The sequence below is a fragment of the Glycine max genome, chromosome 17 (genome assembly GCF_000004515.6).
Source record: "Glycine max cultivar Williams 82 chromosome 17, Glycine_max_v4.0, whole genome shotgun sequence".
Taxonomy (NCBI): Eukaryota; Viridiplantae; Streptophyta; class Magnoliopsida; order Fabales; family Fabaceae; genus Glycine; species Glycine max.
In genome coordinates this window covers 23,052,106-23,124,194 of record NC_038253.2, presented here as the reverse complement: position 1 = coordinate 23,124,194, position 72,089 = coordinate 23,052,106, and the positions used below count along the sequence as shown (strand labels likewise).

Sequence of the window (72,089 nt, the reverse complement as noted above, 5' to 3'; positions counted from 1 at the left end):
GGCTTGGTGGTTGTGGAAATAAGGAATTGCAACAGCTGGCACAAAGAAGAGAGAATGGGCCTTGTAAAACACAAACCTTCAAAAAAGGATAAAGCCTTCACGTGTCAACAGGACAGAGAATAGGTAGTGAACAGGTGTCAACAGGACAGAGAAAATGTAGTCAGGGCCTTGTTTGTATAATTATATAGATTTTTGTAATGTGGGCAATGTTTGATTAGGTGTGTAGTTATCTAAAACGGGTGTGGTCCCACTGAGCCTAATTGTTGGTTTCACAAGATATGCTAACTTCATTGTATTTTATTTTTTTTTTTAAGTAAGAAAATTGTGATTAGATTAAAAAGTTAAATTCCTTTTTGAATGTATAAAAAATTAAAATTTGAGATGAATAAATAGACCTTAGTTGGGGTGTACGTAATTTAAATAGATGTAAGACTATCAATAATTTAAATGTAATTTAAATATAATCATCATTATACTTGTTGCTTACAATGTTATAATATTTAATTAATAGGGCACTGGAGTACGGTAGGAGTTGTATAAGTTAATAATGAAAACATCAATGAAGATATTGGTGACAGTCGGTGTTAAACTTTAGTTTAATTATGTGCTTTTGTAATTTGGGCAATGTTTGATTAGGTGTGTAGTTATCTAAAACGGGTGTGGTTCTGCTGAGCCTAATTGTTGGTCTCACAAGATAGTAACTAGTGCACGTGCATGGTCGTTCCACTGTATAATTTTTTTTTGTTTTGGTAGCGAAATTGTGAATATATTAAGGAGAAAAAAAATTGAATTTTAGAAAAAATACAACTTTTAGATAAATTAATAATTCAAAATAGGGTAGACATTAGTTGGAGTGTATTAAAGTTTTAATGGATGTAGCAATAACAATAATTTGAACTCAATTATGTAATTTGAATATAGTTGTTATAATATTTTGTTGTTTATAATGTTATAGTATATAATGAAAAGTGTAGCCCCTTTATGTTTTAAGTGGATTATTTTGGTCTAATTCAATGTACATGCCAACTTCGTTATATTTTGTTTAGTGAGATTAGATTAAAAAGTCAAATTCTTTTTTGAATGTATAAACAATTAAAATTTGAGATGAATAAATGGACCTTAGTTGGGGTGTATGTAATTTAAATAGATGTAAGATTGTCAATAATTTGAATATAATTTAAATGTAATTATCATTATACTTGTTGCTTACAATGTTATAATATTTAATTAATAGGACCGGGAAGTATTATAGGAGTTGCATAAGTTAATAATGAAAACATCAATGAAGACATTGGTGATAGTTGGTGTTAAACTTTAGTTTAATTTGGCACTTTTGTAATGTGGACAATGCTTGATTAGGTATGTAGTTATCTAAAACATGTGTGGTCCTGCTGAGCCTAATTGTTGGTTTCATAAAATAGTAACTCGCGCACGCGCATGGATTGTTTCGCTATATTTGTTTTTTTTTTTGTTTTGGTAGTGAAATTGTGAATATATTAAGGAGTAAATTTTTTTTTAACGTAAAAAAAATTACAACTTGAGATAAATTAATAATACAGAGTAGGGTAGACCTTAGTTGGGATATATTAAAGTTTTAATAGATGTAGCAATGACAATAATTTGAACACGTGTAATTTAAATATAGTTATTATAATACTTTTGATAAGAATCTTACGGGGCGGATCGTTTGATACAGGCTACGAAGGTTTGGATGACGCCACTTCCGGTGAAGGAAGATAAGTCATGGTAGACGCCACTTCCAGTGAAGGAAGATAAGTCTGGGTAGACGCCACTTCCAGTGAAGGAAGATAAGTCTGGGTAGACGCCACTTCCAATGAAGGAAGATAAGTCTGGGTAGACGCCACAAGGATTACCTTGATAAGTCTGATAATTGGTTCAACAAGGAACCCAGAGAGAAACTCTCACCAAATTTTATCAAAATGCCAAAAGTTTCTTTTTTTATTCAAAACAAAAACCCATACTTATAGTGTAGCTGAACAAAAAGATAAAAATAGACATGGGCCTTCTAAACAGTTTGGGCCAAAACTACAATAAATAAAAATTATAACTAAAAACATATTTAACTTGGGCCTTCAAATTAGTTTGGGCCTTCAGCAACAATTAATAGTCTTGATAGTGTCTCTGCCTCTGGGCCTTCATCCTTCTCCACTTGGGCCTTCATCCTTCTCCACTCGGGGGCTTTGTCCTTCTCCACTTGGGCCTTCGTCCTTCTCCACTTGGGCCTTTAGCCTGTATTTGGCCAGTTTCATGATTCTCATCATTCCCTCCTTCTTGGAAAACATTTGTCCTCAAATGTTCAGGATCATCACGGGGTTCAAGTACCACTTCCTTCCTTTTCTTGTGGGCTTGCTTGACATAGCTTTCATTCTTCTTTGCAATTTGCACCTTCACTTGGTCATACAATCTTTTCACATACTCAACTTTGGCATGTGCATCCTTACGTTGAGTCTCTTGGGGATTGCTTTTGTAAGTTGGCCTGTTAGGCAATGAAGCTCCAGGGAGGAGATCAACTTGATGTTCTATGCCTCTTGAAGGTGGTAGTCCATGAGGAATCTCCTTAGGAAAGACATTTTTAAATTCCTGCAATAATGGTTGAACACTAGGAGAAATAGAAATAGTAAACTCATTAGAATTATCAGTAGAAATTTTTCTGTCTTTGCAATACTGTAGATTGAGTGGTTCATGAGCAGGTAACACTTTCCTCACTTCACTCACCTCTGCAAAATAATTAAATTTTCTCTCATGTGTATCACTCTCTCTCTTATGTGTATCACTCTTTTCCTCGGGTGTATCACTCTTCTTTTTCATATTCCTTTGTGGTGCCTCACTATTTTCTTTCTCTTGTTCTCTCTTTTCTCTCATTCTGATTTGGTCATCACACACTTCTCTAGGGGATAGAGGTTTAAGAGTAAACGAGGAAGATTTGGCTATTCGTTTGTAGGGCTCTTCTTTGTTACGGTTCAACAAACGTTGCATTTGTGTAGTCCACGCGTCCATAAATAAGCGTTGAGATTCGTCCAGTTGATGATATACACCACCATTGTCACCAGCTCTTGCCATGATTAAGGAACAAAGAATGTTGCAGTAAATTAAAAAAAAAAATCAGGACCTCACCACACTCTACTCACGTGTTTCTCTCTTTAATGGTAGTTCACTCGTGTTTGATGCTCTCAATATAGGCTTTTGTGTGATGTTTTCACTCTTGCCTTTTACCACTCACTCCCTCTTAAGTTCCTGGATAGACCGAATTAGACACACAAGGTAATATAAAATAAAAGGAAAGACAATAGAATTATCAGAGTAACAGATTTGATTTGGGATAACAACTTGGACTTGATTTGGATAGCAGATTGGATTTGATTTGGATAACAGATTAGATTTGGATAACAAATCTGATTTGGATAAATTTTTTTTATTTGATTTGATTTGGATAATAGATCAGATTTGGGATAACAAATTAGATTTAATTTGGATAACAGATATGATAACAAATAAGATAACAGATAGGATAACAGATAAGATAACAGATATGACAACTAAACTTCAAATGCTCATAACTTTTGCTACGGTTGTCTGTTTGAGGCCCACTATATATCAAAACGCTCAGAATTCAGAGGAGAATCTAGATAAGGGGATTTGTTCCACGATTTTCTTTCAAAAAAAACACCTCTAAATGCCTCAATTTCGTGTTCAAAGATCAAACACCCACTTTCTCTTTCTTCTTTTCTTCTCTCTTTTTTTTTTCTTCAAAATTTCTGCAACTTTTTTTTTACTTGAAACAGAACCCAAACAATTTATTTTTTTATGACACAAAATCTGAAAGACACTAGAAACAAGAACAACAACAAGAACACAAACGTGACAAGAACAAGAACGAAACAAAGACACAAACAAGAACGCAACAAGACGCAAACAAGAAAAACAAATAACAGAACAAGGACAAAACACGAACCAGGACAAATTACAAAGAAAAATAATAGGATAAGATAGAACCTGTATCAAGAGCCGAAGCTCTGATACCAACTTTATTGTTTATAACGTTATAATATATAATAAAAAATGTAATGAAGTGCAGAGTTGCATAACTTGGAGTTGCATAACTTAATCATGAAAACACCTACCAAGACATTGGTGATACTTTGTGTTAAACTTTAGCTCAATAAACACAACCAACAGTAAAGAAAATTAGTTAAAGTCATGAAATTGTGAAATTGTGTTATCTTACCTTTTATTTCTTTTTTATTTTTGAGGTTGACAAAAGCGGGGCTTTTGCTCCTACGTACCCTCCATCGAAGAGGAAATCAGACCTACGTAGTTCTTCCTTATGCGTGAATCAAGTGATTCTTTTTACTTGAAAGGTGATCATTTTAAGGCGTTGGACCTTAAAAATGATCCATTTTACTTGGTAAGAAACTGAAATGATAAACTTTCAAAACCCTATTTTTGTGGACGAGCTTGACTAGGCGAGTTGATTTTAGCCTTAGTTTCACTTTAGTTATTAGTCAATTCAATTAAGAATGAGAAATCCCAAAGAGAAAACGTCCGATTGATTTTTCGCTTTATTCTACTAAAAGGTATTTTTTCCGATTATTATATTATTATTTTACCTCTTTTTTGATTTCCGACTTGGTTAACGAAATTCATTTTATCGAATGATACAATTCAAATGATCGGTGGAAATTTATTTTATTTTTAGATTAGGCGAGAAACAACTTAAATAAATGACTGAAGCACGTCAAAAGGGGGTATAGAAAGCGAATGAAAACGAGAATAAAAATACACAAAACAAATGGGGACCACCACGGGTACATAGAATGAATTGAAAAGCTCGGTTTGAGGTACTTACCCGTTGAAGACTGAAGAAAACGAAGAACGAACGATGAATGTTGAAGAACGATCGAGAATCTTCGAGTAATTACTCACGGAAACGTTACGGAAGCGCCTCGGCTTGGATTTTCTTCACGGAAATAATTTTCCTCAGCAATTTCGAGAGAATAAGAAGTGTCAAGAAGGTTGAACCCCTTCTCCCTTCACTCCTCCCCCTATTTATAGCAAAATAGGGGTGGAGCTTGCCACCCAGCTCGCCCAGGCGAGCAAGGTTGCTTCCTCCAGACGCAACAGCCTTCCGGAGGAAGAATCTGGAAGGCCCAAGTGGGTCTGATTGCTATTTGTACCCCCCTTTTACTAAATGCACCCCTTTACCTTTTTTGGTAATTCTTTTTCCGTAACGTTACGAAACTTTACGAATTTCGTAATGATACTTATTTTCCTTTCGCAAGGTTACAAATCTTCACGGATTATGTATTTACTCTTTTTTAGCTTTCGAAGAATTTACGAAAACTCACGGATTGCAAAAAACACCTCCTTTCGATTTTCGTCACATTACGGAATTTTCACGGATCGCGTAAGCCTGCTTCCTTTTGATTTTTTGGCACGTCTCGGGACTTCACATATTGTGCAACAAAGGGTGTCCAGTATCTCGAAGCGGCCAATCAAAGGTTGTATATCATCAAATAATAATCCCCGGACGAAATTAGGGTATGACAAATATTATTATTGATGTAGAGTATGCGTATTTATATTTTTAAACCTTAGTGGTAGTAAAAGAACATTATTCAATATGTATATCTTTAAAGTACCCATGCAGACACACGGGTAAGCTGCAAAATTAAATGTATAATATAATTACATATATTTAGTGGTAACCATATAAAATTTAATAAATGAGAACCAAAACTAATAAGATTGAGATATATAATATATTTTATAAAATAATATTGTTTATTTAGTTTGGATGATATCTATGGTTACTTATGTTTTAAACTTTTATAAACAATAAAATACATATTTTTGTCTAATTTTAAATATAATTAAATTGAATGTCATAAAATTATAATCTTAGGCCATTTAAAACTAATTTTAAATATAATTAAATTGTTATTGTAAAATGTAGTAGACAATATATATGTATAGAAAAAAAGTATATATGAAAACATATCCTTGACAGGGAGAACAAATATTTTTATGTATTTGAATAAGATGATACTACTTGAGTTGTAGCTCTACATGTATTCGTACCAAAAGCTAAAGAAGTAGCTCAAGTCCTTGTTTCTACCTAACAGCAATAGATCCTTCACCATAGAAAAAAATAGAAAAAAAATTACACTTTACCCATGATATTATATATGAGTAAACTTGATATTTAATCGTTATAGAACATGTTCAATCATTTTCTTAGCTAAATACTTACATATAGTTTGAGTAATTAGCAGCAACAAAAGAAAAAAAATACCTAGTAGCTTACTCTTTTTTGTTTTCTTAGAATATGTATGCTTTTCAATTTAAGCATCATCTGATATAGTTGCTAGCATTGCGATGAATGGACATACACCTAATTCCAAATGAGTCTAAATTTTTTAAGGAAAAGGTACTTGGCATTGAGTTTGCGGCCGACAAGTGTATCAGATTGCACAAGTAGTATAAAACGGTAAGAACTGAGTATCGAACTCTCGAGGAACTTATGTTATCTGGCAAGCTATTTCGGTAAATAGGTGTCCGGTATGAAAAGATGATTGTGGTTATGAAAAGGTATGTAAACTATCTATGCAAAAAGAAAGAAAATCACGCAAGAGAAATGTTGTGTAAAAACAAGTAGAAAGCGCGTTGGCCTTCCTAATAGGTTCCTGATGCTAAAACGGATGTTCTCTATCTAACAATGCCTATGTATTCCTATGTTGTCTCCTGGACTACTAGACCCCGATTCCTCATGATAGCCTAGCCTAATCCTGATCAAGCCTCGTCCGCAGATTCCTCTTGTAAGACTAAACTCAACCAGGACCGCATTAAGACACACATACACAACTAACTTCTTGTATCCCGATTCCTCATGATAGTACAACAACTTAGCCCCATACTATCAAGGACTTTAGAATCAGACCAGTTTCCACTACTGAATGACCCTAACAAAGCATGCATCTATGTGACCAAGGTAAAGGCATACTAGAATGAAAAGCAGATAGCATAGAGAACACACAAAACATAATTACATAGATAGAAATATATTTACATCAGGTACCTACAGGGAAGATCCAACATAGGATTTAGTTTTCCATAGTCTGGAAACCTCCTTTACAACACAGAGAAGAACAAGATGAAAGATTGCAAAAATACAAGTGGTGAGGTTGTCTCCTTCACCTCTAGGATCTCACAATCACTCACAAACTCATTTCAAGCTTTGAGAACGGCTTCCGCTTTGAGCTCTCGTCTCTGCAGATCTTCACAAAGCAAAATCTCTTAGAACTCTCTGAAACTTGGACCTTTCTCTCTCTAGAACTTCTTACACATGCAAAAGCTTCAAGCCAAGGCCAGACTCTCGTGCATGCAGAGGCTTCTCAAGAAAAAATGTCAAACTCCCCTAAAAAATCTGATTTCAAGCTTAAATAGGTGGGTTGGTCTGTGCTCACGCGCTTAGCGCAAATCTGAATCACTTAGCGCGCATAAGTGGATTTTGGCTTAGCGTGCTTCTCTCGCTTAGTGGATGAACTAAAGCGGTGCGCTTAATGACTTGGAGCGGTGCACTCAGCGAACCTGACAGCTCATCTTCTTTTAGATTCTTCCTCGCGCTTAACCAATGAGTGTCGCGCTTAGCGAATGCTCGCTAAGCCAGAAGATTGGCTTAGCGAGAAGGTGAAAACAACACTTTTGCCAATATGCCTAATTGACCTGAAATTGAGAGAAATTGATTATTAAACACACAAAACAAAAGTATAAATTATCTATTACCTATATTTAATAGAAAGTACTTATGATATTATAAAACAACTATAAATTGGAGAAGTTTGATACAATATACACAAGTTTTATACACAAAAATTAGTCGTATTCATCAACTAACAACTTCCCTAAATTTACAGTTTTGTTTGTCCTCAAGCAAAAGAGAACAGTTCACTTGTCCTCAAGTGGTAAAACATGCAGTGTTTATGTACAAAGGTGTATGCATCAAAATTAATTGATTGCATGATGAGAAAGATGAAGCAATGTGTACCTATCACTTGTTTTCACAGAATATGCAGCTAGATAAAGAGGAGAACAAAATGTGAACTATACAATTAGATGAAGTTAATCATAAGACAGATATCAAGGAAAGTAGCTCAAACCACAGTCTCACGACTACTGTTTCACTCAAGCACAAGTGTTTAAGCTATTAATTGATAACAACTAACGGGAGGTCCAATCTTTGCATTTTATCCCATGCCATCAAGTCAGAAATGTATAAATAGAATCAGAAGGACTTTCTCAGGCTTTTAGTGAGGTTTGGCTACAAAATTTCATTGGTTTTTCTAGGATTCAAAGGTTTAGATTCTAAGAGAGCACAAGTCCTAGACTTATCCCAATGATCTTTTCTTGTATCATACAAGTAGCCTTCTTACTATTTTTCTTCTCTTAAGTCGCTTTTGACCTTATTGAAACAACACACTTATTCTTTTCTTCTTCCTTTTTTTTTAAACATACAACTTATTTGTTGTGTGTGCTGATGCTTAACCTTTTTCTTTTCATTCTAATTGACTTTCCTCCCCCAAATTTAGAGTAAATTTGCCTTGAACCATATGCTCTCCTAGAATCTAAACAAGGTATCAGGAGATAATCATTTAAGTTTAGGGTTCAATTCATGACAGAAATCGTTCAGCTTATAAAAGGAGCAAAAGATACATTTATCATTCAAGGTGAGCTATTTGGTCAAAAGAGCTTGTGTATACACAAATCATGGCCTTCATCATGTTCTAAGCTATACATATCATTCTAGAATTCACATATTCATGCAAAGATCATTATTCATAGTTAGTCATTCACTCACAGAGTAAGGTCACACTCTCACCGATTTTTGGTTCAAGCTTTTTCTTTCACAATCAGTCTGTCTATTGACTAACAATTCTACTGTAAGTTCACACTCTTGTTCTTTCTTTGTTCAACATGCATATTCGTTCAAATTCATGAAAAGAAACACAGATCTCATCTTAAGCATGCATTCAATTCAAAATGAAAACATACATCCATTTTTCACAGAAAGATAAAAGTGTTTCACTACCATGTCATCAAAAAAATAAGTTAAACTATTCAAAATGCTTTAGGATGAGCAACTACACTACTCATGCACAAAACTAATAAAAAGTAAATAATGTACTAACACCATAATTATTCTAATAGATCAAAAAGCACAAAAAATCAACAGGAATTTAAAAGTCATGTGATTGGTCCTGGGTGTCCTGTGCCTGAACCTCCTTCTCTTCCAACAAATGAAGTACATGAGTAGCTATATGAGAGGCGTTCGGAGACTGGACTGGGGTGATTTGATCCTCAGGCGTGGAAGGGTCTGCTGCCTACTGTGGAGAAGTGGTATCCGCCACAGGTGTCGGAGGCTCTGGAGTGGCTTCAAGAGACTTTTCAGAAGTGGTTGTAGCTTCCTGGGTTACAACTACCCTCCTCTTCCTGATCAAGGGCTCAGGAGTGGAAGACTCTGATGACTCATTCTCCGGCTGATGGGGTACCTAAGTGGCGGGATCTTCGTCTTCCCTGTGAAGAAGAGGTTGAGTCCCTAGCCAGGCTACCCATTCATTAAATTGCTCTACTATCGGGATGGAGTCTGGAGGCGCTACCAGCTATAGGCTTTGCAGTAAAATACTCTGCCCCTGATGTATGCTCCGAAGCATGGCCTCGAAACGTTGAAAATCTACAAGAGGTAGGGTAGAAGGAGTCGTTGTCATACGTGCTGGAGGAGGAACTGCCGATGTAGAAGTTGGATGAGGAGCTGCTGATGTAGAAGGAACCTCAACTGGCCTTGCCCTTGGTCTTCTGGCCCCCCTAATAATAATTGTTGGATCATCCGGGTTCCAACAGTTTTTCCTTATGTGGGCCAAATTAATGATCGGGCTCAAACGTTCAAAGATCAAGCTGTTGGAAGCAACTCTTTTGGACCTTAATTTTGGCCACAATGAATTGCGCTTGGCGACACTGGGTGTCGCTTAGCCAAGGGAAGCCATCGCTCAGCGATCAGTCTGTTGCTTAGCTGAATTTAACTCAAATTGATTTTGGCTAGCTTAGCGGAATTAATCAGCCTCAGATGCCAAGGTTGTGCACTAAGCGCTTGAAACTCGTGGCTTAACGCACGAACAATTATGCGCTTAGCGAGAAGCAGGTGCTTAGCAAAAGGACTAATTTTCAAAAAGATTTTCTAAGTTTTAAACTTAGTCCTTTCCCAAGAAATTGAACCCTTTAATTTTACCATTCAAAGGGAGGTTGATATGCTCCAATGTTTAGATTATACAACAAGTTTCCAATGATCAAATGCATGAAAAACCAAAAATAACACAAATTGAAACTGGGTTGCCTCCCAGGGAGCCCTTCTTTAACGTCATTAGCTTAATGCTTTTACCTCACTGGGCGATCTTACGTTTTGTTTCTCACCTTCAGAACCTCTTGACCTTCTCCCATTACCCACAAGCAAACATTGTGTTCTGGAGCAAGCTTGTCTTCAACAAACAAGTCAAAATCAATTTTCTGGTCTTCAAAACCTAACTCCAACTTCCTCTTCCCCATGTCAACTATGCAGCTTGCAGTCAACATGAACGGCCTCCCCATGATTACAGGGATGTCAGTATCTTTAGAGATATCCATGACCACAAAGTATGTTGGGAAGATAAAATGCTTGACCCAGACCAATACATCTTCAATTACTCCGTAGCGCCTGGTAATGGAGCGGTCAGCTAATTGTAGAGTCATTCGAGTGGGCATAATCTCCCACTCTCCCAATCTTTTGCACATGGAGAGTGGCATCAAATTAATGCTGGCTCCCAGATCAATCAGAGCCTTTCCCACATTGACTTCTCCTATTGAACAAGGAATAGTTACACTCCCAGGATCTTTATGCTTAGGTGGAAGAATCTTTTGGATCACAGCACTACAATTTCCTTCCACTATGATGTTTTCCTGATGAATGTACTTGTGCCTCCTTGTCAACATATCTTTCAAAAATTTGGAGTAGAGTGGCATCTACTGTAGAGCTTCACCAAAGGGCATGGTTATTTCTAGTTTTCTGAAAATATCCAAAAATCTTGCCAAATGATGATCTTTTTCTTTCTTGGAAGGTACCACAGGATATGGTACTTTCACACCTTTTTCCAGAGCCTTTCCACTTCTACTCTTCTCTGAAATCTTATTTTTTTCTTCTTTTTCATTTTTCTCATTTTCTATTTCTTTTTCTCCTTCTTTTTCTTTTTCTTGGTTCTCCATCTCTTTATTCTGGACCATTATTTTCTTCCCTTTTTCCTGATTCTCTTTACCCTTCACATCATTTTCCTTAACCTCAGCACCTGTCTTTTCACCCATTTGCTCCTTGTACACCACACTCTCTTCATCCTCAGCTTCCACAAACTTTTTACTCCTAGTCATCACAGCCTTGCATTCCTCCTTAGGATTATTTTTCGTATTTGCTCCAAAACTGTTGGATGACTTGTCAGCTATCTGCATGGCCAGTTGTCCCACCTGGACCTCAAGGCTCTTTAGTGCTGACTCAATACTCTTATGATTTGACATCGTTACCTGCATAAACTGAGTGAAGGTCTCTTCAAACTTAGTCGTCCTCTGAAAGATGTTAGGCCCTTGTTGAATTGGCCTGTTTGAGGATCCACCCTGGTCTTTATTGAACTGGTTGCCAGGGTGTGTCCTCCACTGTCCTTGCTGATTATAAGGACCTTGCTGGAAGCCTAAAAATCCTCCATGAGTTTATCCTTGCCTCTGCTGATTCCCCATGAAATGAATTTATTGAGTGTTTTCTTCAGTGGGGATGCATTGGCCTGCCTCATGAGCTTCACCATAAATGGTACAACCTGTGACCTGCAAAATAGAAGAATGTGTAGGTTATCCAATCGACAGTTTAGTTGGCAGCTTACCAAGTGTTTCCGTTAGGATCTCAAGTTGCTTAGATAACAACTTATTCTATGCCAACAAAGCATCATGTGATGTTAGCTCCAACAGGCTCTTCTTTGTGGGTTGATGGGTCATGTCCCTCAGAATGGCATGATCATTGGTTGACATGTTCTCTATGAGCTCAGTTGCTTCTTCTAGGGTTTTCAGCTTTATTTTTCCCCCAACAGAAGCATCTAGTAATTGCTTGGTTTGTGGTCCCAGCCCATCTATGAACATATTCAGTTGGATTGGCTCGGAGAATCCACGGGTGGGAGTTCTTCTCAGTAAGTCTCTGAATCTCTCCAACGCCTCACTCAAGGATTCATCAGGGAATTGATGAAATGAAGATATTGTTGCCTTCCCTTCAGCAGTCTTAGATTCTGGGAAATACTTTTTTAGGAACTTTTCCACAACTTCTTCCCAGGTTTTAAGACTGGTACCTTTGAATGAGTGGAGCCACCTCTTGGCCTCTCCTGCCAGTGAGAATGAGAAAAGGCCGAGTCTGATAACTTCATCTAGTACACCGGAAATCTTAACAGTGTTGCAAATCTCAATAAATGTTGCCAAGTGTGCATAAGGATCTTCATTAGGTAATCCTTGAAATAAATTCCCTTGTATCAAATGGATCAAAGAATGTGAGTAAGTGATGTTGTGCGCTTGCACTTCAGGACGTGCAATGCTAGTGAAAAATTATGGTACCGAGCTACTTGAATAGTCCTCAAGGGTAGTCCTCTGGTCGTGCTCATCTGCCATGGTAGCAGTTTTAGACAATTGAATAGTGGATTCCCTTGATGATGGTGAATCAGGTGATGATGAATCAGAAAAATGGGTCTCTTCCTCAAGAATGGATGCAACTGTTCTGTCTTGCAACAATTTCCTTCTCCTCTCAACCCTGTTCCTTCTCAGTGTAGCTTCAATTTCTAAGTCCAAAGGAACTAAAGTGCCTGTGGGAGATCTATGCATAAACAGTACTAACAGAACAACGGTTATCCAGTTCAATAAAAGAAGACAAATATAAATTAAAGAACAAATATACGCATAAACAATCAAAAAATAACAAATAAAGAATAGACACTTAAGAATGAGCTAACTTCCCAAATAAAAAGAAGTTCCCTAGCAACGGTGCCAAAAACTTGTTCGCGGCCGGCAAGTGTACCAAATCGCACAAGTAGTATAAAACAGTAAGAACCAAGTATCGAACTCTTGGGAAACTTGTGTTATCTGGCAAGCTATTTCGGTAAATAGGTGTCTGGTATGAAAAGATGATTGCGGTTATGAACAGGTATGTAAACTATCTATGCAAAAAGAAAGAAAATCACACAAGAGAAATGTGTAGAAGCAAAGCTTCATGATGGATCAAGATTGATTCAAAAGATGTTTTGATGATAACAAAGATGATGACAAAGGTGATGACAAAAAGCTCAAAGGTCAATCAAAGAATGAGTTCAAGATGTTCAAGATAGAATCAAGAACACTTCAAGATTCAAGAGGAAAGTTGAATTCAAGAATCATAGTCAAGATTCAAGGATCAAGCTTCAAGAATCAAGACTCAAGATTCAAGAATCAAGAGAAGACTTAATCAAGATAAGTATGAAAAGGTTTTTTCAAAAACTGAGTAGCACATGAATTTTTCTCAAAACATGTTTACCAAAGAGTTTTTACTCTCTGGTAATCGATTACCAGATTGTTGTAATCGATTACCAGTAGCAAAATGAATTTGAAAAAGTTTTCAAATGAATTCACAACGTTCCAATTGATTTCAAAAAAGTTGTAATCGATTACAATGTTTTGGTAATCGATTATCAGTGCCTTTGAACGTTGAAATTCAAATTCAAATGTGAAGAGTCACATCCTTTCACATAAAAGCTTTGTGTAATCGATTACACTGATTTGGTAATCGATTACCAATGATTGTTTCTAAATAAATCAAAAGATGTAACTCTTCAAATGGTTTTTGACTTTTTCAAATTGGTTTTAAGTTTTTCTAAAAGTTATAACTCTTCTAAATGGTCCTCTTGACCAGACATGAAGAGTCTATAAAAGCAAGGTTTTGTTTTGCATTTTAAATTAATCTTTCTAACAATCCAATCAATTCATTACAATCCTTTACAAGCCTTGAATCTCTTTGAATTTCTTCGTCTTTGTGCCAAAAGCTTTCCAAAGTTTTCTGGTTTTCTAAACCTTGAAAACTTGTGCTATTCATTCTTTTCATCTCTTCTCCCTTTGCCAAAAAGAATTCGCCAAGAACTAACCGCTTGAATTCTTTTTGTGTCTCTCTTCTCCCTTTTCCAAAAGAACGAAAGACTAACCGTCTGAATTCTTTTGTGTCTCCCTTCTCCCTTGTCAAAGAATCCAAAACGACACAGTCTGAGAATTCTTTTGATTCTTCCCTTTCCCATATACAAATGATTTCAAAGGACTAACCGCCTGAGAATTCTTTTGTATCCCCATTCACAAAGTTTCAAAGGTTTAACCGCCTGAGAACTTTGTCTTAACACATTGGAGGGTACATCCTTTGTGGTACAAGTAGAGGGTACATCTACTTGGGTTGTTGACTGAGAACAAGAGAGGGTACATCTCTTATGGATCAGTTCTAGTGGAGGGTACATCCACTAGGTTCAAAGAGAACAAGGGAGGGTACATCCCTTGTGGATCTTTGCTTGTAAAAGGATTTTTACAAGGTTGAAAGAAATCTCAAGGCCCGCAGGTCGCTTGGGGACTGGATGTAGGCACGGGTTGTTGCTGAACCAATATAAAAACTCTTGTGTGTTTGTCTCCTTCTTCCCTACTCTTTTACTTTCCGCTTGGCATTTTAATTTCCGCTTTTACTTTTGGTTAAGTTTCTTTTCTACTCCTTATTCTCTTAACAACATAGTAAAAGCCTTAGAAGAGTAAATTTTTTAATTAGTAAAGGTTTAGGAATAATTAATTCAACCCCCCCCCCTTCTTAATTATTCTGAGGCCACTCGATCCAACAAAATGTTGTGTAAAAGCAAGTAGAGAGCGTGTTGGTCTTCCTAATAGGTTCCTGATGCTAAAACGGATGTTCTCTATCTAACTATGCCCATGTATTCCTATGTTGTCTCTTGGACTGCTAGACCCCGATTCCTCATGATAGCCTAGCCTAATCTTGATCAAGCCTCGTCCGCAGATTCCTCTAGTAAGACTAAACTCAACCAGGACCGCATTAAGCCACACATACACAACTAAGTTCTTGTACCCCGATTCCTCATGATAGTACAACAACTTAGCCCCATACTATCAAGGACTTTAGAATCAGACCAATTTCCACTACTGAATGACCCTAACAAAGCATACATCTACGTGACCAAGGTAAAGGCATACTGGAATGAAAAGCAGATAGCACAGAGAACACACAAAACATCATTAGATAGATAGAAATATATTTACATCAGGTACCTACAGGGAAGATCCAACAGAGGATTTAGCTTTCCATAGTCTGGAAACCTCCTTTACAACACAGAGAAGAACAAGATGAAAGATTGCAAAAATATAAGTGGTGAGGATGTCTCCTTCACCTCTAGGATCTCACAATCACTCACAAACTTATCTCAAGCTCTCAGAACGGCTTCCGCTTTGAGCACTCGTCTCTGCAGATCTTCACATAGCAAAATCTCTCAAAACTCTCTGGAACTTGGACCTTTCTCTCTCTAGAACTTCCTACACATGCAAAACCTTCAAGCCAAGGCCAGACTCTCGTGCATGTAGAGGCTTCTCAAGAAAAAATTCCAAACTCCCCCAAAAAATCTGATTTCAAGCTTAAATAGGTGGGTTGGTCCATGCTTGCGCGCTTAGCGCAAATCTGAATCGCTTAGCGTGCATAAGTGGATTTTGGCTTAGCGCGCTTCTCTCGCTTAGCGGATGAGCTAAAGCGATGCGCTTGATGACCTGGAGCGGTGTGCTCAGCGAACCTGACAACTCATCTTCTTCTGGATTCATCCTAGCGCTTAGCCACTGAGTGTCGCGCTTAGCGAATGCTCACTAAGCCAGAAGATTGGCTTAGCGAGAAGGTGAAAACAACAGTTTTGCCAATTTGCCTAATTAACCTGAAATTGAGAGAAATTGATTGTTAAACACACAAAACAAAAGTATAAATTATCTATTACATATATTTAACAGAAAGTACTTATAATATTATAAAACAACTATAAATTGGAGAAGTTTGATACAATATACACAAGTTTTATATACAAAAGTTAGACGTATTCATCGACTAACACATTGTCGAATGATGGTCTAATGCATAGTCAAATTCATGCACAGATCTCGAAACATCCTGTGTAGAAACATTTAACATTTAAAATACTAATGTTAAAGAATGGAACTTTTGCATTTTGACCAAAGAGATGCATGTTGAATTTACCTTACCAAAGATAACCAAAATGGGCCAATGTTAGGCCTAATAGGAACTCTGGTTTTATGTATTACAAATAAAGTTTATTATAGGGAATACTTATATACATAGTCCTAGAAACATATTATGTTAGAGGAAATTTGTTAGTCAATGTAATGATCACCAAATACAAATGGAAATTACAATCAAAATAAGAAATGAGTTTGTGGGTGATCCTTAGTTATGAGGCTCTAGAGTCACGAAGACACATAAAATGCATTAGTAATCATCTCCAAGTAAATGAACTACCATTTTCCACTAATAGAAAGACGCATTGCTACATACTTTTCAAGTAGCGGGGGATAAGGGTAGTGTGGCAATCATTGGCGACGAAAATTACATCTTCCAAGACATGATGCCTGAAAGATCTGATACTACCTTTGAAAAACTTCATTTATGACCTTAGTCCATACCATATGGTCTAGAGAAATACTGGAATTAAGACTCATAACCCTTAGGGCTTCCAAAGCAGCCTGAAGATTAATTCAAAGAGAAAAAAAAATAAGGAAATGGAATAGTAGATATTAGATGGATATGAACAATTATAAAGAGTACACATTACAATATTCATCATATAACTCAAATGCAAGTAGCATTCTTGTACTCAGAATTGCCTATTACTACTAATAAATATGTTGCAAAGAGAGTATTTCCAGTGACAAACTACATGTATTTCTTATATTAATTAAAATGTGTTATATCGCCATGGAAATGATATTATGTCTAATAATTTATGCAGCTAACACAACTGTTAAATCCCATGCCCTCTCTCCCAAGTTGAAACATATATGTCAGGCAAAATAGTTGTTTTCTTTATTCTTTTCTGGTTAGAAAGAAATAGTTTTCTACCAAATGTATTATAAAAACTACAATATTTGTGAACAAAAGGATACCAATATAGAATCTGGCAAAAGTTGGTTGTTTTCATAAACATTTGTTATAGTTGGTCCATAAAGTTTTTGTCCAATTTTCCCCCATACCTTGAAGTTCAGTCACACTAATCAGTATCTGAAAGCAAAACAATGAGTATATAGTAGGAAAAAATAAGGAATATTCCAACCTTTTCAAGAAACCAAAGGTGATCCACAAAGACACGATCAACTCCAACCTCTTGGTAATCATTTTTGTTTTATCTCCTACTTTCACCTGTAATAGTAAGCAGCAGAACACAATGCATTTAACTATAGAACAACAAATTAGGCAAAAACCTCTTCTACCAAGATAAAATTGAAAACATGACTTCATCATACAAGAATAGTCCAAGACCATGATGACATTAGAAATTCATGTAATAGCTCAATCGTCACTGGTCTTAAATCTTGAAGATTTGGGTGTGGTGATGACGTTGGAGGTTTGGTCCTCCACCAGACCTGCTATCCCCTCCCCTACCCAGGTATGAAGAAATAAAGAATGGCAGTTGAAATCATATATCAGTTACTACTTAAAGAGCCTATCATTCAGCCATATACGTAATGATGGTGAAGCTTTACATCATTTGTCAATTAGTAAGAGTTAGCAATTATATTTGATATTCATTAACCATTATGAAGCATATATTGTAAACCTAACGATTTGGTCAAAGGTAGCACACATGTTAGGACTCTGAGTAAGGGGGAATTACTACAATTAGGATATTGATTAGTTAGTTAAGGGATTAGTTAGTTAGTTACAAGGGTTTATTAGATATAAATAGGAGAAGAAGGATAGGAAAAAGGAGAAATCCTTTATAAAGGGGAAACCCTTAGAGGATAATTTTCTCTCCTATTTTTTTTTCTTCTCATCCTATTTAAATAAAATTCTTTATTTTCTTTGCCATTTCAATTCTTGGTTCCTGACAACACATCTAAAAAGTGCATGTGGCATGCATTCACCCAAGATATTTTTATAAGAAATGGAATAGAACTTAAAAAAAAAACAACAAGCTCTATAATCATTGACCATAGACCTGAACTTAACTTCTACCTCAAATTGTCCAGAACAAACTAGAACCTAAAATAAAAGTTAGACAAATGAAAGCATCATGAATAATAAGTCTGTGAGCGTAGGGAACAGATAAGTGAAAGTAGGAAAGAAGTTAATTTTCACTTTATGAACATGAAAGAAGTTAATTTTACTTTATTACTGCCAGAAGGACCAAACCCCTGATGTATGCCCTTATTGATTGTCATAGCTAAAACGGTCCCAACCTGCAAATACCAAAAGAAATTGCAAGAGAACTCCTTCAAATTTCAAATGAAAATTGTGAGAATAATGTCTGGCAACTAAAAAGGTGGAATTTATGTGCCCATAAGGAGCCTGTAATGGTCCATTCCAACAAACATATGATTTCTCAAAATTTCCCTTGTTTAGGCCAGGTGGCAAAAATTTGGATCACGTTAGTATTGTAAATTCCAAGGTCTTAAAATCAAATCACATGCAACAATATAGCAAAAAAAAGATGAAAACATGATTTCTCTTCTTATATCAATTGGCAAAGCCTCATCCATAGAAACCAAGTGTTAAAAAAGAACCTCACTCAATCATGATTTTCATAACCATTTCAGAGGCATTAAAAGTTAGCAAGCAAATAAATAAATTTCCTCACATGCAACTGGACATCAACCTCATTATATGACTCTCAAAAACTTAGAATATAGTTTCTAATTGATATGTGATACACGATGTGGAACTAATATGATTTTTTTGCAATTAAAAAAGCTCATTCAACATGATTTTCATAACCGTTTCAGACACATTAAAAAAATTAGCAAACACAAAAATAAATTCCCTTATATGCAGCTAGATATCAACCTCATTACTTCACTCTCACCAACTCACAATATAGTCACTAATTATATTTATCAATCTATGGTTAAGAATAACCATTTACGATCAATTGTAAGGAAAAATATCATCCATCATTCTTTTCTCATTGTTGTGTTTTTTTTTTCTCTCTCTCTCTCTCTAATAATACAAACAAACACCATATTTTAAAGAACTAACATCATGAATTAAATCTAAAGAACTAACACTATGAACTATAAATTAAACCAACACACCATCTAAAATCTAAAGCTATCCAAAAAATTATTGTATTCAGATTGAATTCATCCTACTTACAATGCCTCTAGAACCCTTGTATCAATTCATCTAACACGGATAAAAAAATAAACAAAGCATAAAAATATAATCAACTTACCATGTAGATTGTGAGCAAAGATGACCCAAAAGCTTCATTGTTTTGCCTCAGTCAAACCCTAACATCCAAAAAAAAATCATCAACACATGAGAACTCACTTAGAGTGCAACCTAGCTCTTGATGACCCCAGAAAATTAAAACATAAAAAAAATTCAAATATGTAACAACACATTTGTTTTTTATATATATCTAGACAGGTGTCAATAAAGCAAAGTTGGTACTAATTTTTTAAATTCCCATTTTGCCAACTAAGGGAGGACAGGTGTCCAAATATGGAATAAGGACAAATATATAATTTCTAGGGCCTAAATATGTTTTAAAGTATATTAGCAAACATTATTAAACATTAACATGCACATGTAAAAGAAGAAAATGTATAACAAAACAAATTTCTGGTAACAACTTACTTTCCATGAATAAGGCCCGATAAGTAAAAAAGTTTAAGCAATAAATTATTTTGTTGAATTATTAAAGATGAAGTAGGAAAATTATGTTGTAATAAATATATTAGCTAACAATACATGCAATTAAATAAAACATCACATAATAGGTATGGGGCAAGTAATTAGATACTCATTCCTATTCTCATTTAAAGAATAAGGTAATACTTATAGTTTGTCGTCTATGATAATCTTGAACATGATTATTTTCCGTGAATGATAATTGTGATCTTTACCTTAACTAAAAATATGTGGTTAAGAAATATAGTTATAAGGTAATTTCATAGCTTTTCTTTTTCTGTGGATCCTTTAGATCACTCACAAATTTCACTATGAATTTCATTGTTAAGAGAACCATCAAGAAACCTCTCTCCCTTTTACACATCCCTAACCATAGCCTCTGAAATTGCTTTCTGTGCATAAGATTAAGTAGCCTATGATATGAATACACACATACAAAGAAAGAGATAGAAACAAATACCTTTTTTTAGAGTTAACTACAATATCTATACAAATGAATGCATAATAACAAATAATTATAAAAAACATGTAAAAGCAATAGAATACTGATATTGAAATAACCAATACTTCTTACTTTTTTACAAACTCAATAAAAAAATATATACCTTTTTTTGAGTGAATGACAGAACACATCCATATACTTTCACAATTTTGAAATACGTAAGAGACATCTATACGAACCCAAATTGAATCAAATTGAAAAAGAAAATAAATAAAGTGATGATAACAAAAAGGAGAAAGTGAGAAGCAAAGAAATTAACTAATATGTTCAAACATAAAAGAAACTTTAACGTGACACCTTCACCGTGGAATGTGCTACAGCAAAACTTGTAGGGATACCAAACAGTCAATTTCATAATAGTTAACTTGATTTTTGAGACCAAAACAAGAAACTTCAAACCCTTACTACTTGAAATATAGTAATTACAAAACATACAAAAAATAATTAGATTTCTAATTAAGGAAAACCAAATTATCCATTCAAAAAATGTAACATCACCAAACAAAACACAAATTATATATATGTTTCTTTTATGATATTGTAGTATAGCAATCCAACTCCCTATTTTCATATGAAAAAAAATCATAAAAATAAGAACACTAAGTCCCTAGGAGTACTCCAATTTTGACAAATTCCAGTTATAGTTGAGAAGTTGAGAATCGTATAAAAAAAGGTCATAAACCACAGTTTTCCAATTATAGTTAATTTGAAGATACTCCTTATTAGTCAAAAACTATATCATCTATGCCAATTATGTTTTATAATAGTTTGAGCCATTGAAGTTTCACACACTAAATATATGAATGTCAAGCCCAGTTGTAACGACCTGATATTTCAAAATCAGAATTTCTTTTCTCTGTTTGTGGGCAAGTATTCTTACAGCAACTCAATTGTATGTCAAAAGAAATTATACGAGAATTAACATGACATTCAATGCATGATAACAATTACATCTCTATTAAGCCTAATCTTAAAACTCATGAATATCCTAAAGCTATATTTATGTCCCTAAGATCCTAGAAATCAGTTAAAAACATGATTCAAATTGAGTTTGAAATACAATGCATGTCAACATCCAAAAAATTTTGACTACCAACGAAAATAAACCAATATTTCCTTATGCAATCAATTATTTCCCTTGCAATTTAATCTGTTAGAGAACAAAGAGGAAAAATATGTAGTGAGCTCCACTTGTTCCTATACACAATGAATGTATTTTCCTCAGAGAATGCGAGATTAAAAAATCTCAACATTGTGCTACTAAAAAAGAATTTAAAATGTTATGTGTTATAAGAAGCCCCGTTTTCCTCTATAATTTTGGTCACTGCCTTCAATTAAAGTAGCTAGCTAGGGATTATGGTATTCTCTATGGTTAAAGCATTGTATACGATCAATTAGGCCATAAACACCTAGAATTCACTCACTATTACTTAACTTGACACCCCTAACATACTAAAATTTAAAATTATGCAAGGGTAGTTAAGTACATTGATTTGCAAGGAATTTAATAAATCTTGGTAGACCGATACCAGTTTCCTTGAATCACTGACATTGTATGCTGACATATATATTGTCTCAAATGTGCTAACCATGTCAATCAATTAGTCTAACATAAGTTTTATGCAATGAATATTTAATGGATCTCCAAGATTTTTAGCAGCAAAATTAAAAATTAGTTACCTTACTCAATAGTATATGGTTATATGGTAGAATTTTGGTCTTCCAAAGGGCCTTACTTTCAAATTCTCCAAAAGACTAAAGTTGTCCTATAAAAAATTAAGAAGTCAAATTGAAGAATTAACACTTCATTAAAATGGTCTAATAATATTGCACAAATAAAATATTTCTAATTCTAAACTCTTAATCAAAGATTCACTCAAAAAAATAGTGTATCAAATTAAACTTGTCACTCAAAATTAATAGTTTAAGACTTTTTCTTACAGAAACTTAAGTAAGACTTGATTGGGAAATTTTATCCATTTTATGTTAGGAAAAAAATCTTACCACTGTTACCGATTATGCCAAGAAAAAACAAACAGAGGGCAATGAGAAAAAGGGAAATTTAGAAGAGCATTATAGTGAATGAATTTAGAAATTAATTAAGTTATTAGCATTAGTGCCTTAAAATCATATAATGACTGCATACTGTTGGATCAAGTGGCCTCGGAATAATTAAGAAGGGGGGTTGAATTAATTATTAATGTGTCTTGACTAATTAAAAAATTATCCTTCTTAACATTACTAGAATCAATTAGGCTTATACTACTAAGTTAAGAAAGTAAAGAACAATAACTTAAGCAAAAGTAAAGCGGCAATTAAAAGTACACAGCGAAAATTAAAGAGTGTAGGGAAGAAGAAGACAAACACAAGATTTATACTAGTTCGGCCACAACTCATGCCTACATCCAGTCCCCAAGCAACCATTGATTGAGATTTCTTTCAACCTTGTAAAATCCTTTACAAGCCAAAGATCCACAAGGGATGTACCCTCCCTTGTTCTCTTTGAACAACCAAGTGGATGTACCCTCCACTTGAATTGATCCACAAGAGATGTACCCTCTCTTGTTCTCGGTATAACAACCCAAGTAGATGTACCCTCTACTTGTACCACAAAGGATGTACACTCTAATGTGTTAAGACAAAGAATTCTCAGGCGGTTAGTCCTTTGAATCTTTGTAAGGGGAAACAAAAAATATCTCAAGCGGTTAGTCCTTTGAAATCTTTTGCTTAAGGGGAAGGGAAGAATCAAAAGAATTCTCAGGCGGTTAGTCCTTTGAAATCTTTTGGAAAGAGAGAAGGGAGACACAAAAGAATTCAGGCGGTTAGTCCTTCTATTCTTTTGGCATAGGGAGAAGTGAATGAAAAAGAAGAGTAGCACAAGTTTTTGAACAATGAACTTTTCTTGGAAGAGAAAGTATTGAACAAAAACTCTTAGAAAGAAGTTGAGAAATGAATCAGAAATTTCTATGTAAACTTGTTATGTAAAAAGGTTGTTATTGAAATTCATGCCATGGTCACATATTTATAGTCATTTGATGACTCAAGTTAAAGTTTGTAACTCTTGGCAATTTGTTTAAAACAAATCACTTTAAAAGATTGTGACTCTTTTGAAAACTAGTCACTTAAAGGTTGTGACTTTTGAAAAATTCTTCAGAAACAAGTCACTTTAAGAATTGTGACTTTTGGTAATTTATTTTTCGAAATCAGTCACTGGTAATTGATTACCATTAAGGTGTAATTGATTGCACATCAACGAATGTGACTCTTCATGTTTAAATTTGAAAATCAAAACGTTTAGAAACACTGGTAATCAATTACAAGTATTGTGTAATTGATTACACAAGTTAAAAAAATTTTGAAAATGTTTTATCACTAGTTGTGACTCTTGAAATTTGAATTCTAACGTTTTAAAACATTGCTCCATAAGATCTTCCAAAAGTGGCTTAGGAACTTAGAATCCCTATCCGATACAATGCTTCTAGTTAAGCCATGTAGGCGTACGACTTCCCTAAAAAATAAATCTGCAACCACACAAGCATCATCTGCTTTATGGTAGGGTATAAAGTGATCCATCTTTGAGAACCTATCAACCAAGCACAAAAATAGAATCCCTCCCCTTCTTGGATCTTTTGAGACCAAGCACAAAATCCATAGAAATGTTGATCTAAAGAAATTTAGGAATGAGTAATGGAGTATATAATCCATGATGCATGACCTTTGATTTATCCTTTTTACACACTAAACACTTATCAAAGAATTTATGCACATCATGTTTCATATGTGGCCAAAATAAATGTTCAGGCAAAATGTCCAATGTTTTAGCAACTCCAAAATGTCCCATCAAACCACCCTCATGAGCTTCTCTAATAAACAACTCATGCATGTAACTCTTAGGCACACAAAATCTCTTCTCTTTGAATAGGTAACCATCATGCCTAAAGTATCCATTATGAGCAACCTTTTTACATAATTTATACAAATTAGAGAAGTCAACATCACAAGCATACAACTCTTTTATATGATCAAACACAAGCATCTTAGTTTCAAGCATAGAGAGTAAAGAATACCTCCTAGAAAGGGCGTCGGCCATAACATTAGCCTTGCCTTGCTTATGTTTGATCACATAAGGGAGTTGCTCTAAATACTTTACCCATTTGGCATATTGCTTAATGAGTTTGTCGTGGCCCTTTAAATGCTTAAGGGAGTCATGATCACTATGTATCAGAAATTCCTTAGGTAAAAGATAATGTTGCCAAGTTTGCAATGCTCTAATAAGTGCATACATTTCTTTGTCATGTGTAGAGTAGTTTAGATTGACACCTTTTAATTTTTCACTAAAGTAAGTAATGAGATGCCCCTCTTGTAACAAAACAACCTCTATTCTGACATTAGATGCATCACATTCAATCTCAAATGATTTGGCAAAATTGGGTAAAGCAAGAATAAGTGCATTTGTCAATTTTTCTTTCAAGATATTAAAAGTTTCTTCTTGTTCAGTTCCCCACTTGAACCCCACATTTTTCTTTACAATTTCATTCAAATGAGAAGCTAGTGTGCTAAAATCTTTAACAAATTGCCTATAGAAACTAGCCAGCCAATGAAAATTCCTCACCTCACTCATGTTTTTAGGTGTATACCAATCTCTAATAGCTTTTACTTTTTCCTCATCAACTTGCACACCTTCAAAACTCATAATAAACCATAGGAACACTACTTGATTAGTGAAAAATGTGCATTTGTCCCTATTGGCAAACAAACTTGCCTTCCTAAGCACTTCCAAAACACTTTTAAGATGTTCTAGATGGTCATCAAGTGTCATGCTATATATCAAAATGTCATCAAAGTAGACAACCACAAAGTTTCCAATAAAGCTTCTTAAAACATGATTCATAAGTCTCATGAAAGTGCTAGGTGCATTGGTTGGCCCAAAAGGCATCGCCATCCACTCATATAATCCAAACTTAATTTTAAAAGCAATTTTCCACTTATCACCTTCTCTCATTCTAATTTGATGGTAACCACTTTTCAAATCAATTTTGGAGAAATAACTAGAACAATGCAACTCATCTAACAAGTCATCAAGTCTAAGGATAGGATGTCTATACCTTACAATGATGTTGTTGATGGCTCTACAATATGTGCACATTCTCCAAAATTCCATCCATCGTTGGCACCAAGATGACGGGCATAGCACATGGGCTCAAGCTTTCTCTCACCCATCCTTTTTCCATCAAGGTCTCCACTTGCCTTTGGATCTCTTTTGTCTCTTTCAAATTGCTTCTATATGCTGACTTATTTGGTAAGGAAGCTCCTGGAATGAGATCAATTTGGTGTTCTATCCCTCTCAAAGGAGGTAACCCACGAGGGGTGTCTTTGGGGAAGACATCCCCAAACTCCTTCAATAGTTCTTCCATGCCTAGAGGTAAAGAACTAGCAATAAAAGACAAACAATAATCATGAGGCATTAGTAAATACATAGGTTGTCTAGCTAAGATCACTCTCTTCACCTCTTTTTCTCTCATAAACAAGCTTTGTATTTTTCTCTCTTCTTGATTTTAATTTTTTTTTACAATTTCACTATTTTCTTTATCTCCATTCTTTTCTTTTTTTTCTCTCCTTTCATGTTTCTTTCTCTTTTCATCAATTTTGGTTTTTCTCTTCTTTTCTCTCTTGTTCTCTTTTCACTCTCATTTTTATTTGATCCTCACAAACCTCACTTAGAGACAAAGGTGTGATGGTAACCTATTGCCATTTCTGTACAAATGAAAAAAATTTCTTGTGACACCATTATGGACAACATCCCTATCATACTCCCAAGGCCTTCCAAGTAAAATATGACTAGCCTCCATAGGGACAACATCAAACAATATCTCATCAACATATTTTCCAATGGAGAAGCATATCAAAACTTGTTTATCTACAACTAGCTTCCCATTCCTACTCAACCATTGTAGTTTGTATGGCCTAGGGTGAGGGGAAGTTTTCAAAGCAAGCTTTCCAATCAATCTTTGACTAGCTACATTAGCGTAATCAAATAACATATTTTCCCCATGACCATGCACCTAGTATGAAAAATATTCTCCCTTTGAGTTTCAACTCTATCCTTACGCACACTAACCATTAGCCTCCTAACCATCAAAAGATCACCTTCCAGGGTTTGTACATCATATTCACTTTCACTAGAAGATGCATTAGTGATATCCCCATTACCCAACACAACCATAGTCCTTTTGTTAGGACATTGGGAGACAATGTGACCCTTTCCCGAACACTTAAAACATTTAATGGAACTCATTTTTAAAGAAGTGGGAGTAGGGTTAGAATTATTTTTATTAAGTGTAGCACCTTTATCATGAGATTTGAATGAAGATCCTCCCTCTTTCTTGAATGTCTCCTTACCTTTCCAAGTTGAAGATCCATAGGGGGACTTCTTCTATATCTGCTTCCTCTTTAATTGTTGCTTCACCTTGACAGCTTGATGAATGAGATCCTCCAAAGAGGCATAGTGGTGCAACTCTACAATGTCTTAGATCTCCCTATTGAGACCATGCAAAAACCTTGCCATGGTGGCCTCTTAGGACTCCTCAATTTAAGCCCTAATCAAGTAAATCTCCATCTCTTTGTAATATTCATCCACACTCCTATTTCCTTGAATTCGTCTTTGGAGTTTGTTGTGAAGGTCTCTCCCATAATAGGACAACAAATCTCTCTATCAAAACTCTCTTCATGTCATGCTAAGTATTAATCAAAGGCATTATCATCCTCTCAACATCACTCCTCACTTGGTTCCACCATACTAAGGCATATCCCTCAAACTCCAGGGAGGTCAATTTGATCTTCTTCTCTTTATTGTAGTTGTAGCAAGCAAAAACCTACTCAACCTTCATCTCCTACTCAAGATACACTTCTAGATCATAAGTCCCTTTAAAAGTAGGGATCTTCACCTTCACTCCCTCAATCCCTTCCTCTTTTTGCCTACCTCCATATCTTCTATGATTTCTTCTCTCCCTATACCTCTCATTCCTCCTTCCCCCCTCATCCTTTTCATACCCTTCATCTTCTCCATGAGAAGAATTAGATGATTTATCCTCTCTTCTTCGCTCTATATTTTCAATCCTCACACTTAAAGCTTCACTACTCCTTTATATTCTTCCTAACCTCTCCTCATTCTCCTTTCTCATTCTCTCCATCCTTTCTTCATGTTCGTAACTCATTCTTCTCATTTGATCACCAAGTTTAATCATCTCCACCATGAGCCTTGTGGTTTTTGGAGACAATGGAGTAGCATCTCCACTTGTAGAAGCCATTCCTACAAGGAAAATTAGTGCGCAAGTAATAAACAGAATAAGACCTCATCACTCAACTTAGTGTTTCAATCAAGTTCACTCGTGTATCACTCTTTCAAGGTTTTTTCTTTTATAATATGTACTCTTGCCTTTTACCACTCTTGTTTCTCTTCAATTCTTAAGCATAACCTTCAAGCTCAAATCATGAAGTATTTAATGTAAAATATGTCACAAATCAAAACTCAACTCAAGAAGCCAAGAATAGAAATACTCTAAGACAAAACTAAGGAATTTTAAAGACAAGCAAAAATAATGAAAGGAAGACAAACTAGAAGACTCCAAAAATCAAGAAAAGGATTGTCCTAGAATTGAACTAAACTAGATGTAAATAACCAATAATACACAATTTTTTTATGTATAGGTATGTGAAAACTAGAAGGGAAACAACTCTAAATGCAAAAAAAATTTATGCACTTTTTATTCATTTTTTTCCTCCTTTTTTTTATCTCTGCACTTTTTTTTTGCACAAAATTCAAATTTGAATGCAAATTTGTGATTGGGCAAATCTAAATCTAGACCGTAACAAAATTTTGGCTCTAAATTTGAAAAACAAATTCGGATCCAAATAACTTCAATTATCCAAATCTGGATTGTAACATGATTTGAGCTTCAAATTTAAAAATCAAATTCAAATCTAAACATGTTAATGTTGTCGTTCAAGATTTCAGATCTTGATGCAGGAAGTGACGCAAATGGATGCTAATCAAGCTTGATTACCAATTGATGGAACCCTAATTTACGGATCTAATTTTTAGCATCAACAAACTGGGGAACCTATTTGGGACTCTCTGAAATTGAGAAAAATAAAAAGGAAAAAGGAAATTAGAAAACGAGATGGAAAGAACAACGCCACAATCTTGAAAGATTAATAAATTGAGGATGATTCGCTGCAAAGAATAAAATTCGTTGATAAGAACCTAAGGTTTCACACAAGAACTAAGAGAGACACTCTCTTAACCGTGTCTAATATGCAATCTCATTAAAAATTGCCAACAAAGTGTTTAAGGAGTCTATTTATACCTCATACTAATAACGCTAAATTAGACCCAATGCCCAATAACTAATCTAATAATTAAAAGTCTTGAAAATAACAATAAAAGATTGTGGAAGCTCATTACAAGTCCAAAAATAAGCCCAAAATATAATTAAAAACAAAAATAAATAATATTTTAAAAGTTGGCTAAAATTCATGAGCTTTGCTTCTTCTTCTCTTTCCTCCATTAGAGAATTTAGTCTCTCACCAAGCTCTTCTTGAAATCTCTTACCCCTTGCTCTAGTGATTGGTTCATCCATGTTGAGTCTACCCAAGTCAAACTCTTTCTCATTGGATAGTCCTCTATCACGAACCGTAGTTGCAACTTCGTAAGAGAAATTAATAGTGTGGCACCCTATACCTCGACATACATCTTTATATAATGTCATACATGAAAATACATAATTAATTAAAATGATTTTATTTTAAGCATAAAAGAGCTCATGTTGGTAAAAGGTTCACAGTCGCGTTAATCACCAAATTAAAAACTTATCAAATAAGAGAGTATGAAAACATCTCTGACTCAAAACAAGGCCATCCAATTTTATTTTTTTTACAAAAGGAAACAAGTTAAGCAACAAAGTAGCATAAAGTAACATGTTCAGGATATTATGCAAATAATACAGAAACCCATGTCCCAATGTTACATCCTATCAGAGCATTGTGTTCCAACGTCCTCTATCATGAGGTTCTCCATAGCTATCCACCTAACCATTTGCTCTCACAAACACAAAGTTCGAGATCATCACATGATCCAAACACAAACAGCACACAGGGAGTGACCTATCTCATTCCTAACTAAAATATGGATAAACAAATACATAAGCAAAATACATTATAAAAATATGTATCACATAGATCTACTTACTATAATCGGCGTCACTGCACCACTTTATCATTTAAAACTCATTTTTCAATCACCAATCACATTACTCATGAATCACACACTTGATTCAAGATGTAAAAACAATCACCAATTTCATAATAAACAATTCACATGCATTATGCAACAATTATACTAAGACTCAAGCCTATATGCAATGTGGTATTATGTCAGTGAAAAACAACACCAAGGCGCTTAGGAGTACATAACAAAATACGCCACACAATGAGTATGTCAGGTCACTACCACTAAGTAAAATCATAAGGTGACCAGTCAGAGTCACTATGTTTTGCGAGAATGCTTCAACCATATGGGATCAACATAGGCTTAAATGAGCACTCAAACCGAGTGTATTTACCCCCAAGACCTAGACTCTGAAGAATGAGTTAGGGCCTTACCTTCCTGATTCAGGTCCAACCCCCAAAACAACTTTTGCACGCAGATACTGTTTATGAATTATACAATACCCACGACCTCACACTTATTTCAAACACATTTAACACAATGCACTACAATTTAACACCTCATGTTTCTAACTTAGAATCCTAGACTATCCTTTTAACACCTCGCGCATTGTGCTACAATTTAACACCTCAGATTCCTAACTTGGAACCCTACACTTTCTTTTTAACACCTCGCGCATAAACATTTTTTCTCAAGATAAATACCAGTTGGGTTATTGAATTCACAACTCACAACACAAATAATATCACCTCAAGTATTAACCACATACTTATTCACAACCAAATTTCATATCCATAATTTTAACATATCACAACGTCACAATTCACCATCACATGTTTATGTGTATCTCACAAATCAACACATATTCAATTTATCTATTACACACAATTTAAATTACAATTTCATGATCCCAATATAACAATTTATCATGCTAATCTAGTAAATCTTGTTCAAAATACAAACAAATTATACGAAAATGCTTTTCACAACATGGGGAGTAAAACCCCTCAAACAATTTTACATAATCATATAGGAAAAATTACAACATAATAAACATTCCAAAACAAATCTCAATTTGATCCTCTAAGGATCCCTACACATGTTCATTCTAACCCCAATTACGATAAATTCATCCCTTACCTCTAAGTGGGCTCATGTGTGTAGTCCAACAATGATAACAAAATTTCTAGTAGTTTACTAAGATTCCCCAAACTTTTCCTCTAGTTGCTCTACTAGGGTTTCAGAGCATTATAGAGAAGGAGAAAAGATTAGAGCCTTCATTGCACTGTCTGCGTGCGATGATCAATTTTCCTTCCACAAACATTATTTTAAAAATCCCAACGATGGAGATGTGCAAAAATGAATTTTGAACTTGGTGTTCGAATTTCACAAAAATCCAATGGATAACGAGTCTAAGATTGTAGTTTTGTTGGGAAAGGTTTGTGTATGCAGGAAAAAGAGAGGATTTTGGGAGAGGGAGAAGATAAAAAGAATTTAAGAGGAACAAAAGTGTAGAGATATATTGTAAATGTAAAAATTGACCTAATATGTCTATTTATAGTTAAGGTACTCTCAGTCTATTGTTTACTCTATTTTCTTTATTTTATTATTTTATAAACAAGAACTCTATTTTACTCCCTATCAAATGAATAAATAAAACATTATTTTTATTTTCTTTCATACTATTATTTTAATTAATAAAATTATTTTTCTTTATTTATTTAATTATAAAAATCTTATTATTTTTTCTAAAACTCTATTTATTTTTAAATAAAATCTTTTAATTTATTTGACGAAAAATAGGGTATTACATATAAGAGCCGAAAGCATTGTGTAACATCGAAAGTTGAGTGCGAATGTGTTGTGAAGTTTAATTTTTTTTATTGAGGAACAAAGAGGGAAAATAGAGAACAACATGCCCGTGGAACAACTTGTTTATCCCCTACGCTTTGTAATTTGCTCCGGTCCTCCACACTTTGTCAATTACATCACTTTGTAATTTGTTTGTGTCTACTATGTATTTTTACTATAATGCAATAAAATTGTGGCAACCGAATGAGCTTTTCCTTTTGTGCTTAATTGGACTCTCCGTGCTTATGTTTATCTCTATTAAGATCACTTGTGCTAGCGATATACATCCCCAACATGTATATTCTTATATTAAAATAATTGGAGGAGGACAATCTTATATTAATACTAGCTTAATATCCGTGCTAGGCAAGGGTGTTTAATTTAATCTACATTTTTTTTATATTATTGTATTTTGAATATATTTTTAATTATTTTTATATAAAATTCACTCAACAACAAAACTTAAAAACATTATTTTTATGATTAAGATATGTTTTATTTTAATATTAATTTGTTAATTCAGTAAATTTTAAAAAATATTAATGAATCATCACTTTAATTAATATAATTGTATATTTATCTTTAATTAAAAATGAAAAATTCTTTATATTTTCATGAGAAATAACTTTGAAAATTACTTTGACTAAAATAAATATCATAAAAATTCTTAATATAAGTTTAAATTTAAATTTTCTATTGTTATTAATTATTTTAAAATTTGAATATATAATTATATTATCAATTAGAATATAATTACCTCAATTACCAAAATTTAAATTAGAATATATTTAAATGTTCAATAAGAAAATCATATTAGTTACGATTAATTTACTCTTTTTTTTGTTATAGTACAATTACTTTAATTAATGTAATTTTGTATTTTCATGATATTTTTTCAGTTGCATTTACTAAAAATAGTGAGATGACTTAATTTAAATTTGTTATAAATTGGAATCAAAATTTATATTAGTGTTATTAATTAATTTATTACAAAAAATAGGTGAAATTATTTAGGATGAGTTTGATTCACTAAAAAAATAAGGGACTGAACAACATAAAAATATTTGCCCACCGTTTGTTTTAACAAATGATTAAGGGACAACATGAAATAAAGAATGTTGGACTGAACAAATACAAAAAAACTTGTAACCCACTAGACTCGTGTAACTTGTAATCCCGTGTCTAACAAAAGTAAAAATATAATATTATCCCTATTTTCTGACTTTTCGTTAACCCAATTTTTTTTCATATGTGCCTCCTTTTCTAAACCTCTACCTCCCCGCCCTCTTCTCCATCGTGTCGGAGCTCTCCCAATTCACCTCCCTCCTTGTCTCTGCCACACCTCTTGCTGCGGATCTCTCAAACCACTCCTTCCTCTCCATTCTCGTTGTCCCCAATGCCTACCTCGCCGTTGACCACCACCTCTCCCCAACCGTCCTTCGCTACCATGTGCTCCTCTAGTCCCTCTCTTGGTTCGACCTTCGCGTCCTCCCTCCCTCCGGCCGCGCCACCGATAACTTCAGCTCCGTGAACCTCACCTATGACTCCCTATTTGGCATCATCTTGATCCGTTTCCCCACACCGTACTCTCCCTCCAACGTCACCATCCTCTTCTTCAATATTTAATAATTAAGAAAGCTTGAATTTACATATTACCAAAAATCATTTTAATAAGATTTTATATTTTTAATAACATTATATGATTGTGAAATATTTTTAGTTATTACATATGATAAATTATTATTAGTTTACTTATGCATTTCATTAATTTATTTTGAATTTTTTTTAATTTATAATATGATACTTATAAGACATAGTTAAAAATATATCAAAATAATTAATAAATTGTAATTTTTTTATAACAATAAATCTAAAATAATGCTTTAAAATATATCACAATATTAATAAATTATAAATATTAGTAAAACATAATAATAAATTAAGTTAAATAATAAAATAATTTAAGTTTCAAAATCTTGTTTTGTATCTTTTCCAAGTACAAACCAAACATTACATAATACAAAGAACATTATAGTAAAATTTACATTAAGTTGTTCAGTACATAGACACATCAAGCAAGATACAACATAAAATTACTTCATGTCCTGTGCATTAACCACCAAATAACTATAATACAAAAAGGGTTATCCTGACTACTTGCCATGTTCTGACTTTTTAGCAATGTTCTGTTTTTTTTAGCCAATCAAACATACCCTTAATTATATCAAAACACTTTTTTTTAACCTTTTTAAGCTTTAAACATAATCTAAAAATATTTTAATCGTAATTATTATTAAAAACGTCATTTTGATTGAAATTAAAGGAAACAATTATATTAATTTTAATTATTTGAATTAATACTTGAGGAATTTGATTAATTTCATATGAAATTATTTTCAAAATTTAATTTTGAATATATTTGCATTATGATATCTTTCTTTTTAACTTGAATTATTTCCAAAAATATATTAAGTCATTTATCTATATTTTTTGTATAGTTATACATTTTTTTTTGACTTTAAATTTAAATTTATAATTGTCAACATGATTTTTATATAATCTAAAATATTAGATAAGAAAATATATTGTTATGAGTTAATATAAAATAATTTTTTTTAAAAATCATACTAGAGTTCCTACTTCAAAGATTGGTATAAAATAATTTTTTAAAAAATAATATTAAATGAGTTTGCCCATGATTGAGTTTTACGTTTCCAAATTTTTAATTATTTTTAATTTTTCCCTTCATACTAATTTAGGTGTGATTGATTTTAACAAGAAAAATTAAATGTGATTCAACAAAAAAATATTTTTCTTCCTTTTTTATTATTATTTTAATTTTTTTTTTTAAAAATAAGACATCCTTTTATTGTTGTGCTAACGGACATAATTAATAATTGTGTTTTATATTATATAATATTAGTGGAGAGACATAATTCATACCTCTATCAAATTCAACTAAAAATGAAAATGAAAAGAAGTTAGAAGTTAAAAAAAAACTAACAACATCAAAATAGTGGATAATTATTAAAAAATAATAAAAATTTAAAAACTAATAAAAAATAAAATAATTTAGTGAAATGTGTATAACAAATGAAAATATTTCCTTTATTATCATTATTACTAAGATTATCGGTAAGGTATAGACAAATATAGATATAGATAAACATGACAATGAAATCGGTATTCGTTATCGTGATTTTAATGGAGATTACTCAAATTGACCGGGTATGGATATGAGTTTGGGGATTATCCGACTTTTTTAATTGGGGTTGGAGTAAAAAATGTACCTATTCTATATCCGTCATGAAGGTGAAATTATTAAAATTTTATTAATTACTGGTTAACTTTTTTTTTTTTTTTTATAATTTTTACATTATTTAAGATTTTTTTCTTGATGATATGTGTAGACAAATGCCTACAAATATAAGTAGTTAAAAATAATCGTGCAAGAATCAAATTTTTTTTTAATTAGATTTGCAATATAATTTTTAATTTTTTTTTTCACAAATCTAAACCCAAAAAAATACTTGATAAGCAACGAGCATGGATGGGATAACAATATGTTGGGAGTCCGGTGACAGGGAGGCCCCCAACGGTTGCCATGTCCAGATACAGATTTATTTATTTATTAGGGTAATTAGGGTATAAGTAATTTAAGAAACAGGGGACCAAAGCTCCTACTCACTCTTACATTGATCCGCCGCTGCCAGCTCCTTCTCCTTCGAGAGCAGCGAAGATGGTGGTTAAACAGGGTTCGATTCCGGACTTTGAGGCGCTGCGAGAGCTGTTCAAGCATCACATAGAGTCCTTTGATTACATGGCCGATGCTGGATTGGAAACCATGCTCAGACACATCAAACCCATCGAAGTTTTCGACGATTTCACTTCCACAAAGCTTAGAAATATCCTTTTATTTTAATGACAAAACTTCCACATGCAGGATTTGAGTTTAATTGGAGTTGTATAGTTGTTGTTGATGGAATTGGTGTTTGTTCACTTAACTTGGTTCTTACTTTGGTTGGATAATCCGGTGCTGTATCCGCCGCAGAAGGAGCGGATTTCGAGGACAATGCGGGAGGCTTTACTTCCGTTTGAAGTTAGTTTCAGTTTCAACATTTCATGCTTTATACTGTGCCTAAATTTGTTGGTTTTTTAATTCAGTGATTGATTCAGTTGGTGTTTTTTTTGAGCAGTGCAGACAGGCAAAGATTTCTTATGCAGGGAAGATTACTATAGATGTTTGCTTTCAATATAATGATGGGCCTATTATTAGAGAAAATATAAATTTTGGGCAGTTTCCCATAATGCTGCAGGTTTGTTGCTTTGTATTTAAATTTGTTCCCAAAGATGAAAGAGCGGCATAAGTTTCCCACTAAACTTGCTATTTGTTTTGCATTTTTATCCTCCAGCATTTCAAGCTTTATTTTAAACATGACTGCACGAGTCTAAATTCTTTGTAATATTAGCATGTTTTCCCTTTAATAAACTTGAGTGTGTTTGAGTTGAATTTTACATTATCTGTTTCATATGCTTCTGTAAGCATAACTAGTTGTTTCTTATGTAGAAATCCCAGTGTGTTTCTACATAAATTTTGACTTGCCTAGTTTATTACTTGTTAGCTTGACAAACACATACAACTTGTGCATGTGTATGTAACAATTTATTTTTTTGAATGCTATTGTGCTCTGAATCATACTATTATTGCCAGAAAATTAGCTTTTAATCATCGAACTCCATAGTTATGTTGAATGTTTTATCTTTCACATGTACTGATGCAGTCAAAGTTATGCAACTTGAGAGGTGCTGATCCCCAGAAGCTTGTGTCCTACAGGGAAGAAGCATCGGAAATGGGTGGGTAGGTAGTTAAACCCTGCTTGTGTAATATATGTGTGTGCGTGTGCGGGCTTGGTCCTTCATGTAGTATAAGAGCTTCTTTGACTCAGGAGTTCATTTTATTATAATATATTATATTATGTTGATGGTCTGCTTTTTTTCCTCTCTTTTACCTCAGCCTTCCTTAGTTTCTGACTTATGAGTAAATGCTAATTAAAAATTGAATAATTGTGCAAACACATCTTTATTCTTCACAACTTAAACTTTAACTTGAAAATGCTGTTAATAAATAGAAATGGATTACATTATTCTATAGACTACAGTCAGTAAATCAATGACTAATCATCATAGCACTTCTGTTGGGAAGCTTGATATAAGAACTTATATTTTGCATATAACCATTATTCAATTTCCTTGTTCCATTGCTTTCCTTAATTTGTTTCAAGATTGTTTGCTGATATTTGGTTTATCAAACACCTTTTCTTTTCAGTTACTTCATCTTGAATGGTCTTGAGAGAGTTATCCGACTGTTAATTTTGCCAAAACGGAATCATGTAAGCAATCTTTTTGCCTTATGTGCTTACATTGCAGCAAGTAAGCCAAAGCAGTTGTATACCTAGTTTCTCCATAAGGTTAATCATAGATTTCTCAAGCCCTTGTCATGGCTTATTAATTCGTTTTCTTGTTCCTTAAATGTTGTAGCCAATGAGTATGGTGCGGAATTCATTTAGTGACCGACGGGAAGGATATACAGATAAAGCAATTGTAATAAGGTTTGTGTTATCTGCAGTTAGTGCTATTTCAAATGATTAAATTATCATGAATGGTAATATCTTGGATGTTTGCATCTATAAGGCTTATTTAGATTCCATGAATTAAAATGGTTAGACGTTTAGACTCTTTAGAATTACTTGAAATGTTTGAGTATGAAAATATGCACACAAAAAGGATCCTCAACCTTAGTTTGCTGAGATGTATATATATATATATATATATATATATATATGTATATGAATTGACAGATAGTACAAAAAATAGTTCATGATGAAGGCTACTGCCTAGCCTATGGTGACAGATTACAGGACAGCTTCTAAGAGCTTCTATAACAATCTATAAAAACACTACAAGCTTCTACAACAAGCTAGAAATATAAATTGTGTGCTCCAAGCTTGGAACATATAAAGTGGATCCGAGGACCTCTCAAGAACTTGGTCAAGATGTTTGCAAGCTGGTTGTTGGAGTTAATAAATTCAGTATCGATTTCTTTGGACTGTAGTTTTTCCCGAACAAAATGGCAATCAATCTCTATATGTTTAGTTCTCTCATGAAATACATGATTACAAGCAATGTGAAGGGCAGCTGATTATCACAGTACAACTTCATTTGTTGAACATCACAAAATTTTAATTCTTGAAGAAGTTGTTTAATCCACACCAATTCACAAGTAACAAGAGCCATAGCTCTATATTCTGCTTTTGTTCTTAATCAGGCAATAACACTTTGTTTCTTGCTTTTTCAAGAGACAATATCTCCCCGAAAGGATACACAATATCTAGTGGTGGATCGCCTATCTATGGGACAAACTGCCCAATCCGCATCACAATACCCACAAATTTGGGTATTTTCGTTATCTTTATACAATAGTCCCTTTCCTGGAGTCCTTTTGATGTATCTAAGAATGTGAATCGCAACATTCCAGAGGTCAATGTGAGGATCCTGCATAAATTGACTGACAACTTCGACTACAAAGGATAGATCGAGACTTGTAATTGTGACATAAATGAGTTTCCCAACCAGTCTTCTATACCTCTTTGGATCTGGAAACGGTTCACCTTGATATGAGATAAACCTATAAACCTCTGATTTGGGTCCATAGGACTATCAATAGGCCTACAATTAGTCATACCTGTCTCTTCCAAAATGTCCAAAGCATATTTTCTCTGTGAAATGACAATACCTTCCTTTGATTGAGCTACTTCAATACCAAGGAAGTACTTTAGGCAGCCAAGGTCTTTCGTATGAAAATGACTGAATAAGTGTTGCTTTAATTGGGAAATTTTGGCATCATCATTCCATGTAATAACAATGTCATCAACATAGACAATTAGATAAACACACTTCCCGGGAGAAGTATACAATAAAAAACAAAGCGATCTGCTTCACTCCGCTTCATTCCAAAATTTTGAACAATATGGCTAAATTTCCCAAACCAAGCACGTGGTGATTGTTTGAGTCCATAGAGAGATCAATGCAATTTATACACCAAACCAGACTCCCCTCAGCAACAAAACCAGGAGGTTGCTCCATATAGATTTCATCCTCTAAATCACCATGAAGAAAGACATTTGTTATGTCTAATTGATAAAGAGGCCAATGGCGAATAGCTGCCATAGCTAGGAAGACTCGAACCGTTGTGATCTTGGCCACAGGAGAGAAGCTGTCACAGTAATCAAGGCCATAAATCTGAGTGTAGCCTTTGGCAACCAACCGAGTCTCAAGTCGATCAACCTCACCATTAGGCATGACTTTAACAACATAAACCCCTCTGCAGCCAACTGTCTTCTTCGTAGGAGGAAAAGGAACCAATTTCCACGTGCCACTATTCTTAAGAGCCTGCATTTCAACAATCATGGCTTGTTGCCAACTAGGATGATCAAGTGCCTCTTGAACATTTTTAGGAATAATAATAGAAGACAAGGAAGAGATGAAAGAGAAATATAAAGTAGATATGTGATGATTACTCAAAAAATTGTAAATAGGGTGAGAATTTCGAGTATATCGAATACCTTTCCTAATAGCAATGAGCCAATTGGAACTTGGTTTACTAGGATGTGATATGGAGGAAGGATCCATTGTATGGAGAGCTGATGGCAAAGGACATGAACTAGGAGAACCTGTAGGTATTGAACAACTAGCTCCTTGTGTCGTGTGTGGAGAAGGAGAGGCACTATCAGTTGAACTACGAATAGGAGACTGAGGCTGATGTCCTTCTTGGTCAGAAGGGTCTTGGGTAGGAAGTATCATAGGACCAAAAGATGGAGTAGGTAGAACTTGCTGTATGGAACTAGGATCCTGCATGGAGGATGAGAAAAAAGGAGTTTCTTCAAAGAAAGTAACATCAGCAGACATGTAACACTTTTTAGTTTGTGAAGAGTATCATTTGTAACCTTTTTGCAGGCAAGAATATCCTAAAAAGACACACTTAATAGCCTTTGCAGAAAGTTTTTCTTATCCTGGTGAGATATTATGAACAAAACATGTACAATCAAAAACTTTAGGGGTAACATGATACAATGGTTCATGTGTTTTTTTTTTTTTTGGAAGGCCAAGATAATTTATATTATAGAATAAAAGTACCAGAGGTACTACATATTACAAATAGGATCCTGAAAGATCAGGAGATATAACACCCTACACGAATGAAAATCCTAATAACAGAAGCTTTAACTAAAAGCTGTAGACATATTTGAAGACCAACAATAATAAGGAATCTGGAAGTTCCTTTCCCACCCCCTCAGCCAGGTCCATAATAGGAATTTTGTTGTTAAGGGAAGAATAAGGCATCATGTTTATTAAAAAACAGACAGTCAAAACTGCATCTCCCCAATGATGTATTGGAACATTGGTATTAAGCATCAGGGAGCGTGCAATCTCAACTAAATGTCGATTCTTTCTTTTTGCTATTCCATTTTGTTGTGGGGTGTGTGGACATGTAGATTGATGCAGAATACCCTGTGAGGAAAAAAACGAAGAAAGTTCAGCAGAAAAATATTCTTTCGCATTGTCACTTCTAAATTTTTTAATTGTTTTGCCAAATTGGTTCTTAATCTCATTAAAGAAGGACTTGAAGATGGACAAAAGTTCAAATCTCTCTTTCATTAGGTAAACCCAAGTACATAGAGTCTTCATTGATAAAGGTTACAAAATATCTGAAAACAAAAGATGTTACTTGGCTTGGTCCCTAAATATCTGAATGAATGGTAGAGAAAACTGAGTTACATCTTTTTTCAGTTTGTCTAGGGAAAGAGGATCTAACATTTTTACTTAATTGGCACAACTCACATTCTAACTTTTGAAGTTGCTTGAGACTAGGAACCACGATCTTCAATTTTGCCAAACTAGGGTGACCTAAACGGTCATGCAAAAGTTTTGGAGAAGAGGATGCAAAACAGGGCACAAATGAGTTGGCTTCGAGATAATAAAGGCCTCGTGATTCATGTCCAACGCCAATTAGATGGCCCATACCACGTTCCTATATGACAAAGGAATCAACATCAAAAGTTACTGAACAATTTAAGGAGCGAGTCGATTGGTTCAGAGAAATTAAGTTATAAGGATAATTTGGAATGTACAAAACAAAATTTAATTTTAAGGAAGAAGAAAGGGGAACTTGACCAATTCATTGAGAGACAACTTTGGACCCAGTTGCTAAAGTAACAAGATAAGGAAATTTAGGTGGAAAGATAGATGAGAACAAAGAGTTATTACCAGAAATATGATCAGAGGCACCTGAGTCAATTATCCATGGATTTTGGCCTTCCACAAATTGAGAAATACAAGCTCTTGAGACACTTGGCCCTGAAGAAGATTGGGCTTGACTGATGGATTTCAGTCTTAGGTAGTCTTGATACTCCTCATCAGAAAATTTGGATTCCGATTTTTCAGATTTGGCGACATGTGCTACGTTGTTAGGATAACTATGCTACGCATAGCACTTTTCTTGAGTATGACCAGGCTTTTTGCAATATGTACATTGAGTACGTCCACCTCTACTATCACGTCCTTTATTTCCACAACCTCCTCTTCTATGAGATGCTACCACGACTGATGTTTCAGCAGGTGCGGCTGAAGTTTCAGTGGCTACAACTGAGTTTTCACCTCTCACCATGGTAGGAACACAAAGAAGCCTAGTTACTAGGTTGTCCATTGAAGGAACTTGCTCACCCGCTAGAATTTGGTCACGCAAATGATCAAAATTTGAGTGGAGTCCGCAAAATCACCACCATGAACAGCTTATTGAGTCTTCATTTCATTTCATCCACATAGTCATGTATTAGGAACTTCATTAATTCAACAGTAGCTTTGGCTTTGGCAATGTGTGAGGTCATATCGTGGTTAGTTTGTTTGAGAGAAAATGCATGGTTTGTTGAATCAAATAAACTCTGGATGTCATTAGCTAAAGTATCTTGAACATTTTTCTAGAAGGAACAAGAAGTCTCGAGGGATTTGAGTATTTCCAACACATCAGGTTCTACTAATTTCCATAAAACAATGCACAGTTGGAAGTCAAGTGTCTTCCACTGATTTCTGCTCTCGGCTGGAATTTCACTAGTTTCTATCTCCAAATGATCATATTGCCCTTGACCAAGGAACCATAACTCAACCGAGGCAGACCAAGATAGATAATTTTTTCAGTTGAGTTTTTGAGTAGTAATAATGGGAGTTTCAGAGAGAGGAGCAGGAGTAGAAGTGAGAGTGTAATTTGTAGATGTCATTTTGAGAAATAAAGGGCAAGTATCCAATAACAGACGCGAGCACAAAACCCGAGGAAACAGATATAGGCCAAGGGATGGAAGTGTGCAAAATGAAGGAAATGGAAAGCACAACCTTATGGCTTTGCCATTGATTTTGATGTTTTAATGGAAGATAAGGAAGGTGTTGGTGTTTTCTTTTTGGTTAGAAGGTGAAAGGAAATGTTTTAATCGAAGATAAGAATGGTGTTCGGTTATATGGTGAAAGGAAAGGTTTTGAAGAGGAAGTACATGTTTTGTTCAACTTACTATGGAGAAAGAATCGTTTACTATTTCTTTCAGCTTCTTGAGAGTGATTTTGGAGAATAATTATTTCTGTCAATTAATGCTCGACCCAACATGCTATAATTTTTGGTAAAATAGAAGTGTAAGGAAAGAGATGTGCTGAATTCTGGTGGCTAAATGGTATTGAAGAATTAGGAGATGAGAGTATTAAAGTAACAAAACTGAATCTGATTATGATTCTAGGGATGAAATACACTTTTGGATTGATTTCTCTTAATTTATTCCCGTGATTATGAATGTATCGATAAGAAGTTTGTGTTTTGCTTCTTAATTTTGTCATTGGAAAAGCTTGCATCTCACTCTATTATTTTGTTATTTGCATGTGATTCAAGAGAATGGTGTTGTATGGGTTTTATACAGAACAGTTTTGTAAAAGTTTTGTGATAAACAGTTTTTTATGGGTGTCATAAACATTTAATTTGTATATCCTGTTAGTGGTTCAGAGAAAGATTAGAGCATATTCTGAAAACAGAAAAATGGTTTCATTCTGAAGTGTATCTGTACAACTGTTTGATATTTATACTGAGGTTAGTTATAACAGCTCTGACTAACCCAAGGCTTAAGACAGTTGTCAGTTGACAGTTGTCAAACTGACTTAATTAGACTAACTAATACCTGAGAGATTATAATAGACTGATCTCAATACAACATTCACACATATCTCAAAATAGTGTTAATGTTTATACCTTGAAAAAGTGAACAATATATGTGCATTAACAAATGGTTAGATTTTATTCATTTATAAATTTAGAAGTTAAAAGATGATTATCAATTAATTTCTATAAAATTTGATTCATTCTCTTTCCCTTGTTCCTCACTTCCTCTCTCATTTCTTCCAATGGGTTGCTTTTCTTTTATAAAAAATTGGGCAAATTGCAATTTAGGATATGCCAGTTGATATATTTCTAATTTAGTATGATTAACCAAAGAGTGGTTAGCATCTTTCAAAGATAGTGATTCTGTCTGATTAACCAAATACCATTCTTTTGGTTTACTCATCCTAAATTGGAAATATTTTCAGCTAGATATTTTATTTGTGATTCCGTCTGAAAAAATTACCTTCTATAATTATATTAATATTGATATCTGATGCTTGTTATCTGGTATGCACAGAATTAGATGCCCAATGCATTCTATTTTGCATTTGCCTGATTAAATGATAACGGAATAAATAATTGAAACTGATGATGAGTGGAGTGCTAAACTGTTAGGGTATTGAATATCCCTAACAGCAGAGAAAACAAGAGAAACAGAAAATAGAAGAATATACGGAAAATACTGGGAGCAAACTGAATTTATTCAAGAAGGAAACCTTCTTCCAAGGGAAAACCCTTTACAATTTCTAATTCTTCTCCCCCCTTCCTCTAATGAGAATACTCTTATTTATAATATCCTAATCCAACTAATTGATAAAGATAGAATAATAAAGATAAAGATAGAATAATAAAGATTAGATGATAGAATAATAAAGATAAAGATAGAATAATAAAGATAGATGGCCCTAAAGATTAAACTAATAACTAATTCGATCCTATCTCCCGTGTAGGGGCTTTCTTCCTTCTAGAATAGACCCTCCAGATAACTGGTCTATCTTGAGATCTAACAATACTCCCCTCCAAAGAATGAACCTTGTCCTCAAGGTTAAATTCAGGAAATAGATTCTGAATCACATCCACATTCTCCCAAGTTGCCTCTTCCTCTGATTTGCCATGCCAACGAATCAAAACTTGACGTTCGACTTCATGCTGTTTTTGAACTTCTCTGATCTTCAAAATTTGAACTGGAAAGTATAGTTCAGCCTGATGTTCCAAGTCAGGGGGTAATTCTCCTTGTGCTTGATGATTTCCGAGGGCTCTTTTCAATTGTGAAACATGGAACACTGGGTGTATTCGTGCCTCTGAAGGAAGCTGTAATTGAAAAGCTACTGCCCCAACCTGTCTAACTACCAAATACGGACCGTAGAACCTAGCTGTTAATTTGGGATGCAATCGCGGAGGCATTGATCCTTGGCGATGTGGTCTGATTTTTAGATAAACCCAATCTCCAACGTTGATATCGTGAGGGCGCCTGTGATTGTTTGCATGTTTCACCATGAGACTCTGTGCTCTTTCCAAATGATGCTTCAACTGCTTCAAAGCTTCATCTCTATCCATCAAGTCTTGTGCCACGGCCTCCACCAAGGTCTCCCCGGGTATGAACCTGGTTATGGTTGGAGGAGGTCTGCCATAAACAATCTCGAATGGAGTGCTCTGGGCAGCAGTGTGGAAACTGGTGTTATACCAATATTCTGCCCACGGAATGAAATCGACCCATGTCTTTGGTTGCTCAGAGCTAAAGCACCGTAGGTAAGTTTCAACCGTGCGATTCAACACCTCCGTTTGTCCGTCTGTTTCCGGATGGTAAGCTGTGCTCATCTTCAATTTAGTTCCTTGCAATTTGAAAAGCTCCTGCCAGAAATTACTTAAGAAGGTCGGGTCTCTATCACTCACAATGGAAATAGGAATGCCGTGTAGTCTAACCACTTCCTTTGTGAATACTTCTGCAATGGAGCGGGCTGAGTATGGATGTTTAATCAAAATGAAGTGTCCATACTTGCTGAGTCTGTCAATCACCACCAAAAGTGCGTCATATCCCTTTGACTTCGGGAGTCCCACAATGAAATCCATGCTAATCTCCTCCCAAACAGCATTAGGGATCGGTAAGGGTTGCAACAAACCCATTGGTGATGATGCCTGGTATTTGCTGTGTTGACAGGTGTGACAGGCTGCCACAAAATCTGTTACTGACTTTTTCATTCCTAGCCAAAAAATGGATTGAGCTAACCTTCGATGAGTTTTGAAGATGCCTGAATGACCCCCAGTTGGGGTGGTATGGAATTCTTGTAAGAGTTTTGGAATCCACACCGAGGTAGAGGACAACACCAACCCCCCTTTATAGTGCAGCTTACCATTTTCTATAGTGTAAGAAGGGTGAGAGTCAGGATCTTGTTGCAGCTCCTCTATAATCTTTTTCAATACGGGGTCGGCCTGAACCTCCACATCAATCTGTTGGGTATCCTGCCAAAAGGGCCGAGACAAAACCCTCAGCTCTTTCTCCTCATGCGATCTTGATAATGCATCGGCAGCCTTATTTGTAGCCCCCATCTTGTATACAATGTCGAAATCATATCCCAATAATTTTGCCATCCAATTCTGTTGATTTGGAGTGGTTATCCGTTGTTCCAGCAAGTACTTCAAGCTTTTTTGGTCAGTGAATACAGTGAAACGTCTTCCCAATAGGTAAGGCCTCCAATGCTGGATTGCTAAGACCAAAGCCATTAACTCCTTCTCGTACACAGATTTACTTAAAACTGAAGTAGCTAACCCTTTGCTGAAATATGCAACTGGACGTTTCCCTTGTGTTAACACAGCTCCTATCCCTGTTCCGCAAGCATCACATTCAATGGAAAAAGGTTCCTTAAAGTCTGGTAAAGTCAAAATTGGAGAGTGGGTTAATGCGTCCTTAAGTGCATTAAAGGACTCAGTTGCCGCTGCACTCCAATTAAAAGCTCCTTTCTTCAACAAATCAGTGAGTGGTTTAGCAATCTTCCCATAATCTTTCACAAATTTCCTGTAGCAACCAGTTAAGCCCAAAAATCCCCTCAAAGCTTTAATGGATTTCGGTATAGGCCAATGAAGGACTGCATCTACTTTTTTTGGATCCATAGAGACTCCCTCTCTCGAAATCAGATGCCCTAAATAATCGATGGTGGTCCTGCCCAAACTGCATTTCTTGCTGTTTGCAAAGAAATTATGATGAAAGAGAGTGTGTAGGACCTCACTCAAGTGCTGTAGATGGCTCTCCCAATCGCTGCTATAGACTAAGATGTCATCAAAGAAGACCAACACAAATTTCCGTAGAAAGGGCTGCAACACAGAATTCATAGCTCGTTGGAAAGTGGCAGGGGCGTTGGTGAGGCCAAAAGGAATCACAAGGGACTCATAATGACCTTGATGAGTCCGAAAGGCTGTTTTGGGAACGTCTTCTTCACTCATTCGAATTTGGTGATAGCCCGACTTCAAATCGATTTTGGAAAAGTATGCAGCCCCAAATAGTTCGTCTAGTAATTCTTCGATCACAGGAATGAGAAACTTGTCCGGAATTGTCGCTTTATTCAGTGCTCTATAGTCAATACAGAACCGCCAACTGCCATCTTTCTTTTTTGCTAAAATTACCGGGCTAGAATACGGGCTATTACTGGGCCGGATTATGCCTTCCTGTAACATTTCTGCAACCTGTTTCTCGATCTCATTCTTCTGTAAGTGTGGATATCGATAAGGACGGACATTTATAGGACCCGTCCCATCTTTGAGGACAATCTTGTGATCTACAAGTCTGTTTGGAGGTAAGCCTATGGGTTTGGAAAAAACCGCTTGAAAACGCTCTGTCACATGTTGTAATTGGGTCAACTGAAGATGGTCAAGTTTTTGCTCCTCACCTTGAGTTGCTCCCTCTTGATCTCGGAGCAAGTCTGAATAGAAAAGTATCATGGTAGCAGCCTCAACATCTGAAGCCCTCCCAAAGACCTTCGCTGAAAATCCCTTCTTCTGCATGTTATAGTCTCCCTTGATTTGGGTGGGTGACCCTTGATAGCGAAAAGACATGGTAAGAGTCTTCCAATTGTGTTGTACCTCACCTAATGAAAAGCCAACCAGGTCATCCCGAGGATGACATCCACACCACCAAGATCAAACAAGAAAAAGTCTCCAGTGTAAACATAACCCTGCATCTTTAGGATCACATTCTGGCAATATCCCTGAGATTCCTGTCGGTGTCCATTTCCCAGCTGAACACCAAAACTTCTAGTAGGTTGAATCGGCCAGTTCATCCTTGAGATTAGGTCCCTTGCTACAAAGTTGTGACTAGCGCCACTATCAATCAGAATGGTAACCCCAACACCAGCCATTTCTCCCCATAGTTTCATGGTTTTTGGAGGCGTAATGTTCCTCTGGACCAGTTGAGATAATTCCATCCATTGGCAGTGGTATTGATCCCCCACTACATCATTGGTCTCCTCTGGTTCCTGTTTGTCATTCTCTTCTATGTTGTCGCCTTCGTCCTCCCCAAGGATAGTGATCTGCAGACTTCCTTCTGGACACTTATGTCCAAAACCAAAGGCCAAACCACATCTAAAATAGCGGCCCTCCTCTTTTCGTTTTAAAAATTCAGCGTATGGCAATTGTCTAGCTCCCTTGTTTCTTGAAAAGGTGTCAGCACTGCCGGAATGCGGGTTATTTGATCCACACGAAGAAACCCCTTTTGGAGCTGTCATGATGTTCCGTGCTCCAGTAGTAGTTGGGCGTGCCTGGGATGCGCTATAATTGCCTGCTGTATTGGCTGCTGAACTCGCTGGGTTGCTAATCACGACGCTTCCCTTATGTTGAAAACGCGGAGGAAAAAAAACCCTTTGAGAAGGAGGCTGACCACGAGCAAGGCGGAGTTCTTCATCCACATCTCTTGCAATTTCCATGGCACGCAAGACCTCTGTCGACCGGAAAGATCGCACCCTACATCGAATCTCCGGCTGGAGACCGCCCAAGAAGTATCCCAGCATCTGTTCTTCTGATGGATCAGGGATTTGAGCCACCAAAATTTCGAATTCCCTCAAATAAATGTCCACGGACTCCTCCTGTTTGAGAGTTTTTAAACGCTCAAAAACATTGCCCTTACTACCTTCACCAAAACGCTGAAGCATGAGTGGGGTTAAAGATTGCCAAGAAAGAGATGGATTGCGTTTTCGAATGAAACGATACCAGTGTACCGCCTCCCCTTCCATGCTAATGAATGCCAATCGAATCTTCTCTTCTTCTTTCACTTGATGTACTTCGAAAAAAATTTCAGCTCTAGCTATCCAAGACAGAGGATCTGTTCCATCGAAGACCGGTAGTTCCACCTTCTTGGTCCAAAAGCGTGGTTCAAAAACCACCTCAGATTCGGTATTGCTCTCCGACTTAGTATCGGAGGGGTCTTTCTGTAGTCGTTCCAGCTACTGCAGTACGTGATTCATGATGCCTTCTACCCTCTGGATGCTGCCTCTGAGATCAGCTATGTCTTCTCCATGGGTCATCAAGGTGCGGTCTAAGGTGTCTAGCCGTGAATCCATCTGGAATGGTAGAGGAAAGAGCAGGTCGGACCAATTGTTAGGGTATTGAATATCCCTAACAGCAGAGAAAACAAGAGAAACAGAAAATAGAAGAATATACGGAAAATACTGGGAGCAAACTGAATTTATTCAAGAAGGAAACCTTCTTCCAAGGGAAAACCCTTTACAATTTCTAATTCTTCTCCCCCCTTCCTCTAATGAGAATACTCTTATTTATAATATCCTAATCCAACTAATTGATAAAGATAGAATAATAAAGATAAAGATAGAATAATAAAGATTAGATGATAGAATAATAAAGATAAAGATAGAATAATAAAGATAGATGGCCCTAAAGATTAAACTAATAACTAATTCGATCCTATCTCCCGTGTAGGGGCTTTCTTCCTTCTAGAATAGACCCTCCAGATAACTGGTCTATCTTGAGATCTAACATAAACAGATAATTGCGTTCATATTTTAATTTTCTCCATGCATGGATATCAACTTATTAGTTTACCATGTTTTTCAGAAATTGGTCTATTTATTTTTTTCCCAAAAGTAAAATATGTTGACTTCTTTGATGTTTAACTCCTCGTTTTTTAATTCTTGAAGTATGATTTCTTTTAAGGTTATTATTATATTTTAATGTTTAGGTGTGTAAGAGCTGACCAATCCTCATTATCAGTAAGATTGTATTACCTTCGTAATGGGAGCGCAAGACTTGGTTTCTGGTAAGAAGCCTAATGTTGATTTAAAAGACCTAGTCCAAACTATATTTTGTACTCCTGTTTTACACCCCTAAAAAAAGTTCCCATGATTTGAGGTGTAAGTAGACAGTCATGATATCATTTTTCAGGTTAAGAGGAAGGGAGTACTTGCTTCCTGTGGGCATTATTTTGAAGGTAGTCATTGCAGACTCTATTAATTTAAAATAAAAATTTGATCTAACTTTTTTTTTTTGAGCTGGCTTACTATATGCTCCTTTATTTATCTTATTTCCCCCTTATTTGGTTTTGGTTGTCTGAAAAATTATTTGTGGTGCATATGGTCATTTGTAACAGGCCCTCATTGACACAACTGACCGTGAAATTTATGTAAATTTGACAAGCTGCTATAATGAGAAGTATGAAAAGGGAAAAGGTGCTGTTGGGACCCAGCTTGTTGGTGAAAGGGCAAAAATAATCTTAGATGAACTTCGAGATCTGTCTCTTTTCACTCGTCTTCAATGTCTAGAATATATTGGTACTTAACATGGCACTCTTCAAGGACCCTTTGCCAAGCAATTTGTATATTTTTGTACTAATTCTTCATTTTAAATTCAGGAGAGCACTTCCAACCTGTTATCACTGAACTTAAGAATGACAGTTATCCTATTGTAAGTCTATATGTTACTATTATTATATATCAATGGTAAATTATACTCACCTCTCTTGAAAAATACTTGAATTTTACTGTCCTCTCTATTTTGAAATATTACACTCGTCTCTTTGGAGAGATTAATATGTGCTACACTTTAGTCTAATTTGACATGAACGAGCCTGACAGAAGCCTGGTATCTTATTAATAAGAAATAGGGATTTCTCCCTTAAATATAGAGCCTAACTTACAGAGGGACTGCATCTCCCAATGCCAAATGCCCCAATTCTTTCATAAATTACAAGATGGCTTCTCTTCAACTCCCCTCTTATTTATAGGCAACATGCCTTATTTCTTCCACCAACCTAACTAACTAACTACTATCTGATAAGAGCCTTGGCAGAACAACCCCATAAAAGCTAGCTATTTTAGTTGGAGATCGCAAGGCCTTATAAACCCCACACTAAAAATACCAAGTTTTCACTTTCTGTTTGAGAGGATAAATAGGAGGGAGATAAGTTTTTTGTGTGGCACACACATGAAAAAAAATCTCCCCCACCCCCCCTCCTCAATTTGGCATGATAGGAGACAATCTCTCTTTTTGATTTTATTTTTTTAGTTCCTTAAAACTTTTTTTTAATTAGAATAATTTTTTTTTCATACAATTTATTTCTTTCCAGTGTCTCTTTTACTAATCCAAATAAATAGAGATAAATTTGTCTACTTTCCTACTTATTACTATCTATCCAAAGTCCCAACAACTCTATTCTCTTTTACTTCTATGTTTTCTATTTTTTTCTCTTATTTCTTTCTCTTTTTCATTTCTAATCCAAACAAAGCATTAGGTTAAGGGGGTTTAATTTTCCCTTTTATTGATTTAATTTGAGGAAAGGTTTTATTTGACCATATGCCTGTCTAATAATTATATGAATGTCTTTGTTTACTAGGTGGCTGAAGCTGTTTTGAAGGACTGCATATTAGTTCATCTGGATAACAATTTTGACAAATTCAATCTTCTCATGTTAGGCACTTGCTCTTCTTTTTTATGTGATGATTTTTGAATAACTAGTCATATTTAATTGTTTCTTATGGAGAAGAAATATTTTTGCTGGAGGATTTATTAATTGTTTTCTTACATTTTGGGTTTTGGTTGGCTCCTCCTTTCTTCCCTGCTTTAGCTTCATGTTGCAGAAACTTTTCTCACTTATAGATCAAACATCGGTGCCGGACAACCCTGATTCCTTGCAAAATCATGAGGTTTTACTCCCTGGCCACCTGATTACACTTTATCTCAAGGTAGAAAGCTTTTCATTGTTTTCCGTTTTATATTTATGAATTGAGATTGAGAGCATGCCATCCAGACTATGGATCTGATTACATTTCAATCATAGTTCCATGAATTTCAAGCTTTTAATGGCATATGCTTACACTTTATATTTGGTCCCATTCGACATTTAGAAATTGATTCTGAAATTTTGAATTCAAGTTTAGAATGGAATTGGGCCATCAAATTCAAAATTTAGTGTTTGGTTGTGCCTTTTTGAATTAGTCAAATTCCCTGTAGAAAAAACCAATTAAATGAAACCCTTATTAATTCTTAACCCTGTCCCGAAAGCATTCAATTGTAAGCAAGAATGAAGGCGGCAAGGTAGTACTTTGTAGTTTGATCTCCACACTTTCAATTGTTACCTATGTTTGAAGTAATAACCTCAGCCACTATTTTGAACTCAATATAGTTTTGGGTTAAATAACAGTCTTTATTGATATAAGGGGAATGAATGTAATATAGGATAATCTCCTCCTATGGTTTTCTCTTCACAAAGGATCTCTACTTTGACAAAGAACAAAAGCTCAATTTACAAATATTCTACTAAGGAACCGTTAGGAAAATATCTATTTCCCTTCTCTGTTTTTGGCATCTCTGATAACTCAGAATGTGTCTGGGTTCCTAAGGAAACTCCAATGAGGGTTTCTTAACTGACATGCTCAGTAATAGCAACTCAAAACACAACTTTAAATTGGAGAGAAACTGTGTGGGAGCCTTTTATGTTTTGGGTTGCTACTGCTAGTAATTGTTGTTCTCTCTCAACTGTTGGCCATATTTCATATAGTAATATTAATATACAAGTATACAACTGATTGTGACTGACCTTGCTTTTTTTTGGAGTAATCTTGCCTTTTTTTTTTGTTTTGAACGACAGAACCAAAGTTTTTTGGAGTTATATTATTGCAGTATTTCAAATTTGCATTGTAATGTAGAAAAATAATCCCTATATAAATGGAAAAATATATATTTTAGGGTAATAATACAAATTATTCTTATTTTTTATGTATTTTAAATTTTTTATTTAACTAAGATGTAGTTTATATTTATTTGTGAAATTTTATAAAATATGTAGTAGAGAAACTCGTGAGTTTCTCCATTGGAGTTCCCCTTACACAGTCTCCACCAGAGCACATGACAGTTTACCACAACCATTGTCTCTGCCACCACTACCTCCATCAACACTGCTGCTGTAAACTATGGCATACACCCTCTCCTGCTACTTTTGTACTTGCCACTAAGTCATGATAATTAATAAAATATTTAATTTTTTTTATTATACACATTTAAATATAAATATTATGGCTTCAGATTTTTTAAAACAAATCTAGACCTTACATACCTTTTAAATATTTAATTATTATAGCTAATATTTATGGATCCTTTGCATATTATATCCTTAATTGTAGCATCCCTATGATTATAAATAAACAAGCATGTGTGGTACAAGTCACAGTTCTGTACAAGACAAAAAATATCCTTAATCTACAAGTCCTACACAATAGTTATCTGTGTATTTCTTTCGCTAAACGTGACAGTTGGCACTCTCTTGTTCCTATAAATCTTGGAAGTTCATATTCATTTCAGCTTTTAGTTCTATTACTTTGCCCTATGCTCTGGGTCATATTGTCAACTAATTTTCTTTCCATCACTTAATGTTAAATGATTTCTTGCATCTACATACTTTGATCCTAGGAAAAACTGGAAGATTGGCTGCAAAAGGGAAAAAGGCTTCTTCTGGATGAGATTGATAAAAAAAGCAAGAAATTTGATTTCAGTGACAGTAAGTAGATATTTGTTCATTCTTTTACGCATGTTATTTCCTGGGTTTTTGTTTTGTTCTATCTGCTTAAGTTTTAGTTAGTGCTCAATTGCTGTAGTCGTTTATTGTATCTGGAATGAGCTTGAGACTATAAATGATTCAGAGATTCTTTGTTTGGCTTTTTATTGCAGTCTGTAAAGTAGTATGAGATCTAAATTGGTGATGTTTATCATATATAATTTTTGTCATTTTATTTTTTGCCTTTCTGGCATTGCAGTTGTTCAGGTTAAGAAAGTCATGGATAAAAATTCACCAAAGCAAGTCAGTACAGCAGTTGAAAATATGTTGAAAACTGGAAGATTGGTTACACAAACGGGTCTAGATCTGCAGCAGGTATTGGCTTGCCAATGTTTAGTTAAATTATCCATTGTTTGTAATTTTGTATTTGCCAGCTTCCAATTGTCTTTTTGTTTCCTTAATTATAACAAAATATTAGACTATTAGTTTTAAATATTAATAGCTTACTTATAAGGAAATGCATTTAATTAGTTATTCTTCCGTATTCATTAAGTTGCCAGGACATAATAGGAAAGGCTAAACAGAATTGAAATGAATGGTGGAGCTCATTATTATTGCTCAAGTGATAATGGTTACAAGCTATCCTTATAAAGAAGAAAGCTACAGCTGTACTGTACAGCTGTCATATTCTAACAAACTAACAAATATCCTAACAAACTAATTGTGAATTTACTTTTCTATGTATTTACACATATAGTGTATTTACATACACCAATAGGACAAGACAATTTCATTTATCTTTAGTATTTTTTGTCATGTTTAATATGATCATGTGCTTGAAAGGACAGACCGATCTTGACTGATGCAGATATTATATTTTTTGTGCTTTCATTTTGGTAGCCTTTTCCTTTCCTCTTTTGATGTTTGTCCCATGCATCTTCTGTATGACACATGCATTAATCCCCCAATGCCTTCAATTTTATTGTTCATAAAAAGGTCATTATGATATTATCAGTGACCTATGAAGCATGAATAAATTTAAAAAGGAGTTTTGTTGTTGTTTGAACACCTTCAGGCTCAAGTTCTAATTGATTACTTCAAACTTTTTTGTGGTGCTATGTGCATCTCTGCTTGTAACATTTTTATAAGGGAATACATTGGTCTGGGGAGTCAGTTGATTTATGCATTAATAGCTATTATTTGTCACAATTCACATTGCTTGTGATTAGTCGTTAACTTTAAAGTAGTGTTATTCAGCTGTACATTATGAAAAGGCTAAAATTCAAGTTACTGCCTTGACTATTGGTCATTTGAAAAAAAAACCATATGGTTAAAAAGTTAAAAACACGACTCCCTTACCAAATCATGCAATGCAGTGCAATATTAACCCCCTTTATTGAGGCCAATTGCAGAAACCTCCACTTGGGTGTCAACATACAATTTTTGACTAGTTAAAGGAGTTGGGTTATTGAGTTTTGAACCAGGAAGCTTTCTGAAAATGTCTATAGGTGTTTCCTGTATTTTAGGCAAAATAAATATTGAGTAAACTATATTAATGAAATTTAATGTTAACTATAGCAAGGGTTGTTTCTTAATTGGTTCAATTCTCTTGTTTTTGTTAGCTTGTTCCCCTCCAAGTTACTTAGACTATTTTTGCTTAATCAGAGGGCAGGTTATACAGTTCAGGCTGAAAGGCTAAATTTTTTACGTTTTGTATCACATTTTCGTGCCGTTCATCGAGGGGCCTCATTTGCAGGACTTCGTACCACAACTGTGCGGAAGCTGTTACCTGAGTTAGTACTTTTTTACATAGTCGACAGATTGTGTTTTTGTTATAATATCCTTACGCATGATTTTTATATATAAATAGATCTTGGGGTTTTCTTTGCCCTGTGCACACACCTGATGGAGAGCCCTGTGGATTGTTGAATCATATGACTTGCACTAGTAGTAAGTTACTACTCTCCTTTTCCTCTTTTTTCTGTTTCATTTATTTTCCTCTGTTTTTTCCTTTTTCTTAAATGCAAGATATTTGTGCTTAATTATGATTTGTACTTGTTAGTGACTTCCCCACTTTGTGACTGTGCCTTGATCCACCTCTTACATGTGGGAGGATTATTATTTATTATTAATTAAAAGAGATTGTGCATTGAATTTTGTCTTTGTAATTATGATAAGCATAAGCATAAGCCACAAATCACCAATGTATACACCCGCAAACAGCGAGCAAGAGAAGCAATAACCATGGACCACCTAACAGCAGGGCGCACAACACCCAAGGGGTGCAAACCACCCAACAGTTACAACCCACCCAAAGGGTGTAAACCACCCAATAGTTACGATTCACCCAAAGGGTGCAAGGTCAGAAGATGTGAATCAAGGGGACATGATCCTTGGGAACAGTCACAGCCAACCGTTATGATCCGCCCAAGGGGTGCAAGGTCAGTAGATGCGAATCAAGAGGGCATGACCCTTGGGAACAGTCACAACCATTCAGAATAATTGTGTCCATTAGATGTAGTATAAATAGAAGTAAACCAAAATGGGAAAGACACTCTGGGATTAGGAAGAATCTGAATTGTGGAGAGATAGACTCTCGAAAACTTGTGTAATAAAATATCTCAAATTATCTATAAAAATTTCTGTTTCATCTTTTCAAATCTGTTCCATTTTTATCTGTTCATATCAAATTACCTCTTGAAACAACGTGAAACCTGTTCCCTAAACTAGATTTCACGGAGACATGCAACTTAGCTGTCATGAGTAGAAGCAAAGAAGAAACAGCTGCCAAAAAACTAAATTTTGTCGATGTATGCCCCTCATTTTATCATGTGATTTCGATGACAGCTACTTTTTGATCACAAAAGTAACATGAATTGCAGCTGTCCCCATGCATGATAGTGCCATGTCAATTACCATCTTTAATGCTGCCTGAATAATGTTAACATCAACAGCTATATATTGTGTAAACATTTTAATTATTGTTTTTTTTGTAAACCTAGCTATCTAATTGGATGTAAAAAATTATTGCAAAGTATCTATTTAATTTTAATTATTAATTTATTAGTTTATAATACAACAACAACAACAACGCCTTATCCCACTAGGTGGGGTCGGCTACATGGATCAACTTCCGCCATAATGTTCTATCAAGTATCATACTTCTATCCAAATCATTAAGTTCGAGATCCATATAATGATTTCAATACAAAAGACATCAAGGCAAAAAATAGTTATGAACTACAAAACTATTTTGATAATTTTGCACTCAAATTTTTACAAGTGCCATTGTGTGTGAAAATCAATTTTCGAATATTTTCTATCCAAACAAGAGTGTGTTAGGAAGAAGGGGACTGGGCCCTGCAACTGATTAGGTCCATTAAGGGTGGGTTTATGTTAGCAGGAATAACTGTAAACTGTTTAGGGACTTTTGTGATTGAGAAACAGTGTAAGGAGTGGATGCAAACTTCTCAAAATATGATCTGGAGCAGTGTATTGGTTCCTTGGGGCCTTCTCCCTAGTTTCATTCAATAAAACCAAATTCTTTATCACTGTTATGATACCAGTTCCATTTCACTTTAAGTGGGCCAGAAGACTTGTAGTTAAACATGGCATGTTCTTCCATCTAAAATAGCATGGCCTAAATATTTAAAATGTTTATTGTCTACCTAAAACACTGTTGCATGTTCTACCCTTAACTCTTAATTTATTTGTTTGTATGATAAAATATTTGAAATGTTATTATTCACAACCTACATTAGCGATAATCTTTTTTTATTAGCTAGAAGATTCACCGTTCATTGGAGTAATTCACAATCCAACCATTTGTATTTTGTAGTTAACTTTCTTTTTCTCTTTTCTATTTCAGGGATAACGTCATTCTTTGATTCTCAAGGAAACGTGAAAGATTATTTTAAAATAAAAATGTCCATCCTAAATGTTTTATTGGAGGTTGGGATGACACCATCATTGCCAAAGATATTTCTTCCTGGCCCACCTGAAGCTCTTACTGTTCTCTTAGATGGTTGTGTTGTTGGTTGTATAGCTTCCAGTGAAGCAGAGAAAGTTGTGGCTCACATACGAGAATTAAAAGTGTCATCTGCCGCAGTGGTTCGTTTTTGTCAAAATTTCCTTGCTTCCCTTATAATATATTACTTGATAATCACTTCAAAATTATGTGACAGATTCCTGATGATATGGAAGTGGGATATGTTCCTTTGAGCATGGGGGGGGCCTATCCTGGTCTTTACCTGTGCACATCCCCTTCAAGATTTGTTCGGCCAGTAAGAAATATATCAATTCCTTCCAATGGAAGTGAAAACATTGAATTCATTGGGCCATTTGAGCAGGTCATTATAGATTTTTCTTTTGTATGTTGTATACTTGTTTGGAGCTATTCTAATAAAGGCACCTATCTTTATAGAGATGAGTGCTATGAACTTAGGATTTGTCAAATTTTTAAGTGTTTTGTATGTTTCTTATCAGGTTTTTATGGAAATTAGATGTCCTGATGGCGGAGATGGTGGAAGAAAAAGTTCATTTCCTGCAACTCATGAAGAAATTCATCCAACAGTAATGCTTAGTGTAGTTGCTAATCTCACACCATGGTCAGATCATAATCAGAGTCCACGAAATATGTACCAGTGTCAGGTTCTATAATCTTTTGTACTGGTCTTGGTATCCAAATCTACGTTAGCAGTATAGCTACATTTTTTTCACTCTGGGGGTGTTTATGATGTAGATGGCAAAGCAAACAATGGCATTTTCTTCACAAACTATTCAACATCGTGCAGATCAAAAGTTATATCATCTTCAGGTTTGTTTAAATCAGCATAATGAAAATTGTGGATACCCTCTGGTCGGGATAAAAACAGATTTGGTCTTTGTTTGTTGGAAATCAAACATGGGTACCAAAATAATTGGCCCTGCAGTAAATTATATCCCTTGCATCTGATATATTTCTTCTCCATTTAGACTTCTCTAACCTGAATATTTTGGTTGTCTGACTCCCCAGAGTCTCATCGTAGATCATATGCCCAATCATATCAATTGATCTTTAAATTATATCCCCTGCATATGATATAACATTATTTATACTTTATTGTCCCTAGACTGTTATAACTTAAAACATTTTGGGCCATTTTCAGACTCCTCAGACTCCCATTGTACGCACTAGTACATATACTAAATACAACATTGATGAATTTCCAACAGGCACAAATGCTATAGTCGCAGTTCTGGCATATACAGGGTAACTGCTTTAATACAAAGCAACTGTAATTTTAACCTTCCTGTGCTGTTTACAAATATCTTGTGTTATCTAATTACAGATATGATATGGAGGATGCCATGATTCTAAATAAGTCATCAGTGGAACGTGGAATGTTTCATGGACAAATATATCAGGTTAGATACCTGACAACTAATTAAGCTTTCTTGATCAGTTCATGACACAACTTCTACTGAGCACCATTTTTAAACAATTAGAACGTTAAGCTTAAGAATGGTTATGTTTAAAATGTTGTTTAGATTATGACTTAAATTTGAATGACTCAAGGTTATCTTTTGATGATTTTTAATGTTATGTTTGAATGGTTGTTATGTTTAGATTATGACATAAAGTTGTAGTGATTTTTTTAATTGATATCTTTTATTGCTTTATTAACTCTATACATAAAGTGTAGGTAACGGGTGCGGATATGGGTATATAGGTACCCAGTAGGTACAGGGATGGGGATTAAAGTTGTTACCCGCATGAGTATTGGGGCGGGTACGGGTACTATTGTACCCTACCCATTGCCATCCCTGGGCATGATTGTTAGTCTCTTGTCCATTTTAGCTTAAGGTAAAGAGAGAGAGAAAAGAAACATAATGCACTCTATGGAGGAGAACTGAACATATTAACCTAATGATAATATGTTCAGTTTTTCTTAAGCAAATAACTGTAGTAATTTTACTCATTCTCAGTTGGTGGTTCAGAGAACTCTTGCATTTATTCTTGGGACCAACACTGAGTAGTTCTCTCTTGTACCTTTTAGTACCCCTGGTACTCAATTAATATACATATTATATTTGCTGATAAAAAAAAAACTGAACATATTAACCTAATGATAATTATTCAGGTCTGAATTTCTCTATCTACAATTAACCTGGACACCAAACTAAAATAGATTATTTACATATCCAACAATGTTTTCATCTGAGTTCCTTTTTGCCCTTGTTCTGCTGGTGTCATGGTCTGGTTGTATTGATTTCTTCTGTTGTTTGTGTTGGATAAAGGGGTAATGTTCCTGATTCAAATTCTGATGGCAAATTTTCTTTTTATGACTGTTTTGGCAGACAGAAACTATTGACTTAACTGAACAAGGGGGAAGGTTAGACCGATCTTCAAGAATGTTCAGAAAAAGTAATTTAGAGAAATCAGCTTGTCCCTCAATCGATTCAGATGGACTTCCACATGTTGGTCAGGTATTATGCCTTTATCCCCTCCCTCCCCCAGTACCTTCTCTTGACTTCAATTTTGTCAGAAAAAATTTTGATGTTTGACTTTCAGATGATACGGCCAGATGAACCCTATTGTAGCATTTATAATGAAGTAACAAGTTCCATACACACCTTAAAAAGAAAGGGTTCTGAAGCTGTTTATGTTGACTATGTTGCTGTTGATGTCAAAAACAAGAAGCACCTTCAAAAGGTGAGTCAAGAAATTTCGTTATAATTTTCTTCTCTTTATTTGGTGAACTTTTGATGTTTAAAAGAAAGAAAAGTATAGGTTCTTGTATGCATTTGCACAGATTGATCTTGTCAATGATTGAACTATGTTATTTACTTCCCTTGACCTTTGATGCTCCATTCATGTTTTCTTTGAGTTCTTTTCCATTCTGATATGCAAGGAACAGAGAGCTGTATTATGCTGATTACCTTTTTTTACTTGCTGTTGTCCTTTTGTTAATATAATTGAAAGATGATATTTTAGATTCCCTTTTGCCCATGTTTATGTCCTCTCTTCAATAAAATTTCATCAATTTATAATTCATAAAACAAAAATTGTTTGATTTGCAATTGAAGTTTCTATTTTTTACCAATCCCTGATAATTTTTTGTTGGGTTAACTAAGTTTTTAGTCCTTGAACTTTTTCAAAATTAGTTTTTAGTCCCTAAACAAATATTTGACTGGTCTTAGTCCTTAAACTTTTTTCTGTTACAACTTTTGGTCCCTGCTGTTAAATGTAGCTGTCAAATGATGATGTGGTGCTATTTTTATCATTATTTTATTACGTTTGATGCCAATTAGATTTCTGGCGGTTCAAAACTGCCAGAAAATGCCTGGTTTTCAACTTGAATCAATGAAAAATAAATAATAACATATTCATAACTTTAATCAAATAAGGTCCAGTTCTTTCAAACCACAAACCAGAAATAGATACCCAAACATGTTACTACGATCCCCCAAATCACCACAAACACAGAAACAATTTCCTCTCCAGAAATCAACCAATGTTACAAGGAATCAACAAATTGGGAAGGAACTTGTTTCAACTGAACCTCGGCTAACCTTAACGCTTCAAGCTTTAGACAACACTCTGCAACAAAAATCGATTATATACATCAAAAGTCAGCACTTTATATTAACAGGGAGCAAGTGCGTAACGGAACAAGCAGCGGTGAGTGCGAGAATGTGAAGGGGTCTGAGGGGAGTCTCGAAACGAGTCGCCCCCCACGCATCCTGCCACCGTTGTGATGTCTGGGATGCGAACAACTCAAAACTGAAGCTGGGTTTTCAAGATTTGAAGAAACGTGAAGTGGGGGAGAGAAGGTTTGGGGGTGAAGGAGGAAATGAGTGGTCTCCAATCATGAATCTGGTTGGAGACTGAGGCAGCAATGACACAAGCGAGATTTCCAACAGAGTTTTCTATTGGGGTTTGAATAGATGGAAACAGATGAGATGACACTTGCTAGTGTTGTTTTCTGATGAGGAAAAGAAGCTATGATATGAGTGGGGCAAATTTGAAGCATTTTCTAGTGGTTTTTAACTGCCAGAAAATGAATTTCATTAAATAATAAAAAAAATAACACGTGGTGGTCTCAGACTGCCACATCCTCATTTAACGGTCAAATTGGTTTGGACTAAACCAATTGACGAAAAAAAGTTTAAGGACTATAAGAGCGGTCAAATATTTGTTCAGGGACTAAACATCAAATTTTGAAAAAGTTCAAGGACTAAAAACTTAGTTAATCCATTTTTATATTGACTTCTACACTGCATAATCCTGGATTTTGTAATCTGAATGTTGTTTCAAGAGATATGATACTAGCAACGGAAACATAAATTCAAGCTAGATAACCTTATATTCAGTGTAGTTTGATTTGGTTAGTCAGTTGATATCTTTTTACTGGGCTTATAGTTCTTTTTTTGATTATTCACTTTGATCTGCTAATTTTTGGCTTATGCTTATTGGAGCAGGTTAACATACGCTTTCGACATCCTCGGAACCCTGTTATTGGTGATAAATTTAGCAGTAGACATGGGCAGAAAGGCGTTTGCTCTCAGTTGTGGCCAGACGTTGATATGCCATTTTCTGGAAATACTGGGATGCGCCCAGATCTCATTATCAATCCTCATGCATTTCCTTCCAGGATGACAATTGCTATGCTTTTGGAATCTGTTGCTGCTAAGGTACTACGACTAAACAATCGCATGAAGATTATCTATACAACAAAAGCCTTATGCATGAAGATTATCATATAAGTTATCAATTTTTATTTGATTTGACGTAGTTGATAGCATAGTAGTCAATAGTGCACTATAGCTGAGTGGAGTGGCCCCTGGATTGCTATGGGATTCAAAAAGTGGAGATAGTGACCATTGATAGGATAGGAGACAAAATAGTGACTTTTGTGCACAATAACGGTGCTACCATGATATAGCCTTCAATCCCCAATTTATACCCCTGGGACACCATTTTTTGGTTTTTTTGGGCAATATATTTCACAAAAAGTCTCTGTTTTGACCTTTGTTCCTTCACAGTTTATAAAACATTCTTTTTCCCATGTCTTCTGTCCTTTCTTCTTCCTTTAGACTTCTGTGTTCACATCCTGCTAAATTTTATCTAATTTGCTATGTTCCTTTTCTATTAATTTTACCATCATCTTTCATTTTTTAACTTCATTATTACTATGTTCCTATTGCTTTATGACTTCATTACTATGTTCTTATTGCTTCTAGGTGGGTGGTGATTATGTGTGTAAACCGTGACTTATTTTTTTATCATAAATTTCTTTAATTTTGGGTATTTTGATTTGTTTTTTTTTTTGAGTATTTATATGTGTAGTATGTATACTGTTTAGTTTGTATCATAACATTTAAAATATTGGCCAGCCCGCCATCCAGCTATAGCATTTTCAGAGTTGACTGCTACCCACCACTGTCTGAAATTGATAACTATGGTTGATAGTAGATAAAGATATGAGAATGTCATGTGAGAATGTCATGTGAGAATGATATTATTACTATGTAGTTCCTTTAATTTATGGGTAAATAGCCAAATTTGTCTCTAAAAGTGTGAGGCGTTGACAAATTGGTCCTTGAAAGATGAAAAATTCAAATTTAGTACCTGAATGTGCAAAAAGTGTGACAAATTAGATTTAATGACAAATTGGTCCTTAAACTTTGCAACTTATTGTCAAATTGGTCCTCAAAAAATACAACTTATTGTCAAATTGGTCTTTGAATATTACAACTTAATGACAAAATGGTCTGACAAATTTAATGACAGGATTAATTTATTGTACTTTTTGCACATTCAGGAAATAAATTTATATTTTTCATCTTCTAGGAACCAATTTGTTACCTCATCACACTTTCAAGGACGAATTTGGCTATTTATCTATTATCTATCTTAGGGTCATTTTTGTGTTTAGGCTTGTCTTCACTTTTTACTGATTATGTTAAGAACTATGAAGCACCATACTTGTACATCCAAAATGGTTGCTGTATTAGAGTTCAACATGAATCATTTCAGATACTTCTAGCCTACATCTTTCAGTTATTTATTGAAAATTTGTACATTGCAGTTGCACTATAATTAGATAAATTATAGTATTTTATTGTGTCTACAATGACTAATGCTGACTTAGGAAACTTGGATATCTTTAATATTTGTGTTTTTATGCTAATATTACATCAATTTCTTATGTTGTATCTTAGCTTAGCTGTGCTGTATCTGTCTCATGTTAGAAGGCATGAATGATTAATAATAATTTCTTTTTGCAGGGAGGTAGCTTGCGTGGAGAATTTGTAGATGCAACTCCATTTCGAAGTTCAGTGAAGAAAGACAGTGGGGAGTCTGATTCAATGTCAGGTTCAATTGTCGATGATCTTGGCCTTCTGCTAAGAGAAAAAGGATTTAATTATCACGGTTTGGAGGTTCTATATAGTGGTGTTTATGGAACGGAACTAACATGTGAGATATTTATTGGACCTGTTTATTATCAACGGCTGCGTCACATGGTTTCAGACAAATTTCAGGTGAACTAATTCACTGTTTTGACTTCCTATATAACCACCAGCAAAATGATACTTCTCCATGTTTTCTGAAAATGTTAGGCTTTCTAGATAGTGGTTGTGATAGTGTTCAAGTGTTGTTAGTTGACAGTGTAAAAAACTTCATAGGGTATATTAAATTTAAACTCAATAAATTGTTAGGGTTTTTATGCTGATGGGAGTGGAACAGTATAACTTCTGTTCTTTGTTCTATTGAATTGCTTTCTGCTGACAACAAATTCAAAGACATTTTGATAAACAACGGTTCCAATATTGACTCTTGTGGATGAGTAGATTGCTTGATATTTTTATTCACTTTCCCCCTTAATTGCAATAAAGGGTTATCTTGCTACTGCCTAACTAAATGGTTTTTAATACCAAGTTCTTTTTCTCTGTTATAGGTTCGATCTACTGGCACAATTGACCAGGTCACCCGGCAGCCAATAAAAGGACGAAAGCGTGGTGGGGGAATTCGATTTGGAGAAATGGAACGCGACTCTCTGCTTGCACATGGAGCTGCATATCTTCTGCATGATAGGTTGCACACCTGTTCTGATTATCACATTGCTGATGTTTGTTCACTTTGTGGAAGCATGCTTACAACAACATTCACCCAACCTCAAAAGCGGCCAGTTCGGGAGATTGGTGGTCTACCCCCGGGAAGAGCTCCGAAAAAGGTCACTTGTCATGCTTGCCAAACGAGTAAGGGCATGGAGACAGTTGCCATGCCCTATGTATTTAGATATTTGGCTGCCGAGTTAGCAGCAATGAATATAAAAATGACTCTTAAGCTCAGTGATGGAGCTGGAGCCGGAGCCTGATATGTTATACTTAAATTGATTGGATGTGTTAAGTTTGTGATTTGTATCACAACAGGAATGTTCAATGGAGGCTCAGATGCTTGCTCACATCATGGGGAGTTAAAAAATTTCCAGGCCATGCATTCATATAGGTGACATCACAGACTAATCTGAATTGCTGGCTGCTTTTAACAGATCCTGATAGTCGTGCAAGGATTGAAGTTAGTCATGTGAAAATATTGTTTAATGGATTCAAATGGTGGGAGGAGATAGGTAGATTTTATAATGTCGTAAATTGTATCATAATCTTGAGTTGTGGTGATAGCACCCTTAATCATTGCTTGAGGACAAATACAATTGTCTATTGTTTTTCGTATTAAATTATGTTGTATCCACCTTTAGTAAAAGTAAATTCATACAATATAGTTTAATTTTGATACTCTTACTCAGCATAAAGATTTTTATGTCCTCAACTAATTAGAAATTATTCTAGTTGCAATTTTTTAAAGTAATTATTATAAAAATGTTTTTTAATTATACGACAATCCATTTTTTATGCTTTTTAATTAAATTATAAATAATAACTCAATTATAATCATTAAGAAAGTTTAGTTTTTATAATTTAGTCAAGATAAATTAATATAGATGAGATCTTTAATAGAAAGAATTGATTGGATACGGCATTTATATTCTTAATCTTAAGATTGAGATATAAGTTATGACAATTTGATATCTTAAAATTTTAATTTCAATACTTCAGGGGATTCTGTGACAACTTTGTCAATTCTATTTTGAAGATGTATTAAAAGTCCTCTCTAAGGTAAAATGATAGACAAATATTGAAATTTTAATTTCAATACTTCAGAGGGGATTCTGTGACAACTTTGTCAATTCTATTTTGAAGATGTATTAAAAGTCCTCTCTAAGGTAAAATGGTAGACAAATATTAAATTTTAATTTCAATACTTCAGGGGATTCAGTGACAACTGTCAATTCTATTTTGAAGATGTATTAGTTGTGACAATTCAATAATTCTAAAATTTAATAAAAAAATACAATAGATTACGTAATTTTGATTCTTTGTTGCATTGATATATGCGGAGAGCAGGAGATAACTAAATATAAAATCAAATTATTATCAAAATAAAATATTTATTATATATTTTGTTACAATTAATTCTTGATTACTTTAGGTGAGTAGTTTTTAACGAACATTGAACATTGTATGGTACTCATACATTCCTTATGTGTAATCAACTCTAAATTAAATTTCTTTAAAAGAAAACTCTAACTTAAATATTCGGTTTCAATGATATTTTTAATGGCGTTTTCCTAAATTTTATCAGTAATAAATTTTGGTAGTGATTATATTTTCTCAAATTTAATATTTTAAGTTTTTGTGGACCAGTTGACAGTCACACCCTAGTTAAGCAATATTGATTTTATTGTTAATTGTAAAGACTTAGATATATTTTTAGTTTCTCAAATTTATGAAACTCAAATTGTAATTTATAGTTTATTAGTCTGTCAAAGTTTGTGAAATGCTTATTTTAATCCCTCTTGCGGTCAAAAACATTCACAAATTATACGTCCAAACATAATTTGACGGATTAGAAAAAATATTTTTCGAATTTAAGAGAACAAAATTTTAATTTGGAAACTAAAAAATACAGACCCCAAAATTTGAGGAACTTTTTTTTTTCTATTGACAAGATTTGAGAAACTAGAAACATAATTAAATCATTTTTATATTATTTTTTCCCGTTAGACCTTTTATTTGTATTTTTATAAAATGTAATTACAAATATAAGAAATATTTATTTTATACAATGTCACACTAAAGGCCACGTTAAAACGGGTAATGTTATATTCTCCTACAAGTTCTTCTCTCGTCTTGAAAGTAATAAATGAAAAAATAATATATTTAATGTCTTGAAAATATAAAATGTTTTTTTACCTAAAAAAAAAAAATATAGATCACTTTTAAAACTTATCATATAAAGGAAGTATAATCAATAAGTTGTTGGTTGGAGTGGTATTAGATTTGGTTCTCTTATGCAAGGTATTGAATTCGAGGTGATTAATAAAGTTTTTCGTAAAAGATTAATAAAATTGATATATACTTCACATTAATATCATGGATACATCAGAAAATATAAAGAAAATTAAAGGGTATAGTTGGATGATGATTTAGAATTATTTTATAAAAATATTTTTTAATAAACCTTTTTTATATTATAATAAGGTGAGATATTTGCAAATCAACCTAAAACATCTATAATTTATGATATATGTGACTTTTAATCTAGTTACCATAAGATTTAATTGTTTTTTTTTTAAGATATAACATCTTGTGATTATTAATGGTGCAAGAAATCTTTACGTTGTTTATATCAATTAAATCCTTATAACAATCTGTTTTTATTTTTTCTCTATTATATTAATTCACATTAACTTATATTCTTTTTATTCTATTCTTAATTATGTTTCTCTTTATTGTATAATTATTTTTTAAAAATATATGCTAATGCAATTTCTTTGTCAAGTTTTAACATTTCGTAGGTTTCAAGATTGTCGTTTATCTACACAAACATGATTGCGTGTTTTATGTGTCGTTCGCATGTTCTCTTACAATACTTGTGTCCAAATGCTTACCTATTTGTGTTTGTGTTTACGCTTTGTTTGTTGTGATCGTGCTTTAGATGGGACACCCGGAATTTTATTGATTCTTTGTCGTGGAGGCTTGGACAGAGGCAGAGCCAGGAAGTCAATTCGAGGGGCCAAGAATTATTTTTTAAAATTTTTACATGTATAATAATATCGAGTACAATATATGATATTATCTAATATTTTTTATAAAGAAAAATATATAACAATATCGAGTACAAAAATATTACTATCTAGCTAATTTGATCATTTATATAAATATAAGAAATAAATACATATATTTTTTTATTGCGATTATAAGAAATAGATTCACTTTTAAATATATTACTATACATTTATATAAGAAATACATAGACGCATTTTTTATACTCTTAATTTTAGTGTGAAATTTACTAATGAGAAAATTAATCATTTCATAGGTGAAAAATATTTATTCACCAATGTTATTAAATATAATTGTTACTTAAAATATAGAATTATATTGGTAATTATAGAATAAAATTTAATTAATGATATTATTAATTTAAATTAACTAATTTAACTATTTTTATTGGTTTTGATGTATTAATTATTTATTTCTTTTATATATATGAATAGAAGAAGTATTTTTATTATTCATGAGAATATAAGATAATGTCAGATGATTTACAACAACTTATGCATCTTTGCTTAGTCAATTTAATTAAATCCATTAACTTAATAGAAATAGAATAAGAGAAAATTGATAAATTAAATGTATAAAATAATTTTTGATAATTATATGCGGATACTTCAACGTTACAAATACTTCATTGATGCCTATAACTTTTTTTAGCTTACTTTTTCTATCACATTATATTACTTGTTATACCTACACTTCTTTCTCTTCATTTTTTTCCTTAAGTGTCAACTAACAAGGTAATTTTCATCATCATTTTTCAATAATATTTTTTATAAATTTTAAAGTAGGGCATAATTCCTCTGGGATTTGGAGATGGCAGTATTGTGAGATTTTGGAAAGATGAGTGCTTTACCAATCAAGGTCCTCTTTTGAGGTAGGTTACTAGACCCCTATTGGAACTTGAGGAAAATCTTAAACCTAAATGGTTACTTTTGTCCCTACAGTGTTAAAAAGGTGATAATTTAATTCCTTAAAGAATGGAAATATGTTTTCGTCCCTAAATGTGTAAAAAGTTAAACAATTATATCTTATTATTAAGTTTTCATAGTTCATTTTGTCGTTAAATTGTAATGTTCAAAAATCAATTTTACATTAAGGGACCGATTTGACATTATGATGTATGATATAATGTAATTATTACATTTTTTATACATTCAGGGACTAAATAAGATATTTTGTTCTTTCAAGAACTGAATTGTCAATGTCTTACACTTTTAGGGACGAAAGTGACCATTCATCTTTAAAATTTTCCTCATATGTTGAGTATGGAGGGAGTTCTAGCTCAGTTGGGACCAACAATCAAGCCAAAGTTTTAGAAGACCTTTATACTAGCATTGAGAATATTGTTATTAATTTTGAAAAAAATAATGTCTAACTTAATGGAGAAAAAGAGAAAGAGATAGAGAAATGAAAACTAATATTTGGGATGCTACAAAAGAGATCTTGAATCTAGACGACAAAACTTGTTACATGGCGGGTATTTTGCTTAATACTAAACCAAAGAAGGACTTGTTCTTGCAGATGTCACCGAAGGAATGCTTATCTTGGATAAACTTCAAGTTAGTATGATTCATATTTTGATAATCTCTTAATGAACATCTTGATTTAACTAACTATATTTTTTGGGGTGCCTTTTTGGTTGAATTATATGGTTTATCTTTTGATGGAACATTTATCGTTGTTGAATTTTAGATACATTTTATTGATTTTATTGGTTTAGTAAAGTATTTTATATTTTTGGACTAATGCCTTTGATATTTTCTATAAAGGCAAAAATCACAAGGGAGTTGAATTGTGATTTAAAAATTGTCACAACTGTTATGTTATAGCAGACATAAACTCTTTAACAAATTTTAAAGGAAAACAAAGTTAGACATTATTTTGATAAGCTAAAGACGGTAAAAACAAAGTTTTAAAGGAACTGTTATAGCAGACATAAACTCTTTAACAAATTTTACAAACAAAAGAACCACAACTTAAAAATTCAGTTAACATATAAGGAAGAAAGGGAAAGAACATAGAAATTTTATACTGGTTCATCTCTACCACTGAGGCTACGTCAAATTCTTGGTAATCCACCGAGTTTTCATTAACTCTCAACAAGGTTACAAGTATTTTTCACTTCCACTTCTGCCTCATACAAAAAGCTATCTCCAAGCTTTTACAACCCAAGTATGTTTTTCTTACCAAGCCATTTTGGGCTCAAAAACAAATCAAGAAACTTTTTTAAAGGAAAGGTGCACATAGACAAATCTATAATTGTCTTATAGATGGATATACAAATAAGCCCACTATCTTTTTTCTCTTAGGATATAAAAAGTATTTTGAGACTTTTTTACAACTTAAGAAAATTTGAATTAAAGAGTTTGAAGGCTAGAGAGAATGCTTTGTTAAAGTATCATCACTTGAATACTTTAAATCTTCTAGTATGTATGGGTTTCTTCAGCAAGTAATTGTTTTGTCTAAACAATATTATGTTACATTTGTTGCATCATCTAGAGCAAATATTTGTTGGAGTATTAAATGCTTGTCAACTTTTAGTCCACCCCTTATTAGTCTGCTTATCTTCCTTGAACAACACATTTCTAGTTGGCTTCAGTAGTCACATACATTAACTTTTGATTAGAGTAGACCGCTACATCGGTTACACGCCCTTTATGTAAAAAAAGAGTTTAAACTTGATTACTCTCTTGTTTTTTCCACTTTGACAGATCTTAGGAAGAATATACAAACATTCTTTACACAAAGGATCAACATGTCAAAGCATTAACTTAGTCTTTAATGCTTCACAAAACTAGTATTTGTCAACTAACATTTGTTCCATTAGACGCAGATACAACACTTTCGTCTCTTAGTATTTTATATGCAACTTTTTAAATTTTGTATTTATTTGTATCAAATCAAAATTATTAAAGATCATAGTTCATCTTATGACTCAACAATTTCCCCCTTTTTGTTGATGCCAAACAAATACAAGTTTTAAAAGATGCAACATGAAAAAATGCAAGCACTTAAACATGAAAGAAGTAGAAATGTGATTCAATAAATATCAAAGAAGTGATATAAAGAGAACAAGAAACTTTGGCACAATGTCTGATCAAACATATTTTACAACAAGACGATGTGTTATGTGTAGTACACGAGATACATAAGAAATAAAAGAGGGGATCTTGATCCTTATATCTTCAAGTCTGCTCCCCCTCAGATGATGCATGATCTTCTTCTTTGTTCTTTGTAATCTTATCTTGATGTTATATTGATCTTAACTTCCTCCCCCTTTTGATTGGCACCCATAAAAAAGAACTCAAAACTCCATAGTCCAGGAATGGGGCCTTCAGAATCAGATGAATCAAATGAAGAAGAATATCTCCAAGCCTTTTTTCTTATGAGAATAGCTTTGAATGAGCATCATGAGTAGCCCATAACTCATCCATAAAAGCTTCATAGTCATCACGAGTGGGCTAATATTCATACTCTTGTAGAATTTCTCTTGGATCTTAATAATAGCAGGTTCTACCACTATGAAGAAAAAGGTTGAGTAAGGAAAACAAACAAAATAAGAACTTTGTTTGTTAGATTGATAATAAAACCTTGTCTTCCAAGGAGTAAAAGCATTCTTATCAGATGGTCTGATGAAAGCTTGATGCCAACAATAAAGGTAATTATAATTTCTTTCAATCTTCTCATGATAACCATCTGTAAGGGGCTTGTCTTTTGGTTCAACACCAGAGCAATGTGCGATGAACTTCTTTACGCGCCTGAGAGTCATCAAGTCATCAATGGTCTTGTCTTTCTTTTCCATAATCTCATGCTGGTCGGAAAAGGCGACCATGACGAACTTTGATGTAGCGTGAAGGAGGTGCATTTTCATATTCTTCTTAAAGCTTCTCCTTCCTTTTGTAGCAGTTAGTGAGACAAAAAGGAGTTAATCTGTCAACTGCTATCTTGAATTTGGTGTTGGGAGTGGCAACACAGTGAATGCTATGCCTTTAAAGTTGCCTAAAAGATACTTGTCTCAACCAAACTTCTTCTATTTAAGAGGCCAACTTCATCCCCAAATCAACATTAAAATCAGATTGCTACATAGCTCAAACATCGATCTTTATACACATGGGAAAATCCAGATCTTCTATGTAGAAATTCTGCCCTAGTTCTGCTCTATTCCATGGGAGAATCACTTTGACTTTCGTGATAATGCCCATCAACTGTTGCAAGTCTACTGGATATGTAAAAGGCTCACTACTAAAAAAAAGGCTTTCAACATCGCTCAATTAACATCGGTTATTTCAGAAACCGATGTTAACGAAAGCGCGGTGACCATTTTGTAATTAAATGGAGTTACTTAACATCGGTTTTAGCAAAACCGATGTTAACTACTTCATGTTAACATCGATTATTTAAAAAACTGATGTTAACATCATGTTAAGATGAATATGGTAACATCGGTTTTGGCAAAAACGATGTTAACTTCATAGAGTTAACATCGGTTTGGAGAAAGCCGATGTTAAGGAGTTGATGTTAACATCTGTTTTTTAAAAAACCGATGTAATCTATTTGATGTTAACATCAATTTTTCCAAAACCGACGTTAACTATATTTAGTTAACATCGGTTATCCTTAAAAAACCGATGTTGTTATGTTTATAAGTTAAAACTTGACATTTCACAACCCGCGCGCTCGAAAACCTGGCCCTCCTCCTTCCTGAAATCGCTATTCTCTTTTTCCTCCCGCTTGAAATCTGTTGGAAACTGCTCCCTCGACACCCACATTGTCCCACATTGTTTTGAATAGTGCCGGAAACCCCTCGCTCGAACCCACAAAACCCCCTACACTGCTCTTCGAAGTGTTGCTCGAAGAGAACCCTACATACACTATTGGTACTAGGGTGCTGAAAGTCTCGTGGGTGCTCAAAGCTCAAAGCTTTCTCCGCGAGGTACGTAGGTCAACTTCTTGTATGCTAAGTTTTCGTGGGTGTTCATGTTTTATTGATGATAATAATAATAATACGTCTTCAGTTGCAGTATTGTTGATTGAGGTACGAGGAAAGCTTCAAGTTTCGTGCCATTTTGT

General features: G+C 34.3%; 2 protein-coding genes across 3 annotated transcripts; one reads left to right on the top strand and one right to left on the bottom strand.

Annotated features, from left to right (window-relative positions):
• Window positions 1-9,633: 9,633 nt before the first annotated feature.
• LOC102664167 (uncharacterized) lies at window positions 9,634-11,466 on the bottom strand. Its single transcript, XM_006601479.1, has 3 exons — window positions 11,358-11,466; window positions 10,559-10,904; window positions 9,634-9,748 (listed from the first exon to the last, which is right to left on the bottom strand). Exons 1-3 carry the CDS (start codon window positions 11,464-11,466, stop codon window positions 9,634-9,636), a joined length of 570 nt encoding a protein of 189 aa, XP_006601542.1.
• A 23,716-nt stretch (window positions 11,467-35,182) lies between these two features.
• On the top strand, window positions 35,183-64,573 carry LOC100814083 (DNA-directed RNA polymerase I subunit 2). 2 transcript variants are annotated; one of them, XM_003550043.5, is made up of 27 exons: window positions 35,183-35,519; window positions 35,631-35,713; window positions 35,811-35,930; window positions 36,396-36,472; window positions 36,941-37,004; window positions 37,153-37,223; window positions 49,044-49,121; window positions 49,247-49,292; window positions 49,452-49,632; window positions 49,713-49,765; window positions 50,694-50,767; window positions 50,925-51,042; window positions 52,766-52,853; window positions 53,110-53,225; window positions 54,516-54,643; window positions 54,721-54,800; window positions 56,719-56,960; window positions 57,035-57,199; window positions 57,336-57,500; window positions 57,592-57,666; window positions 57,998-58,101; window positions 58,181-58,256; window positions 59,190-59,318; window positions 59,404-59,544; window positions 61,314-61,526; window positions 63,123-63,377; window positions 63,794-64,573. In XM_003550043.5, exons 1-27 carry the CDS (start codon window positions 35,354-35,356, stop codon window positions 64,211-64,213), a joined length of 3,528 nt encoding a protein of 1,175 aa, XP_003550091.1. In that variant the 5' UTR covers window positions 35,183-35,353; the 3' UTR covers window positions 64,214-64,573. The 2 variants fall into 2 exon arrangements, with proteins under 2 accessions (XP_003550091.1, XP_006601019.1); XM_006600956.4 differs by lacking the exons at window positions 35,183-35,519; window positions 35,631-35,713 and having other exon boundaries at window positions 35,879-35,930; window positions 36,396-36,468.
• The last annotated feature ends 7,516 nt before the right edge of the window (window positions 64,574-72,089 follow it).

Bases quoted from the DNA above. Each gene is read 5' to 3' on its own strand.
- LOC102664167 (XM_006601479.1), bottom strand. From the start codon at position 11,466: ATGACTAGGAGTAAAAAGTTTGTGGAAGCTGAGGATGAAGAGAGTGTG. The intron at 10,905-11,357 runs GTAAAGAGAATC...CTTGTTCAATAG, and splicing joins TAAGGAAAATGATGTGAAGG to GAGAAGTCAATGTGGGAAAG. The intron at 9,749-10,558 runs GTTTGTTGAAGA...TACCTCTTGTAG, and splicing joins CAGAAAATTGATTTTGACTT to ATTTTCAACGTTTCGAGGCC.
- LOC100814083 (XM_003550043.5), top strand. From the start codon at position 35,354: ATGGTGGTTAAACAGGGTTCGATTCCGGACTTTGAGGCGCTGCGAGAG. The intron at 57,501-57,591 runs GTTCTATAATCT...TTTATGATGTAG, and splicing joins GAAATATGTACCAGTGTCAG to ATGGCAAAGCAAACAATGGC. The intron at 58,102-58,180 runs GTAACTGCTTTA...ATCTAATTACAG, and splicing joins GCAGTTCTGGCATATACAGG to ATATGATATGGAGGATGCCA.